This window comes from Chroicocephalus ridibundus, chromosome 2, assembly GCF_963924245.1.
Source record: "Chroicocephalus ridibundus chromosome 2, bChrRid1.1, whole genome shotgun sequence".
Taxonomy (NCBI): Eukaryota; Metazoa; Chordata; class Aves; order Charadriiformes; family Laridae; genus Chroicocephalus; species Chroicocephalus ridibundus.
Window position 1 is genome coordinate 106,252,713 of NC_086285.1, and position 72,089 is coordinate 106,324,801.

A 72,089-nucleotide genomic window follows, 5' to 3' on the forward strand; every position below is an offset into this window, starting at 1 on the left:
CCACCTCGAGTACTGTGTCCAGTTTTGGGCCCCTCACTACAAGAGAGACACTGAGGTGCTGGAGCGGGCCCAGAGAAGGGCAATGAAGCTGGTGAGGGGTCTGGAGAACAAGTCTTATGAAGAGCGGCTGAGGGAGCTGGAGTTGCTTAGCCTGGAGAAAGGAAGGCTGAGGGGAGACCTTATCACTCTTTACAGCTACCTGAAAGGAGGGTGTAGCAAGATGGGGGTCATTCTTTTCTCCCAAGTAACAGGTGATAGAACAAGAGGAAATGGCCTCAAGTTGCACCAGGGGCGGTTTAGATTGGATATTATGAAAAATTTCTTCACCAAAAGGCTTATCAAGCATTGGAAGAGGCTGCCCAGGGAAGTGGTTGAGTCACCATCCCTGAAGGTATTTAAAAGACAGATAGATGTGGTGCCGAGGGACATGGTTCAATGGTAACTTGGCAGTGTCGGGTTGATGGTTGGACTCAATGATCTGAAAGGTCCCTTCCAACCTAGATGATTCTATGATTCTAAGAGTGAAAGTTTTACCTTCATTACTAAGTTGGCATCTCGCAAGATTTCATACCACAGGCACACTGCAAGCTGCAACTCTTAGCGCTGCTGATTTATTTAAATACGAGTTGATGGTTTAATAGTATTTACCTAAACTCATGTACTGATAGAGACAGCATAGTTGAAACCCGCTAAGCTTTGGCAGTCTCTTCTCATCAATGTAAATGGCGTTTTGTGTCCTGGATGGTGACAAGGGAACCAGGATGACAAAATGAAAATTATCCCTCACACGTCACCCCCTGGTACCTGGCAACAGGGAATGACCAAACGCTCCTGCCCAATCTGAACTGCCTGTACTAGAACATTTCCCACATTACGCATACTTTGTATATTTTCTACACATCTGCAACAAAACACGTGTATATATGTGTGTATACACACACATGCTCTAACACATATACATATGTGTATATCTATTTTTTTATATATATTTATTTACACACATATTGGGCTGCTCTCACACTGGGACAAAGCTGTATCTGTTCCCGAAAGTGATTATTTGATCCCAGCTTCATCCTGCAAGAAGATCAGACATATTAACTCCCAATACTTTTGAACTTTTCTCACTGGAGCAAGCTGAAATCCCTTTTACATATTGGGTTTATTAAGAAATTTGTTTTCACTGCTTCGAACAATATAAAAATAATTGCAAGAAGCTATGTGTGTTCCTGGTGGAATTGTAAGCTCTTTGGGAACAATTTTCACATATTTTCCAGCGAAGTTAGACGGCTTTGTCCCAGATTCTAATGCTACCCTGGGGGGATTAAGCTGTTCAGAGGTTGCATCCAGTTCTGCACAGATCCCAGGAAAAACATACTTGCTCATCCTGGCTGCAAATTTTTAGGTGAGAGGTTGAGCTGGTGCTCTGTGTTGCCCATGGGCCAGCAGAACCACACGGTTTTGCCAAGAGACAGAACACTACATTGTTTTCAGGGCTGGGATGAATCATTTTCCTGAGGTGCCACAGAATTCTTCAATTAACAGTTTTCCATGGAGCTAGGATGAGCATGTTCATGCAAATCAGCATGCAGACCAAAGTCCTTAAATCACTGTCTTTACTAAATTACTTTGTGATACACTGACATAGTACTTTCAGAGGTCTTAATCTGCCTGTTTTCAAACGAACCATTAACCACAACCTAGTATGGCACTGGCACCAAAAGAACTAAACAGCAAGCTTCCCTGTGATTATAAGCATCTATAAAATAATTTGTAAACTTCTAAATTCAGATTTGACAGAGTGCTTGAGCATATGCCAATTTACAGTATGTAAGTAGTCCCTCCGGCTTACATCTGTGAAGACAAGGGAGGAGAAGAACACTGTCAATTTATGAAAATATTTGAGAAAAGATCACTCTCCAGAAGTGCATATGTACTAAATAATGTGAACTTATTATGAGTACTTCAACTTAATGAACGCTTTCTGAATCCTCTAATAGAGTGGCCAAAGTAAATCTGGCCAAAGTAAATCTGAATCGATTTAGACATAGAATCAGATGATTTGAAAACTGGTGAAAAAGCTATAAAACGCTATAAAACCCAGCAGGTTCAAAGGGCAGGTGGTATCTTCTGCCAGCTGACCTCTTACCAGCTTCTCACACCTGGGGATTGTTTTAACTTTTTACATTTCCACTTGTTCCTGATGTCCATGTATATCTTCCAGGGCAGCTGGCTGGGTCTGTTCCTTTAATCTTGAGAAATCAAGCCTGCAGACATCACATGTGGAGGCTCCAGGTAATCCTAGAGGTCGCGGGCTTCTGTGCTTTGACAGCTTTGTGTACCTGCCAGAAGTGAGGGTATTCTGCCCAATTAGTAAGAACTGATTAAAAGGAGAAACTGAGGCAGCCTCTTACAACCCCTCCATATAAACAGCAAAGGGTAAGGCAGCAGTGAAGGTCCCTTCAGCGTCGCCAAATCCTCCAAAGGCAGCCACAGCACTAATCCTTCTTCCCCGTTAGGGGCATTTCCAGCACTGCTCCTGCACCCAGCATGTTTCCACTCGGTATCAACACCTTCCTACAGATTTACAAGGAGCAGGTAGGTGGGGTAGAATAACAGGATCCTCCCCCACAGCATAGACTAGGAAGTATTCAGCAATTTAGCATGAATGAATAACTCAATAGTTTATTTTAAATGGAAGAAATTGGATCTGCAATAATTGCATTTTCAGTATTTTGAGTACTATAATAGACAACACCAAATGATGCAAACATTTTAAAATGCAAGAATAATGCAAAATGACTTCTGCTATAATACAAAGCAAATGTTGGCAACAACAGGAAGTAGATCAGATGAAGTACTAATTTATGTAGCACAGGAGAAATGCAACTGCTGTACAGAGTTTTGCATATTGTAAGAAAAGAAAAAGATCAGTTACATGTAGCCAAGCCTACGGAAGAATAACTAATCCACAGCATTTGAAAAGTAGCTTTGTATATAAATTTCCAGGCAAAATGTAAATATGATTTGATTTCTTGCTGAGCATATTGCTCTAATTTTTGTAATACTTGGTTTGTATTTTCTGTATTATGTATGAGAAAATTACATGTTGTTGAAGTGCCCGCTTCCATTTAAACACTGGCACCATTAAATTAGAGCTATGTTAACAGTCACCATTTGAGAAAAAAGCAAATACAAAAGTTATCATTGTAGTAGGGCAAAATCCCACTTTGAAAAATTAGATAAATAAAAATAAAACTATGGGAATATAAACCTAAAAGGGTTTTCATAAAGTGCATAAAGTTCCATTGTATCAATTCCTTTAGGAAAAAGATTTTGCAAACGTATATCCAAAGCAAGTGTTAAACTACAGTCCTATATTGTTTAAGTTTAGGAGCTAGTGTTGTGACATCTGATTCTTATTTTCCAGGTAACACAAAAATATTCACTTAAAAGCAGTAACTATGGGGCGGCAAACATATATATGTATCTTTTTGTAACTATACCTTCAAGTAGGGCATTTAAGATATAATTATTTTGATAAAATTACTCAAAGGGCTACTATACATATTTTGCATGAATTGCTGAAGAACGGCGTTATCAATTAATTACTTAAAAAAATCTTTTACACAGCAGTTCCATTTCTGAAAATGGAAATTCATTAAAAATTGTAATAAGAATTAAAGAAGCTGGAATTAAATCCATCCTTCAGATTATTCCCCTAAGAAAAATCGTACTGCTTATTTTTTAACCATTTGACTCAAAAAGAACTTATTTCGGAATGTTTTGCTGATGAAACAGAGACCCAGACATTGTAGCAAATAATTAAATATATCATAAAAAGACAGACTTGAAACTTCAAAATAACTTGGAAGAGTGGTTAAGTGTGTAAGCAAGTACTAGGACAGACAAAATGTGACTCAAAAACTCTAAGCAACCAGATAAATTTTTAAATTCATTTGAGGCTTATTAACCTAAACTGTCTGGAGAAGTTGTTGACTCATGAATTCAGTTGACTGTACGTATTCAAACCTCAGTTTTTCATCCAAAACCAGGTACCAATGATGTGAAATAAACGGAGCAAAATTCACAGAGCTCAGAGATCCTCAAGTATGTTAATGCCCTCCTGGGAACCTGAATGGAGGAAAACATAGAAAAAGTTTAGATCATAAAAGAAACCAAAAGACAACTCAGAACTGTATGGTTAATATGCAAACCAAAGTTGCTGTATTTCCACATTTGTATTTGCATTCTGCTTACAAAGTTCGGATTTAGGGATTTCAAGTTAAATGTCTGCATTTTTATACAGAACAAGAAAGAATTCTCTCCTTGATAAATCTATGGTACTATGCAGTGCTTTATCCTTCCTCTTAGGCCTGGCTTTTAAAACTTAAAGCCCTCAAAATATTGCAATCAGTTGTGGTGCTGGAAGAAGGAACTTCGATTGCAGAAGTCTATTCACTTGCTCTTAACGAGCTGAGATCAGGTAGCCAAACCACGTTCTTAACTCTACAAGCAAGTAAGAGACAGAATCTTAAGAAACTATTCTTTAGCGTTTCTAAATGGTCAACCATGCGGTAAATTAGATTATCCCTAACCTGGAACATTCTTGTACCAATCAAAAATGGATAGGATAATAGAAATGTTACGATAGCATCTATTTTTTGTAGTATGTCTCAAGTATTTAGGTACCAACAACCTACTAATGTACACAGTCCAAAGGTTATTTCTGCTACTAGATTTTATTAGGAAAATAATTTTCCCCCATCATAAAATAAATTGCTTTTTCATTGAAAGACTAAACATCTTCAGAATCCTTTTTCAATGAAATCCAAAATATTTTCACCACATAAAACTTCCATGCAAATATTTTCAAATTTAAGTTAAAACTGGTTCTTCATAAAACTAGCTCAAGCTATTATATTTATATGATACCTTAAAGGGTACTATTGTAGCCTGATATTTCACATCAAGAAAGCATTTGAAAGATGGCTTTATTGAAATTTCTGTACTTTCTGCCTTCTAATTAGAAGACGAATTCCTAAATGCTGGCTTGGGGCAATCCACCTTTTAGAATAAACACTCCAATAGATTGCTAGCCCTAATATACAAAACTGCTGAGAATTTTTACTTAATTCCAGTTGTGGGGATCCCCTGCCTTCATCTTGTGTTCATACTATATCCCTACAGTAATGGCAGCAATTACTTTCATGTAAAATAATACTATTATTACTATATGCAATGAATTTGTAGCTTGTCATTTGCTAAATAAAATTTGGCAACTAAAACCAAATGTCAGTATCATATGACAACACAGGAGCAGAGCAACAGGAAGAGTTCTGCAGAACAGTGGAAAAGGCTTGAGAACTTCAGCGCTGCTATTTTAAATATGTCTGTTCTAGCACCAATCTTTGTTCTTTTAACATTTTTCTGTACTAGTATATACTCTTCTTTGGAAGCTCTGCTCTTCTGATTGCTCTTAGAAGGCAAACTTCCCTTTCACGGTAGTTTTTGACCTTTAAAAATGATAGAATGACTTTCATTAATAAAAGATAAAGTGAAATAGTAAACTTCAGACTTATTTTTTACTTCATAGTAAATATAAAATAGCTTAAAAAGAATCTACAGACCTCATCTGAAAACTCTGATCATGCAGGTCTTTATTTAAACTATAAGAAGGCTACCTGAATAACTATTCAAGTCTGACTCTTGAGATGGCTTTGAGCTCTAGCTTTAGACCACCTACATTTAGCTGTCTATATATGTGTTACATCTATACATGTGTTATGTCAAAACTCCTATTAAATTCAATGGAAATCTAGTAGACATGCCTAACAGACTCTACAGAGCTCATTCAGCAGCAGATATCGTACCTCCACCCCATGGGCTGGGTACCCCAGCATCCTTGGGAGTTCCACTGGCCCAATCTGTATGGCCTTGAAAAAGAACTATGTACCCAGCATAGTCCTGACTTCTAAATACGGGGACAGGAGAGGGTATCTCAAACTCATGCTACTCCTTTTATGCCAAAGAAAGACCTGAGTCCTTCCCAAAAGAGTGGGGGATTGTGTACATATGGGTAAAAACAGAATTAATGAGAATGATTTAAGAATCAAATGTACAACTTCTGCAAATGTTAAATACTTCTCTCACCCTGCTTCATGTCATTGATTTTATTAACATACCCACTGTTTTCATGAGCAAAACAAAGAAGAAAATTAGGATGATGCTGTTATTTCTTGGACAAGTTAAGAGGCTGTGCAACTTGGCACACGTTAGTCATAAAACATGACCTTTTTTGCAAGATAGTTGTAAAAAAAATGTTTTATTGTCATGAATTATAGATCCAAGTCCTTCCTGTTGACTACATCATTGAATTCCATTCTACGACCTTCTCACCCATAAATCTTGCCACACAGTAAATTTGAAAACTTACAAGTAATTCTCAAGTGTTCCAATGAAAACATGCACTCTGAAAGCATGTGTAATAATACATAATGAAGAAATTCAGAGCAAAACATTTCAGAATCAAAATTGTGGGCACTGATCCAATAGCAGAAGTTATTTTAGCTCTAGTTTTCTTTTTAAGTCATCAACATCAATGAAGAACCCAAACCAATGGGATTCTTAGAAATCGTATTATAAGCACTTTATGGAAGACACTATTTCCTGTCCAGGGTTTAAGCATTGCCTACCACGATCAACTTGATCCTGTGGCATCTAACTCATAAATAAGAAAAAAGTTAGATTTTTTTACTTAAGTAAAAAAAGTAAAGTTCTGACCATTCTCAGAGACACCATTTCTATTTATAAGTCCTCAGTGAAAGTTACAGACTTTGGACCTACAGATATCCATGCTGAATCACCAAAACAGACCGCCTCTGAAGAAGGACGATGCCTGACTTGCCTGGCTTGAAGCAGAAGAGATAATGGGAAATTATGGGAAAGCATTCACTTGCTTTTTGAGAGATTTGGGAACAGGATATGCTGAATACTGAAGTATCAAGGTCCTATATGGAAAGGACATCCATTCATACAACAGACTTTCTTCAGGGAAAGTAGACAACCAATATATATATGTTCACCGCAGGAAACTGATCCATGCAAAGAAAGGAAGGACATAAAGTGCACCTCTGAGATAAAATTCACATTTGGCTACTTGTTAGCACTTATGTTGAAGCCAAAAGTCAGATTAAAAGACACACAGTTTATATTTTGCTTCTTTATTGCTATGGTTTTCTATCTATTTTTTATAATATAAGTTTTTGTGCTGTTGTGTCTGTGTGACCACCTTGCTTACATCAATACTTTCTTTTGAATAAATATACTTCTATTTCTCTCAGAAACAGTGAACTGTATAGGTTACTCCTTCCTGCCTGTTTTACTTCTGATAACTTGTGATGGGCCAATGGGTCAATAAAACTGGTGGATTTCATATGCTATATGTATCCTTAATATTCAAAGGAATACTCAAAGGAAAAGCTTGTTCTATCCTGCAAGACTATTATCGACAACCATCCACGATGTAGGTTGAAATATCAGGTCACAAAACTAAATTTACTCATTTTGTGTGACCATTTTGTCCTTGAATTAGATCTTAGCACCACAAATGCATTTAGCCATCCCATTTCATGTATTATTATTAAATAATATACATAGCTTCACTTTAGTGGTTTATGGTTTTAACTTCAGCTCAGATTCAAATGAAATCTGGCAGCACAAAAACCAGGTTTAAATGAGCCAATGAAAATACAAATTTAAGCCAAATTCTAAGTTCAACTAAGTACAAGATGTCGTTGCATTTAACATTGCTTGTTTCACACACACAAAAAAACCCCACAGCTTTATTTGCTAGTGTCCAATAAAACCAAGAATCTTAGCTTCTGTTACCTCATTATTTTGCTCTAGAACCTGTTTAGTAAAGTGATTCCTTTGGAGACAGCTGATATCATTATCACGATCCAAAAGAGTAGGAACTATTACAGATATTTGATATTATTTTAATAAAGAAAAAGATTTAAAATTTGTAATGACCATACCCAGAGTTTTCTTCAGTACTCCAGAACATCCTAAATAGAAGGGTTACTTCTTTTGGCTCTCTTTAACTTCGAACAACCTTCTTCTTTCTGTTAACAAAAAACAAAAAAAAAGGCAAAAAACAGTAAAGCAAACGAAGCAGTAATACTAAGATAACAGCTCAACTGAAAAATTGTTTCTGGGTGAAATGCTTAGTTGAATGGTATGAGAAGTAATTAATGAAAGTTTTTATTTTCCAAGGTAAATATAAAGTACGTTTCTATGTATAGTAGGTATATAATTAAAACCAGAGCTATTTTGAAAATACCCTTTTGCATGCTGGCAGCCAAGACTTTCAAACCGAAATGATTATTTTTGGTGTCCAAACTTGAGATAATGACAAAGGCTTACTCTTCAGAGAAGTGTTTAGCTGTGTCCCCAGTCAGCCCCATTGTATTTTAATCTGGAGAGAGGAGTCAGACTAACGAGCACTGGAGTCCATCCCTACCCCAGTTAATAGACAAGTCCACCTCCTATTCCTGAGACTCCAGCTGAAGCTTCCCTAGAGCTGTACATCTGCCTCACTTGGCTCCAGCAGTGGCAGTGCTGCACTGTCAGCGTGTCAGGCAGACTGGGAGACTTTGCTGTGTCCTGCCGCTTCCCAAAAGTAGCTTGCAGGGCTCAGGCTGGTACCCGTGCTACTCACAGCCTGCCTGGAGAGAGAGGAATGGCATGGGGCACTTGTGACTCATGACTAGGACAGGACAGTGCCCCTTCCCCACCCCAGCAGTGCTACCAGACCAGCTACAAGCTCTCTACTTGCCCAGTCTGCCCAAGCTGCAGAGCTAGCTCCATGCTTACAAGCCCTAGTGTGGCCGAGTCATTCCCAGTGGCAGGCAAAGGACTTCAGCACTTAATTCATATTATGGTGGAAGTCTCCCTCCAGTACTCAGACCCCTGGGGTTGTTATTCTTATAACCACAGTTATTTTTAGTTGCTGTTTTTTTTCTTCTTCTTGAGACAGACTCCTGACTCTACTGCTGTAGCATCACAGTGCTGGGCCTGTAACTAGTGACTCAGTTGTGGCCTTGCAGAAGGGCCTTTCCCAGCTGCAGCTGGATGAGGCCAGCTCAGAGCAGCTGGGCTGGCGTTTCCCACACCAACTCCTCTCTTCCCTGCTGCAGCCTGAGCTCCAGGGTATGAGTGCATTCCTGCAGCAGGCCCCTGAGGCTCCTCTACTGGCCCTTTCTGAACTGCACAGATAGCACAGACTGTGCTTTTTTAATTACCATTAAAAACTGCAGAATTGTCTTGCATTTGGCTTTAAAGGCATAACAAAACAAAAAGATTGACACATAAAATTTAATGTTAACAAATGCAAATTAAGTGGAAGAACGTGAATTATGGATGCATACTCTTAAGTTCTTAATCAACAGTAAATGAGTATGTTGACAAGGTAAGTTCATATAGCGCAACATGTGAGTAGGCGAAGGCACTTCAGATCAAGTATGGGTAATGAGACCTCAAATGGTCACACTTGAAATGAAATAGAAAACACAAGGGAACCTGGATGAAAAGGGAGTTAAGTGCGCACAACTTTTCCTCCTGGCTTATTTTGTAGAGTTATTGCACAGAGTTTTCAGTTGGCTATTAGCAGAAATAATACACACATTATGAAGTAAGAAAATAAAATTGTACTGAGCAATGGAGACTTGGGACCGGCTCCTTCTAATGGGCCTAATTTGTAGGTAGCAAAAACACAGAGAATGTGGTTGTAAGAAGGAGGATATGGAAGATACAACCAAGTTTTAAAGAACTGATATTTAGAAGCAGAAGTGTATCCCAGTGGTAGGTAAAAGCAATATTTAAGAATCACGAAAAAATATTTTGAAGAGGAATTTAAAAGTAAACATTATTATCATTACAGCAGCATCCAAAGGAAAAAGTATTAAAAAATAAATAAATTCATATTGGGAACCTATCTAATTGCTGCTGCTGACCCCATCTAGTAATAGAATAACAACTTAAATATATTTAAGTAATTCAGAGAATACAACTTTTAAAAAACCCAGAATGAATTACAAATGGCCTTTCGGAACTCATCTCTATAGAACATGCTGAATTTAAGCACTTAAGATGGGATGCTTACAGAGGCAGTGAGAATGCTCATATATTGGGCAAACCATATATTGGTTTTCTGTAGAAACAGAAAATCTGCTTCAGAAACATATTTACTTTAAGTAACATCATTAAAGGTTTTTATTTCAGTAGGATCTTTTGCAGGAGACAAAATACATGCTTGAAGTAACAATAATATAACCAACAGTTAAAGTTAATTTTATCCGAAGCAGGCTCGATAAGATTTCTTGGTTTCCGTGTTTTAACTTTAATATGCTAAAATTAAAAAAATAATATTTTCCTTTTTATCTATTAATTCAGGTCCCTGTAGACTGGATCAAGGTGTGTATGTGTGGGGTTTTTTTACCTGTCTTCTTCTGGCACAACCTTTCTTTACAGATGCTTCTGTGTTGCTCTCCTTGACCAAGGAAGTTGGTTTTGAAGTCAGTGTTTCACATGTCAGATACTCATTCCCTGTAATCATCTTAAAATACAGACATTTATACCTTCATTAGCAAAAAAACTCCAGTATTTTTCTACTTGTTAATATGACCTACTTTTTCAAAAGGAGTCCTCATAACACAAAGTTGAAATAACCTACCAAATTACTTTTTATAGGTGAAAAAAATGATAAGCACAACACAGTTCATCTGTATGCCCGATATGTGAGATATCATCCTCATAAAAATTGCACTGAAATCAGCTCAGCTATTTATCTTATTGAAATGCAGACAGAATCATAGAAAATTTAGCTTGTAAAATACCTGTAGTGTTCATCTAACCATAACTTTTACTCAAAACAGAGATAACTTCAAAGTTCGATCACATTGCTTTGGGCCCCATCCAATCAAGTTTTGAGAATCTGAAAGGATAACAACTCTACAACCTCTCTGCGCAATTTGTTCCAGTACTTAACCACTCTGAAGATTTATTTTTTTTCCCTTATGCCCAGGGAATGCCTGGGCATTTTTTTCCCTTATGCCCTTTTTCCTGTTGCAAATTGTGCTTTTAGTGAAATTGTAATTAAAACTTGTTGCCCTGGGTTGAGGCCAGCCCAGCCCAAACCACGACGCTTTTATTTGCAAACCTTCCATGTTTGTCTAACAGCACAATGCCTTACACACACTGCAGTCACCACTGCACAATTGATGAGGTTTGAGTTTCCTTCCAGGAGCTGTTCGTTAATGTGGTTTCATATGAAGACAGACTGCACACTGAAAATTTCACCACGTTAACCTCACACAATTCTTGATAAACTGATAAACCGTCTTAAAGAAAAGAAAACTAATTATCCCACCTTAAAAGTCCCAAATAAAAAGTGTATCTCTGACAACACAGTAAATCATCTTCCCTTTCAGAAAATTCCCTGTCAGCAGCAGTGGCTGAAAACATTAACTTATATTGTAGAGATTTTATAAAACTACATTGAGAATGATGATAGAAAACTACGAAAGCCATGCTCTTTATTGCTTCCTGTTGTTTTAGAATATACTGAATTTGTGAGAACCAGTGAGAATGAGCCCTGTTATCTACCATACCTGTCCAAAGTTAGATTTGGAAAGATGACTGGTTGTCTTAGCGATAGTGTCCTTAGAATGGCATGCTGCTTTATTGTCTTCATTTTTGGCGATGCACATCATATCATTTAAGACAGATTCATGAATATTTAACCCTGCTCCTTCATGTGATCTCTTTGTTTGCTGCTGTGATAAACCACAATTTGTCATTTCATTGTCTAATTTACAAATCTGTAAAGGTACTTTCTTTGACTGGTGATGTTTCTCAAGAACTTGCGTGGTATTTTGACTTGCAAACTTTTTTCCCCTTCTTGCACTAGAAGATGCATATGTATTTGAACTCAGATTGATGTTTGATTTCTGAAGGACTGATCCAACATTCTTAAGAAAGGAAGGAGAATCTGCCTTTTTGTGATTGACTTCACTTGAATTCTCACCTGAGTTACCAGAAAAATCAGAATTAGTCAGTTGTCCACAAGATACTGTCTTCCATCGAAACACAGGTGTACCAGGTTTTGCCTTTGTTTTTGTGTTCATTACCTCAAGTATGCTGCTATGACTAGGATTTTTGACTGACACATTTTGAACGGGTTTGTAAACATGACTTGTGCTGGATTTGCACGTGGTCAACATGGAAGACGAAACAGCCATAATTTTTACTGCTGAATGTCTTTCAGCATTTTCTCTTTTCTTCCCATCCATTTGATTTGTGGTTTTTCCGTTCATTTGCATCAACTTGCCTTTGAAAATTGGTATAATTTTGTTGACTTTTGAGGGAGGGAGTTCAAAGGCTGAATTAACAGGCATTCCCAAAGACTTCACAACTGGTAACTCCAGTACTCCTGGTATTTCTCTATTATTCATTGATTTCTCTCTTGCTTCAATGCTAACCTTTTCTGTACCCTTACAGCTACTCGAAAAAGTGTGTGTTTCTGGCTCTTTGATCAAACGCTCCATCCAGTGGCTGTTTTCCATACTGCACGGTGAAGAAATTCTAGGCAAAGTCTGTTTTCTTGGAGGAGCCTGCGTTAGAGATACTACACAAACCATCTCACCATCCAATTTCATATGCTTAGATTTTATTTCCTGCAATACAATAAGAGTTGCTAAATTGAATGAGCCGGGTTTAAAAATCTGACAGTGACACCTAATGCATCACTATATGATATCTACCTAATATATTCTACTTTATATATATCACAATATACAACCATACATTTTCCTGTTTTGAATTAGAATGAACTTTTTTTTTTAAACAATATTTTGTTGTCACTATAAATGAAGATTTTTTTTCTCATCCACCCACTTCTTTGTTTATAAACTATGCTGGAATATGGTATTCCTCGGAAGGAAAGACTTAAATTACAGTCATTATCTTGGTTTAGTGCTTTCCAACTGGGTAATGCCTACCCCTTCTGTGGGGGTCTGCAGAGACTGACTGACAGGGCTCCTCATCTCTTAAGACTTCTAAGGGCATCTGTATTCTGAGCAAAAGACAGTTTGGATGTCTATAAAAACTGCAGATGACAAAGAGGAGCCATTCTAGCTTTGATCACTGAAGAGACATAAACAAGAACTGCTTTCTGAAAGAGGATTATAGTATTTTAGGATCTCTGCAATTTCTGTCACCATTCTTTGTTCAGAATTAATTACTTCATTTCTTCTTTCACACACTACTACCAAAGAAATTTGAGTCTCAGCCTTTGTCACAAGCTCAAATTGAAGTTTTGCTTGCTTGCCTCCTTTCCATCACCAGCCGTGGAGTGAAACTTACAGCTTGAGTGTTTTAAAATGTGTAAGTCCACAGAACTTTATATATTTCTCAGCTTGTTTTTTAAAAAATAAATTGTAATAATAATAATAATGTTATTATTGTTGTTATTGTTATTATGGAAGAGGTGTGAGAAAGTTCTGGATACCCAACTGTAAAATAAGGTCTATAGAACTGCAAATATTGATAGCAACTAATTAACACTAAGTCCAATTTTTTAATGTATTTGTGATGTGAACAACAACATAACAATGGCAAATAGCAATACATTTAATTACACATTTAATTAAAATTTACAATTGATAGTTGTTTGTTGTGAAAAGCATAGTTTTATGCTCTTACTGTGTTCTGAATATAAAAAAGACCACTTTGTACCATGAACAAAGTACATGCCATTACCGTGTTTATAAAAAAACCTTATACGCACCGGAGCTCTGGAGAGTTCCTGTGTAGCATAAAGTGCTTTACTTGTCATCTTTACTGGAAATCCACATAGATGTGAAAAATTATGCTTCATGTCAGAAAGAAAAGATTTCAACACAGTTTCCGAATCTGTTCTAGGGAAATATTGCACTGGCTGACTTCGAATGCAACTTAAAGGGTACCTGAATAAGTGTTCAGGGATACGTAACAAGTTTCTCTACGTTTTCATAATTATGGATCATCTTCATTGAGAAGAGAGCATGAACATCTCTAAAGATTTTTCAAAAGGATGAACAAAAGCACTTACTTTCTTAAGGGACTAAAGCTTATAAAGTTGACTTCAACACGATTATACCACACTAATCTACCATAGTAACGATTACTCAATATAAGTAATCCTTAGTCTAGTCTTTCCTAGCAGGAAAATTCTCTTTAAAAAAAATCGTTGTTGGCCATATTTTTACAGTAACTTCACCGTTCCTTTTACATCACCATTTAGAATGGCATTATGTTTACAGAAGCTGTGAAGCAAACTGATCTATTTGACTTGCTATTATTCAATATTAGGACAAAGAGATTTGACTAAATATTTTGTTTGAATTTGTCTAGTGAAAAAATGCTCCACCGACTTCTATGAAATTATGGAAGAAGAAAATGTGGCACATTCAAAAATAAAAATTAGAACTTCACCAGAAGTGTAGTACAGAAAATGTAACAAAAATATTGTGAAAGGATATGTAAAGAACCTTTCCCCTATTGGTTTGAAGTAAACACTGAAGTATATTTTCTTCTCTTCAAGATCCTCTGGAAGAATATATCCATACTTTAAAAAAAACCACAAATGTGTATTACAAATACAAATTCAATACTTACAAAAAAGGTAGGGAAAAATGAAAACAGTGTATATTGTTTCTTACCAGATTCTTCCAGTGCAGCTGAAATTCTTCATACGAATGGAAGGGAGATCCTGGAGGAATTATGTGGCTGATGTTTATGATTTGACCCATTTTCATGCTATGCACAGGTAAAGAAGGGATGCTTAGAAATGATGTCATAAAACTCGGATGAAAATATACTGGGCTTTTTGGAAAAAAAAGGTAAATCTTATTTTTGGCATTGAAAGTATTTATGGATTATTTTTACGTTTTAAGGACTAATACCTTTAGCTCATAAGTTTATGACAGAACAATAGCAATATTTCCTGGAGTATGGAAAACAAGTTGTCACGTACAAGTCAAATTTCTCTTGTCTGTAATACTCACTACCAGTGAATGTAGAACATAAGCATATATATCATTACTTCTCGTATTTTTAGGATGAAAATCATAGGTGAAAATAAAGATGGTTTGTGGCAAAGGTAGAAATATGTTTTTTATTTAAATTGACACTTTCTGCTAAAATTGTATTTGAGAAAAATTAATGCCCTTGCATATCATAGAAGCAGCAGAGAGACTGGTGAAATTGAAATAATACTTAAATGTGTATTTTTTGATTCACTGATTAATTTTTCTCATTTTCTATTACTTTGAGACTATAAAAGTAAAAAAGAAAGATTCCTGAATGGAAAACAGACTGTAAAACAGAAGTGTTCTTACCACTATTGTCAAATTCACAATTTATATGGCAAACATTCCAGGAAATGTTTGTTGCTGCTGAAACGTAAACAGAGTCCTACCTTGGCAAAACATAGCACCAGTTACTTAATATGGAATGTTGGTGAATAACTGCATCTTCATTGCTGTCAAACAGCTTTACGGTGTTTGCTGAAATATCAAAATCTCCCACCTTAAAAGTGGAAAAAAAAAAGTTATTTACAAATCTTTCTACAGCAATACAAAATTAAAATTTCCAAAAATAGTTGTGTAGCAAAATACACTGAAGCTTATGCATTGTTATTCTTTTATCAGCTCTCACAAACTGATCATTTCAGAAGATATTCCTATTATCAAACTGCACACTATCTTACGTTAGAGCCTACACTTCCAAAAGTTATGCAAGTGCAAGGTTTAAAGGTTATTTAAATCAGTGAGATTCAAACTTTATTTGAAGTGTTTTAATAAATAAGAGTACAGAAGGAATTTCTCAAACTAAGAACTAAAGTCCAAACCAGAGACACATGTTTGACCATCTAGTAATTGTGTATGCCACGTTGCCTAATCAAGTGTAAAGATCCAAGCAACAGAACAAATGGGACATACAGTTTCACCCTGTGAGAAGTCAAAAAACACCACACATTTTCACAATGTAAAAATATTTGACTGTAGGGGCTAATCGAACACTTAGAACTGAGAAACATTTTCTTTCTTTATGGTCTACCAGGGTTTGCATTTATTCACTGACAAGAAAATCTGCCCATTTCTGTTTTAGAAACATATTAAAATGATGAAACTGATAATGAAGCCATGTCATGATTGCTTACATTATTGCTTTGTGTCATTTTGGAATTGGATTCCTATAGATAGTTTTAATGTTTAGGCTGTCCAACTAGGTCACGGAAGAAATCCTATTCTTCTATTCTAAGAAAGAAGAGTTTGGATCAGAAATACTTGTTTTGGAAGAAAACAGCAAGCCTGACAAATATGCCCTTGTATGTATGGACATATTCAACAAAAGTGATATGGCTATCAGAAAGGATGGTAACTTTTCAACTTCAATCATGGTTTCTTAATCAGTGTATTAATTACGCTTACAAGCAGCATCATCCAGGCTGCTCCAGTATTTTGGAAGCTGCATAGAAAATGAAGCAAATTCCAGAAGAATTATATACAGGAACCTTAAACATAGTGCTGACAACTTACCTGTAGCTTCACTTTTAAGATGTTACTCAAAACTGTCTGTGTATTACAGTGAATGCCTTCTATAAAACACTGCTAGTAGTAAATCTAGAATCATAAGGACACTTCACTACTATATTCTGTTAGCAGTTTTTGAAAAGTCTCTTAATTAGTCTAGAATCTCAATTTTACAATGCTTTCTAGAATGCATCAATATAAATGCAATACGGATGCTATGCACTTATAACAGATGCAGATAGTCAATGAATATGATTACTGTCTTAATGCTACTAGAAATAAGCACTTCTATCCCCATCATTCTAATTGCAAGTCACCTAATGGAAAATAACATAAAGATTAATAAGACAAACACAGGCATAGAAAGTATAACTATTTTATACCTCAGGGGGTGGCAACCGAATTGAGAAAGCCTCCACACTGATGCAAAGCTGTCTCTCTGATACATTGAGGTCTAGAACTAGAATAAAAACAAAGCGCGAATCTCTGTTTTTAACTACAGTTCATCTGTTAGAAAGCTAAACCAAATGTTTATTTAAAGTAATTGTTAGTCAAAATGCTGCATTTGAAAATCAAAAGGCTAGACTTCCTCAGCATGAAAATTAAAGTTAACTGCATTTTAACTGAGAAAAATAATAATAATGAATTACTATCCATACAGTACACCTCCTTAGGAGCTCATGGCTGTCCATGCAACCGGATGCTTGAGACTCATGTCCTTGAAACGCGAACACCCATTTTCAAAGCAAATGTAGTTCTTGTAACCATTGGCTGTTCTGAGTCATCTAGCCCAGTTCCGCATCCAGAAAGACTATATGAGCAAGGCAAGCATTTATTGACACAACTCCAGAACATCCACACTGTTCTAAGCAAGCTCTAGCACACAGACTAAATGTATTATGTCCCTCAACATATGTCCCTGTTACAAATTTAGGCTTCAATATGCACAAATGAAAACTAACTTTTATACTGGGATAAAAACATTACTTTGTAATTTCTGCAATAGCTAAGCAGCATGTTTGCGACTTAACTTTTGTGAACAGCAAACACAGTACGTACAGGACAGTTACTTTATTATGGACAGTCACATGCTATTATGGAACTTTCACATCACTTGCAAGACTCATAATTTGAGGCAAATGCATTTAATTGTAATAATCATAACTTTAAAACGGTAAACTTCAGTCTATGGCTGTAAAAAAATTACCTTTTTTGTGGGTAATTTTTCAAAGGTGCAGTTGAGCTGACAACTATTACATAAAGAGCATCATCTGCCATCAAATGTATTTTGACAGAGGTTATTTCAGAATGAAAAACAAAAAGACATTGTGTTGGCAATACCAAGATCATGGCAATATGAAAGCACATAACTATACCTTGCTCTTACAAGTTCACCATTAACAGAATATTGTACTTACCAACAGCATTTTGCCTTCCTGAACAAGACAAAAAATCTTTTCCTTAATAAATAAAATAGATAGACATTATTTTCTAAATCATATGCCTAATGTCTATGCAAAAAAAACCAGAAGAAATCACACAGTTTCATTTGTGTGTGTCATGAATGCTGAAAGGTTCATTCCTTTTAAGGACAGAAAAAACCCTCTCTCAATTAACTTTCTATGGATTCATTAACACCTTATATAAAAGATACATGAAAGTATATTAGCGGACAGCCATTTATACATTGTTTTTTCCTCCCAGTAAGGAAATTATACATGGAATTATTTTTAATTGACTAACAGTTAATAAATTTCTCAGGTTCAAAAGCAAATCTGGATACTATTACTATATATTTTACCATATATCATCAGTTTTGCCCAGCTTTAGTAACACATATAGTTAGACAAGCTGCATGTACCAGGTCACATCGCTAGTAGTCAATGTCTTTCGTTGAAGTCAGTTTTATATCACCTACCATCTAGCCCTCTACTTCTCTCTGCTATTCCTAAATAAGTTGATTTCATTCAGAGAGCTATAAATTTTGAAAATATTGAAAACAAGATACTGTTAATATTGTGGCTGGAAATAAAACAATAACATATACACTTTTTGCATCGTATATTTGGAACGATCTATACAATTGCTCTACTTAATAACAGCACACCACAGTATCTGAAACACATCTGTTTTTCTATACTTTGGTAATTCACATTTATCCTACACGGGAGTTAGTAGGGAGATGTCAGGCAAAGGAACTACCATCTAAAAAGACAGAGCTTGGTAGAAGATGACCTGACAGAAAAACACTCTGTATTAGAAAAGCATGTGCAGAAGTGCCACTGATGAAAGCATGAATCTGAAAAACAAGCCAAATTTTTAGAAGACATTTGCTGACCAAGAATATTTGGGTCGGAAGTTATTAATCTGGTATGTTGCATTCACTTGAAATATTTTTCTATTGATTATTTGAGCTGAGGAGGGATCTCTGCTAAGGCACATGGAAAATAAGGAGGTGACTGGTGACAGCCAACACGGTTTCAGCAAGGGCAAGTCATGCCTGACAAATCTAGTGGCCTTCTACGATCGTGTTACAGCGTTGGTAGATAAAGGGAAAGCAACAGACATCATTTGACCATTTGACGCTGCCTCGCATGACATCCTGGTCTCTAAATTGGAAAGGCATGGATTTGATGGGTGGACCACTCAGTGGATAAGAAACTGGCTAGATGGCCACGCTCAAAGGGTTGCAGTCAACAGCTCAATGTCCAAGTGGCAACCAGTGATGAGTGGCATTCCTCACGGATCAGTACTAGGACCAGTGCTATTTAACATCTTTGTCGGTGACACGGACAGTGGGATTGAGTGCATCCTCAGCAAGTTTGCCAATGACACCAAGCTGTGTGGCACAGCTGACACATTGGAAGGAAGGGATGCCATCCAGAGGGAGCTGGACAGGCTTGAGACATGGGCCCGTGCAAATCTCATGAAGTTAAACCAGGCCAAGTGCAAGGTCCTGCACCTGGGTCATGGCAATCCCAAGCACAAATACAGGTTGGGCAGAGAATGGCTTGAGAGAAGCCCTGAGGTGAAGGACTTGGAGGTGTTGGTGAGTGAGAAGCTCAACATGAGCTAGCAATGTGTGCTTGCAGCCCAGAAAGCCAACCGCATCCTGGGCTGCATCAAAAGAAGCGTGGCCAGCAGGTCGAGGGAGGTGATTCTCCCCCTCTACTCTGCTCTGGTGAGACACCACCTGGAGTACTGTGTCCAGCTCTGGAATCCCCAACATGAGGACATGGACCTGTTGGAATGGGTCCAGTGGAGGGCCACAAAGACGATCAGATGGCTGGAGCACTTCTATGAAGACAGGCAGCTGAGAGAGTTTGGCGTTGTTCAGCCTGGAGAAGAGAAGGCTCTGGGAGACCTTATAGCTAAAGGGGGCCTACTGGAGAGATGAGGGAGTGTAGTGATAGGAAGAGGGGTAACGGTTTTAAACTGAAAGAGGGGAGATTTAGATTAGATATTAGGAAGAAATTTTTTACTGTGAGGGTGGTGAGACACTGGAACAGGTTGCCCAGAGAAGTTGTGGATGCCCCATCCCTGGAAGTGTTCAAGACCAGGCTGGATGAGCAACCTGGTCCAGTGGGAGGTGTCCCTGCCCATAGCAGGGGGGTTGGAACTAGACGATCTTTAAGGTCCCTTACAATCCAAACCATTCTATGATAAGATGAAAAAGTGAATGATATGTCCATTCAGATTGTTAACTTGAATCACTGAGCTTGGATAAAGGAACAACAAAAATGCAATCTAAGAAAAAAAAAATCATAGGATAAATGAATGAAATAATTGAACGTAATGAATGAAATAATGATGGAAATGAAATAATTGTGGAAATTAAATTATGGAAAGCAAATACAACAATAAAGAACTGAAAATTAAATGCTTGATCCCTGACCCAGGCAAATCAAATACCTTGCACCAAGAGATGACCAGCCTTGTTCCATCTGGGTGCAAGTCTTGCTGTAAGTGTGTAGGAGAGACAGGTCTGGAGAATGTCTGGACTAACTGTTTGTGGTGCTTCCAGCTAATAACATCAGTGAGAAAAGACAAAAACATTATTAATAATTTAACTGATTTTTTTTTAAAGGCTTCAGTCAAAATTTTATCAAAGATACTGCTATTACATCTTGAAACCAAATCTTAGTATATATTACACATCTTTACTTTTCATCTACTTAGCTACAGGAGGGAGTTAACACAATATTTGATGTAGGCATTTAGATTATATGTGTCATCAAAGTAAGTTGCACTACAATTCACTTAATATTTTCACGAAGCTGATAACAGACTTGGGGAAAAGATTAGTTGAACTATATGGAGTACTTTACCAGATCCACATCTCTTTCCAGACAATGAGCACAACATCCAAAATTTACATATATTAACCCTGCTGTTAAACTCAAGACCAGAGATATTTTCTTGCAATCTCAAGAACAATAGAGAAATGTAGCTTTGTTCACCCAGCAGTACTACTTGCCTGACTGCTTGCCTGTCCTGCATAGCTTTCTATTGACAGCATTAGTCAAGAAAAATAAAAAAATTACAATGGGTTAAAAAGAGTTAACTAATACACCTCCAAGAGGATTTTTCTAATGAGATCCTGCAAGGATCTACTTGCAGATCATTGCTATTAAATATGCTTCACACTACTAACCTGCTGGTGTTGGAAAATCTACTGATGACAGGTCAGTAACACATATCAACATAAAGCAGTTTTGTAAGGTAAGCTTATTTGAACAGTATATGTCATACTAATCCAAGAAGTGTAACAAAGACAAATACACCCAACTGCCTGTGCAAATGAATTACGAGCACTACTGGCTTTGATTACAATCAGTCTTTTGACTCAGCAATTTTAGTGCATCCACACATATATTCATAAAACCCACAAACATTGCATACTAGAAGATAGTAAAGCCTACACATAATGGTCTAAAAATATATCAGCTGTTAAGCTCACAGGTTCCATTTCTTCTCTATGTTTTTCTTTTGTTTCTCTAAGACTATCCTATACAGTCTGGATAAACCCAAAACATGAATGTGGAGACAGTTCAGCTGTCTGAACACCCCCGCCTGTGGAACCTACAGGGCACACGCAGGGGGGTTACACCAACACGGGAGCTGCAGGTCTTTGGCCTGAAGGGCAGGTCTGTTGGTGCCTCGAGGTCACCCCTGAACAGGATCAGGATCCCATTACAGCAGAGAAATCTAGTGAAATTGCTCAGGAGCTTCTTAAAACTTCTGACCCTGACAAAGTATGCTTACTATCCCCAGATGCATAAGAGACATTTTGTCTATGGGACAGACTTTTTTTAGCCTGAAACTTGGCTTCTGTAGTGCCAGCTGCATGCCCTACAAAAAATAATAATCTCTGGCAACAGCAATTGCAGACAAGCATAACAATCTTAAGAAGTGTGACATCTTTCAGCACTCACAGTAGCTCCTTGTTTCTCTATGTAGGCTTGACATATTCCTGATTTGTAAAATGAAATCTAAAAATAAAAAAAAATAATAATCAAGTGTCTGAAGTTAACGGGTATTTTAGCAAATCATAAATTCTGGTCCATCAGTGACTTTGCCTAGGAAAAACATGCTAAGAAGCAGTTACAGCAAACATCATATCCTATATTTTCAAGGAGAATGATAACCGAAATTAGTTCAGGCATTTGTCATAGTGTAATCTCATTTCCAGGTAAAGATATATTAACAAGCAAGCAAAAGACTGCCCCAAAAAAAAAATCGCAGAACTCTGCTCCTCCTACTCTCATTGTGAATTGGGTGGCATCTTACCAATTGAGTCCATTCTGTTACACAAAATGTTCACCATTTGAAAAGCCACTTCATCAAAAGTGTAGAAGACATAAGCTGTCACCTACATTACTAATGCACAAAAATAAAAGTTTGCTTTAAATGTCATAATTTTACTTATCCTTGATCCTCAAACAAAACACTTCTTAGAGAAACATGCATGTATGTGTGACAAATACACTTTACTCCTAGCTGTACTTTAGTTCAGGCTGACAAAGAAGCAACAGGCCTCACGTTCTTGGGGTGAACTTGCGAGCTGGAAAGCCCCTGGCTCATGTACAAGGGTGTGAAGGTGTCTTGAAAAATATTTTGAAAGGTGGTTTTGAAACCCAAAAGTACAAGATAACCAAAGCACAGAACAAGGTATCAGAGCTAAACCAAACAAGAGATCAGAGCTAAACCGAAGACATCTGTCTTGTCTATACTGTTGAATAGCAGCCAACTACTTCACCCTATAAATATTAAAATCAGGATGGGCCCAGTGTGAGCTCTCCCTGAAGAGCAGCTGGCCTGCACACCAGGCGACTCTACCCTTGAGTAGGGATGCCTCTGAAGGTTAGAGATTCTTTACCTGAGGCTAAGAAATCCTTCCTTGCCCAAGGTGGAGAGATCCCTTACTGCAACAGATCCTATATAAGTGACTGACAACATGCTGAATTAATACTATGAAATGTTACTAATCCATGCAGCTACTCAGATATTATAAACTTTGTATGGATAATTCCATTAAAGAGGAACCATTGACCAAGTCTGAAACTAAGATTGGATCCAGCCACACCTAGGCTCCAAAATGGAGTTTAGAAAGCAAGGGGGTCCACTCTGAACCTCATGACACAATGGGAGCATCCTCTTTACTCTTTGTGCCTCCTTTGTATGTTTCTTCCAGGCAGTAATTAATAAGGTGAACCTTGCCATCAAACTTCTTGAACCTTGTCAAACCATTAAAAATTTATTAAATTCCATCAAACTTATTAAACTCAATCAAATTATTTTACCTCAGTAAAACATATTGCTGCTTCTCTCTTTTGAGTGAGGTGCATTCTGCTCATCTGCAACAGTATGTAACTACAAATAGTTATTTACACAGTGATACTGACCGCCATTACAACTGAAATTTGATTTAGTGTTCCAATAACAGGTGCAGAAAGGATGTCTTGATACAGGAATAATAACTGTCTGTAAGAAAAAGTTAAAGAAAAAATCAAAAATAATTTTCAGTACTTGATTTTCTGAGCTTAAATTTATCTTCCTGACCTTCTGCAAACATAATACATTTCACTTTTAATCGATTTCCAGTGGTTCAGTATAATATATTAGACTAGTCCAAGTTACTTGCTCTTAACCCACCCACAGTGGTCTAAGACCGCTACGGGCCTTTGGCACATAAACAGAACTCTCCAAAAGTGTTCCTTTTGGAAAAATTTCCCATTTCTTCCCTTTCCTATTAAAGCGAATGATATAATTCTTGGTGAACACTGAGGAGCGTACATATGCTTTCTGAGTACTTTTTTTCATTCAGTCTCAACATAAATAACGCAATACAATAATTCAAAAGATGTACCTAAAACATCCCAACATTGCATGTGAATACAGACTGATTTTAACTGTTTATTAATTCAAAGCAGGTGGCCTTGTTAGTTTTAGCAATGACATTTAAAACATAATAGAAATGTGGGTTTTTTCCCCCAATAGCCAGCAAGTCCCCTACCAAAAAAACCCCCCTATTTTAAACAATTTTATACTGTTTGCTGCTGATATGAATTTTGATGACTTTATTGCAGGTAATTCTAGTACTGCTAATAAAATCCTTGAATAACAACACCAACAGCTTCTGAAAATAATAACCCTCAGAATTCTTTACCTGCAAATCTTTATCTGTGTATTCCTCGTCTCAGTTTCTGGTATCTGAGAACTCAGTGTTACTGTAGTGGCACAGAGTTTTTGTAGCTCCGGCAGACTGACAAAGAATAGAGACTGGTGCCTGCTGCCATTCATGTTGTATTGTTGATTGCCGCAAAGCAGCACCTGGGTCTTAAAAGAAAAAATTAAATTCATTTTTATAAGGCAGATATTTGTTCACAGAACTTTGTAAGCATGCGGTATCAGGTAAATGAATAATCAATTATCTTCTGATTAAGATTAGGTAGGCAATATAACATAATTTGGTCAACTAACACAGCTCAATATACTTTTGCTATAAATAATGCATTATACTTGAAAAACCAATTATTTACAAAAGTCAAAATATTCAGAGTAAAGACATCCTTTCAACTTTCTCAGTCTGCACTGGGGCTGGAATCTATCTGGGATTCAAGAGCTGAGGAATCCCTCTGTGATGTTGGTGCCCTCCTGTCTGGCAAGAAAGTTTAATTCCCAGGAGCTCAAGAGAGATCTCCTAAGTCATACAAGAACCGTGGCCAGCCTGTCAGAGAGAATGTAAACCACAGAAACACGGAGGCACACTGGAAATTCTTTTATTTTTTCCCCACACCAGGCGCCCTTTCTAGTGCTCCCTGCTTAAACCCACCTCTCTTCTCAAGTGGCAGGTGAAGACTGTATCCTAACCTATGCAGAACTGAGTACAGTCTTACACTGGACTGATAGCTGTACTAATCCATAATTGCATTCAGCTATGCGAATAATAACGAACACAATTTGTTCTCCCATTCTTGCTCTCAAAGGAGAAATGTATGAAGAACTGCATTTTGTCTTGGAGGGATTTTTTAATAGGTACACTCCTAGGTATTTATCAAAAGATGAAGAAAACAGTTGGTATTTGGAGTGGAATGTGATTAGATATATAGTGGTTCTACCAAAGCTGTCTTTCACATCCTAAGCTTTGCCTTATAACAGAAATTAGTGACTATATTTTGTGTTCAAGAGTATGAGGCAGTTTTGGGCTCAGGCCACAATCATTATCTTGATATTTCACTTAAAATTCGAATACAGAGTACATGTATGTTCACTACCATACTACTGAGCAGATGTGCTGCAACTCCATCACTTTTGGAACTTCGTATAAAGCACCAAAATGAAGAACCAAAAGAACCAGAATTTCAGACTGAGAATGTGATCCTTTGATGCAGTACTAACAAATTTCATGTGAGTGGGAGTAATACGAAGTTACAGCTATTACCTTGCCTGTTGGATGCCTTTCATACCCTATCACGTATTGCAGCACAGATCAGGCTAAGTGTAAAGGAACTAGAATATTTATGGCAAAAAAAAGAACACCTAACATTTCATTAGAAGTGAAAATACACCTTTTAACTATAGCACCTTTCTCAAAGCGTTTCAAAGAAAAAGAGGCAGGGAGAAAGTCTGCTTGTTATGAGAAGCCGGGAACACTGCACTCCAGAAAAAGCTGTTTTAATAGTTCTCGCCCCTTCAAACCCTAAAAACTTTTTGGTAAATGGTCTTACCAGCACAGTGAATATAGCAATAATATTGTGTTTCCAGATTTTATGAAGTCACCGGGTATTCACCTGAAAACCAATTTGCAAATCATGATCAAAAAATTATGAACTGGAAACATTTTTTGAGGAACGATGTCAAAGATAACTTTGCTGTTCTGATTTTGCCTTGCCTTGCTTACAGTGTAACACATTAAAAAGATTAACCTCAGTCATATCCTAGAAAAATCAGAAGATCAATGTTTTACAACTGTAATTTTAAAGAAAACATTTCCTTGGTTTCCTTAAAGGAAAACACATATCAAGTTTTTTCTAGCAATCATGAAAAGCAGATTCTTTTAAAATGCCAGTCAAGACTATCAGTTTATCAGAGAATTCCAAAAGCTTAAGGAAAAGGACATTTTAAACAAATGAGAAAAAAAACCTTGTCTGTTTGCAAACACAGAAAAGAAAGGCTGGGTCCTCGGTTTTCATAATGTTTAAAAGAATCCTAAAAGGTCAACTGGGGATTTTTGTGGCAAAGATGTTGTAAAATCCATGCTGCAACATTCAAGCGATCTGCTTGCTGTTTGAGGCCAACTGCCTGTGGGAACCACTCGCTGTATTCAGCGTAAGTTAAATCCTCCCAGTCATCTTAAAAGCTAATGGGACAAAGTGCTTGCAAATGGTTTCTCCCTTCAGGGGAGAAGCTAAAGAGAGAAGTACCAGTTAATAGAACTACCAGCTATAAATCATAGGAAATAAACCCAACTGCCTTCTGTAGAATGTGTGTGGGAGAAATTGCATCTTTAGAGGCTGATAATCACAACACATGAACTTGAAACAACCACAGAGCTCCTGTAGGCTGAACAGGACATCTGTTGGAGAACTGCTACTGCAGGTTTTCTGTCAGAACAGACAGATAAACCACAGATCTTGGTGTGGATATTTGTTATTTTCAGTAACGACTTGGAAGATGGAATGACGAGCCTCCTTATTAAAGCTGAGAATGACACCAAGCTGTGAGGGACAGTAGCTACTCTTCCCATTAGCCTGACTGCAGTGAACTAGAGACAGGATCTGAAGATTGTGGTGGCATTCAGCGAGGAAGTACGAAGCCGTCCTGCACACTAACAACCAACAGCCCATGCGGGGGGTACAAAACACCTACCTAAGTGCCAGCTTAGAGGAGCAATGCCTCAACAGGTCACACAGGGTAAATTTTTTGTCACTGAAGTTATGCTGTAAACAAAAAAAAAAATAACAACACGGCTTGTTATCAAGCTGGAGCACGTACATGGGACTATTGCTGCTGAAGCACCCAAGCAGCATTCAGGTGTGACCCGGAGCAGGGAGCTTCCCTAAGGGGTAAGGCGGGAACCCATTCTGGCCCCATAAGCAAAGCCACCAAACACATCAGAGGCCAGAGCAAAGGAAACGGGTTTCCTCTTAAACAAAACTGAGGGAAACCAGGGTGATGGCTGAGCGAAAGGGCAAGCGCCGCTCCCCGTGCCCTCAACCCACCCGGCGGCAGGGTAGGGGGGGGTGTCACAGGGAAGCCTGTGCTCAGAGCCGCCGGCAGAGCGCTCCCAAGGCAGGGCGAGGGGCTCCTGAGGCAAGTTCCGTCTGGGAAGCACCTCTGCCAGCGGCGCTCCTCAGCCCGCCTCCGCCGGCCTTCCTCACGGGCCCCGCGCGCCTCCCGCCTTCGCCGCGAGCAACGGCCGCGCGCACGCGGCGGGAAGGGCAAAGGAGGGGCGAGCGGCACGTGACCGCCGTGACGGGCTGCGGGGGGGGGGGCGGCCTCGTGCCCGGCCCTCCCCGCCCACCCAAGCTCCACCCCGCCCACCCAAGCCCCACCCCCGCGGCCACCTCGATGGCCAGCCTAACGCCTTCTTTTGAAAGGCATTTGGCTTCACCAATGAGAAGCCGGCAGGGAGGGGGCGGGCGGGCGCTGATAGGCTGGTGGCTGGGCTCTGATAGGCTGGTGGCTGGGCTCTGATCGGCGTGCGCGTGGGGGAGCGGGGCTATAGCCGGGGGCGGCGGTGGTTGTCGGCAGTGCCGTGAGGGGAGATGGTGGGTTCAAGCGAGGCCGGTAACGAGTCGTGGCGGGGCCGGTACTACCGGTTGGAGGAGGTGCAGAAGCACAACAACAGCCAGAGCACCTGGATCATCCTGCACCACCGTATCTACGATGTCACCAAATTCCTGGACGAGGTGGGTATCCTGGGGAGGGCGAAGTAGAAGCCGGGGACGGAGTGTGGGGGGGAAACCGGGCTCTTTTCGGCCTCCCGCGGAGCGGGGACGGGTGCGGCGCAGGAGAGTGTCGCTTTCGGCCTGTCCCGGTAGCGCCCTGGAGAAACCGCCGTGTGGCGGCCCCAGGGCCGTTGGGGTGAGGGCGGCTCTAACGGCGGAGGGGGAGCGGCCGCCCCTCGGGCTGGGAAAAGGACGACTGTACCGAGCCCGGCGGGCCCCGCTGGCCTATGATCCGCTGCTAGGGAGCTGCTTTCCCCCCACACCCCCTTCTCCTGCCTCTAAACTCTCCCGGGCTTTGTAGGAAGGCCGGTTCCCCACGGGCTCTGTGCTCCCGCTGCTGTCCTGAGGCGCTCGGCGCGGGCATGCAGCGAAGCTCCAGAAGTTCAAACTCTAGTAAGAGTCCAGCGGTCAAATTCAACGCCTTTGACTTGTTTTTTTGCCCCCCCTCCCCCCATCCCCAGTTAACGATTGATGTTCTTGATCACTTGCTGATAGTGAACAATTGCTGTAATCATTGATGGGCATAGTTAATAAAGAAGCAGTTTAGTTACTGGACTAAACCAATGGAAATGTTTTCTGTGAAAGTGTAGAAACACAAACACTGAGCAATCTTTTTCAGTATTAACTGTAGCTAGGATTTATCAATGATATTTTGAACTTTCTCACTCCTATTATTCCCAATCTGCAAAAACCTGGCATCCAACTAAAAAGTATTATTGCAGATTTAAAGTAATTTCTTTGAGAATACAGTTCAGATTGGTAGTGACATGATGGAATTCAAGCCTCAGTAGTTCTGTAGCCCATCTTGATTTTTGTGCTTGTAAACACTGGAAATTCAGGGTATAAACAGCATTTTGCAAATAACATGTTGACAAGCGATTTTTTTTTTTTTTTTTTTCCAAAGGCAGCATTCCCACAAGTAGTATTTGGTTCTTAAGCTGTGTGCCAGCACAAATTGTTTAGCTTTTCAGCAAGGCAGATTGTGAAACTGATCTACTGACTCTTTCTTGATTACTTTTCATCTAGCTCTGTCTCTGGTCTGGTCCATCCTTTAGTTATGGAAATGTTTTTTAGGTTATGCAGGCATGGACGATTTAATTATAGAAGCCCTGGAGGAGAATGCAGTTTTTCATGCAGCCTAAGAAATTGATGTAGCTGTTCTTGGAAACTTGATCAGTTTTTGTTGACGCATAATTGTGTAAGTGCTTCCAGACTGGAGAAGGGAAACCCATGCCAACCACACCAAATTCCCCTTCCCCCTCTCCTAAGCCCTCCCCCCCCAAAAAAAACCCAAAAACCCCAAACAAACCATCCCCCAAAAAAACCCCAACCAAAACCTAACACAACACAAGGAAAAAAAACACACTTGACAGAAAATCCCAGATCTAATGAGCTTTTGGATTTAAGTAGTTGCACAAATAAGCCAACAATCTCTTGCTTCATGACATCATTACCAATGTGATGAAATTGGTAAATATTAAGAGGCACTACCTTGTGCAAATTTCTCCAAAAAAGTCTTCATTTCAGCCTTCAAGACAGCATTGCTAATTCAGCAGCATATCAAAAGAATTCAGTTTGTCTGTAGGCAGTTAAATAGTTGTGTTTCAGACAATTGTGGGATGTCTGATGCTCGTTCTGAAGCTGAAATTGCTGGCTCATATTCTGAGATAATAAATGAATGAGATTGGATAGCTGTTTTCAACAAAGTATCTAAATGAGGAAAGCTCTTGCGTATTGTCATCTTCATTGTGTTGGTGATTTTTGAGGTGGAACCCTTGTATTAAGGTATTTCATAGGACACATTATTTACTGCTTTTGGATACTTTTGATTCCTGGTTAATTTATCAAGTGGTATGTTAATTCTTTTGACACTGTTAGACACCCTGAGGCATTTAGATGTGACAGATGAGGAGAAGTTGGAGCTAGCTTATTGCTGGTGCATTCTGGAGTATGGTAAATGCTTCTCAGTGAAGTGGGGATTATGTTAGCTGTTTCCATAGCATTATTGGTCAAACTCTGGTTTATTTCTTGAAGTTCTTTGCAGGTGTAGAAAAGCTTAAAATATTTCAAGAATTAAATATAGACTACTTAATGAAGTCTGGTAATACTTAAGAGGGAGCACTGCTAAGGCATCGCCTCACTCCTGGTCTTCCCAAATAGTAAATAAGTAAGAGTATCAATTTACTAAGGAGTGAAGAACTAGGAACAGAAGCTGACTTCACCAGTCCTATTTCTTTATTCAACAAACAGTCCTTCCAGCCACTGCATTAGCCTGTGGAAGTATTTTCTTATTGATTATGAAGTTCAAAACTCTACAGTCCTTCAGTGTTAAAGATACCCTGGATGCTCTCATGCCTAGTAAGTGAAAGTATGCTGCTGCCCTTCATTACAATACTTAAATGGTGTTTTTCCTCTTTCCAGCTGTTTGTCTCTTCATAAAGCTTGTAGATCTTCAGTGAAACTTGTTTGGTTTTGGGAACCATCAGCCTCTGTGAACACTCGATTGAGGTTAAATAGTAAGTGTACTGGAGGCAGTGATGTGTATGTTTTGGGAGTGGTGAGGCTGAATAGGAGCGGAGACCTCACATAGCATGACCATATTAGCTTGGTTTCCTAAGGACAAGGCTTAAAAAAAAAAAATCCTTTGAAATACGGATGAAGTGCTGAAGGAGAGAAGGATTGTGCACTTTGACACTTTATCCTAGGGTTTACTGGAGATGAAAATTCCAGCTTTTTAAATTTTTTTTCCTAAATGACAGATCTCAGTAAAACTTTAACTTGAATATATATCTCTGAATTTTCTTTAATTATCAAAGTATATCCTCTAGTAGGTGAAATCCAGAGACCTCAGCTCTTGGAGTGCAGTATCTAAAAGCTTTTGGAATGAAAAACTATTCTGGCAACCAGAAACTTCTGTATGTTTGGGAAAGTTTTTTTCATAGTTTCAGGTCCTACATCATTTAAGGTAAAATAGCTACTAGAAATGCGTGTGTAGTCACAGCAGGATCTTGTAGCAATATCTTTACAGATGATTACATATCTGAATAATATTAAATGTCAATTAATGGATTAAGTATGTTGGTAATGCTTATAGTATTTCTCCATAGTTTAATAAAGCAATCCCACTAGTCAGGCTTTGACATCAATCTGATGAGCTAAACAAGAGTAGCTGGGCCTATAAAAATAAGGATTAAACGGTCGGTGTCCTGATCTGCTTCCATTGTGGTGAGAATCCTCCCGATGGCTTTTGTGGGAACTGGGTTAGATTCCTTAAGCTAAGCAGGGAAGCTAACAAGAATAAAAACATCTCTACCTGAGAGAATTTCCTTGTTCTGGAAGCTAACTAGGATATGTATTTAATATTAATCTTGTACGGACTCTATTTAGGTTATTTGAATTGGTGGTGGTCTCAAAATTCAGCGAAAATATTAATGGCCAATGAAAAAGGGGTTTTTTTTTTTTGTAAGGTGTGAAACTGTGCTTTCAGAGCACTGTTTATAAACAGAATGGACAGCTCCCACAAAATGTGTTTTGGAATGCTGATCGAATAAAGTGCAGAAAAACAAATATTGTTTTATTCTGTCAGAATGAAAAAAGTTTTCTCCACTATGTGGTGACAAGTTATATTCATACAGTATGATGATATTGTGGAGGAGTAGCATAATACCTTCCATGTTTAAGGTAATGAATAGCTTACATCGAAAGGTGCCAGTGCTAGTAGATTTTGAATATGAATTTTTATTGCAGAACCTTGCAGTCTAAGGATTAAAACCAATGCTATCATTTCCTTAAGCTCTGAAGATTTGAAAATGCTGTGAGAAATAGTACTTCTTAACACTCTTATGCAAAACACTGCAAACTGTAATTGTTTTCTAAGTGGGGAAATGGGGATCCAGCTACTAGGCATTTCTTTTGCAGTTCATCTAAAACCCTAATGATGGTTTTCAAAAATACACTCTCATAAAGAGATCTACTCTCCTGGGCTCCTAAAATTTTACATATGTACAGAATTTCTGTCCTGCAACTTAAATAGGTGATAGAAATTATTTGGAGGACTCTTCAGACTATGTGAAAGTGCCCTTAAAACAAACAAGTATTAGTCTGTCTGTCTTGCACAATAAAGCTGAAGTTCTCCAAGTCTTTCTGTCTCTGTCGCTGCCCCTTTCTGCTTCTCATTCTCTGCAGTGCAGAAAGGAAAACTTGAATATAAGACTGCTGCTGTTGGAGACCTTTGTGAATCTCCCCAAAAGTTAAATTGGAGCCTAGATTTGATTCTCCCAGTATGCAAAGGGGCGGGAGGCAGGAACTGTGAATTAAGATAGCTATGCTTTAATAGAGTCTTGGACTATGATACCGAGAAAGTTGCATGACTGTAGTGAGGGGGGGGGGAAAAGGTGATAGGAGTTCAGGATGAAGTAATCACAGGCTTCTGACCCAGATGAGAGCAGCGAGTTTAACTGCTCATTTGCTTTATCTGAAACTTTCTGATGTGCTGCTGTTAGGAATTAGTCTATGCTATGTACTAGTGCTGGCTCTGTACAGATTTCTGTTACACTTGTAACTTTAACATTTATGTTAGTGTATTGGGGATGTCCTAGGAATGGGCTGGACCAGCATAACTTATCAGCAAAAGCTTTTTCATTTCCCTTGAACCATTGCCTGTGAAAACACTTTAGTTATTTGTATCAGCAAGATTTCAGTTTAGGAGTCATTATCTATACAGTCTTGCTGGCTTCCAGTTACAGGGTCTATCCAGAGGCTCTTCATTAAAGTAGAAATTCTGGTAGCAGGCTTTGTTTACCATGCATAAATGTGAACAAAGGCCCTATATAAAAAAACTTGGAGAAACACATTGAAACATGCTAAATGCTCAGCTTTTGATAGAAAAGTCACTTGCCCTTAGTGGGACACTGCCCTTTCATTAGAGGAGGCAAAGTCTTTTCATTAGTTGCTTGTATTGTGTGCTAGTTGTTTTCCGAGGGCTTGCAAGTTTGCATCTTTAAGCAGAGGTGCCATCTAAAAAAACAAAAAGTGTTCAGCTTTAAGTACTTTTATGTATGTATAGTAGGTTACTAGTAACATCTGTTAGATGGCTTAAGTTAGGAATTCTGCGTGTGATTCTCTCTGCTTTAATCTTGTTGATGTGAGGAAAAAGTACTATCAGTTGTCCAGCTATGGTAAGAGAGGTCAGGGTGAGTTTGTCCCCTTCAGCTGATGTGTGATAGCCACTGAGGGGTTGGTCATGGTCACTGTGGTGAGGCTAATATTGTGGTTTTGTAGACAGAGGGATCAGTTACTAATTAGACCAAAACCTTCTCCTATAGAGAAAAGCTGGAGTGCCTTAGTGAAACTGCCCAGATAGCTCCATTAAAAAAACAAAACAAACCCCACATTGCTGAAGGAATTATTTGAAGACTTAGTTATGGCAATATCTGTGAGAACCTGTTAGACCCAAGTTCAGCTTCTTAAATGTACTATACATTTCAAGGCACTGAACTTGAGTGATCTCTCAACTTTTGTCCAGTCCTTTCCCTGAATACTTACCAGAATGGATTCAAGGGCAGGATTTTGGTGAGCATGTCATATTTGCATGTCTGCTTGCGTAATCTTTACTCTGCATGCACTCTTTTAACCTTTTTTGGCTCAGCTGCTGTGCCTAATCTCTCTATCAATTGCTTAATCTTGCTTTTGCTTAGTCATGGTAGGGATCCCTTACCCTTCTAGCTGTGGTATATTGGCCCATGTAAAAAAAGGTGTTGGGTTGGTTTGTTTTTTTCTAAAGAAAGCAACTTCCTTAATCTAGCAAAATAAGTGCCTGCCTTTAATGCAAAGATTCAAGCTTTGGAGTTCTAGTACTGCTGGAAACTGGTAGTAATAGTGTCTTCTGGATCTGTATTACCAAGTCTTATTTTTGTTGTAAGTGAAGGATTGATAGGAGGTTAATATGGTAGATTTGAAGTAAATGCCAATCTGAATTCCCTAGACTAGCAGAAATGTTAATGCCATTTCTTTTATCTACTGTCTAAGCATAGCCTTTCTGTTCAGCTATACTCCAGGCAAGGTGACCCTAAATAGTAGCAATTTTGCCTGGTTTTGTCATTTTTAGATCCTGTAGTCAGAAGCATAAAAATGGAATTGAGGCTCCAAAGCCTTATTTCCTCTGTCACTGATAAAGTTATAGAACTTACTTCATGGTTGCCTTAATTCAAGGCAGCAGTAATAAAGTGTTTTCAACTTGCTTACCTAATCACTCCTGGTGTTTACGTGGTAGTTTCCTACTTCAAAGTGGTGAATTTTTATGGCATGTTACTTATCTGTTACATGAATGAGTAACTTGAAGCTGAGAACTTTCACTGAACTAGATATCGTATCTTGCAATATGTACAGAATTATTTGATGGATGGAGATCTAGAACTGCATGCAATCCTAAAAGTGGATCCTGAGAAAGAATAACAGTCAGTGGAGAACAGGGATTTAGAATAAGGAAATGGTGATGGGTTGAGGTATTAGAAGATACTGGCAGATGACTTAAACATCTCAAGGGTTTTATCAGCAATGTGGGTTTGGGATTCCATAGTCTGCTAAAACTGAATTGCTATTCTAGCGTGTTGTATGAGTTTTCCATTGTGGTTGAACAGTTCCAAAGTAGCTGGCTTACTAGATAATCATACCTTATTTTGGAAAGGACCCTTGAGGGTTATTGCATCTGTTCCATCCCCCAGCTCAAACTAGGATTAACTTGAAGGCCAGGTTTCTTCTTGCCTAGACAAGACAAGCCGCTCCCGAAGGATAGAGATTCTGTGCGCTCCCTTGCCAACTTGTTTCTGTGCTTGATTGCTCTTTGAATTAATACCTTTTTGTTATATCTACCTGGAATATTCTTGCTGCAACTTAACACCTTTTGGCTTTTATCCTTTTGCTGTATAAAGTGTTGTTTGGATAAAAATATACATTTCCTGCAGAAGTGAGAACATGGAATGTAGCTTTAGATAATAGTTGGGCTATTAAAAGGCTAACTGATTCCTACAACATTCTAAATGCTTTAGTTGCTAGGAGTAATGCCTCTTACTGCTCCATTGTGGATGGAGTAGAAACTTGGCTTCCTTGGTTTTGGCTTCAGAGAGTACATAGAGCAAACCTCTCTGAATAACTACAGAGCTTTAAGTCTAGCAGCTGATTCTGCAAGGACAATATTTTTTATTTTTAGAAATGAAGAATTTCCGTTTTTAGAATGTGGAATGGTTTTCAGTAACAAATTCAAACTCATTAAAAATTGCAGCACCCGGGTGGTGAAGAGGTCCTCAGGGAGCAAGCTGGAGGAGATGCTACTGAGAACTTTGAAGATGTTGGCCATTCCACAGATGCAAGGACGCTGTCAGAAAGCTTTATTATTGGGGAACTTCATCCGGTGAGTATGTGAGAGTACCACTACTTGCTGTTTACTGTAGTGTGTTTGTGTCTAGTTATTTCTCTGGTAATTTACTTCAAAATAAAGGAGAGCTGCTAGTTCGCTTGGATGCCAGTGTTGCAGCTGGTTTTAGGTGGACCTGGACTGGAGATAGGTTCCCCCAGCGTGAAGGGATTTGATTAGTGTAGCATAAGGATGGTCACATCTAAAATTTTGCTGCTTTGAAACACTTTACAGCCTAGTTCTTGAATAAACTGAATATGGAGTCATGCCATTTCTGGTGTACCCTGTGAGCTTTTTAATGACACTCTATAACCCCTGAAGGTGGTATGTCAGAATCTCTAGACCTTTTCTTATGTCAATATGCAGTTTTCATTCACAACTGCTTTCATTATTCATCATTGTAAATATATATGCCAGGCTTCTGTCTGGATCTAAAAGTACAATCCTGGCTCTTCGTATGTATGTTTAGAAAGCAGCTGCTGTAAGCATCTTCTAGTTTGGTGCTCTATCTTCTCACTCTCTGGCTTCTCTGTTTTGTGCTGTATCCATGTTCCCTACTTGTAGTTGTCTGGGTTGTTTATGACCAGTTCCCATTGGATCATCTGTCGTGTCTTTTTTATGCTGTTATTACTATTTCCTGTGCTTTTAACAAGCACCGTTCTGCTGCGTCAAGCTTTGAAGGCTTTATTTTTAGCTACAGAGATGCTGCCTTGGCTTCCTTCAGATAGACTTTTTTTTTAAGCTCTCCTGCATCTTAACAGTTGAAAACCACTTGTTAGAGACTTAGGCTGCTAGTGTGCCCATCTGCTCTGCTTTTCTGCCCATCCCTGCCTCTTTTCCTGTATCTGTTTTGTCTTGAATTTGGGGTAAATATCACTGTCTTGAGTAGCATACTTCACAGTAAAATTCTTGATCTTATATCTGTCTTAGGTGCTGTGTTGATAAATATTAATAGTGTAGCTTCTCCTAATACAAAACAACTCGGTCTGATGCACACTTGAACCTCGCAGGCTTGCCATCTATTTCAGATGGCAGTTGATGCCAGTGAAGTTGTTCTTAACCTGGCTGCCAGTCCAGTTCTTCCTTGTTTGACAAGTGCCTGTTTTCATTTGATATGAAAGAAACAGCTTGACATTTTAATGTACAAATACAGCACTGTCAAGATTATATGCTGTTGGGCTTTTTTGTAATGAACGTGACTATTTCAAGGAAAACTTCATGAGTTTATGGAAGCTTCATGGAGCTTTGGACCTTTGTACAGGATGTTGGACCAAAACTAGTTAGATGATTTAGCCTGGTAATATGAGCAGACTAGCTGAAAGTAAACTAATAAGATTGTAAGCAGTGTATAACCAAAGGTTATGTGTACTGTTTAGGGACAAAAGAAATGCAAAAACATGGGCACAAGAAATAATGAAATATGTTGGAGACCATGTTTTGTTTCTTTATTACATACTAGGAAGTATTATTTAAGGAAGCAATCTTGTTTATGGTAGCTCAAAAGCATACACTGACATCTGCTCTCTTGCAAGTCTGTTTCCTAGGTGAAAACAGATATGTGTCAACAGAATAGAATTGCAAACTGAATTTAGTGATAAATGTTATTTGAATGCTTTGGGTTTTTGTCTAAATGTTTTTTTTGTTTTCTTGCAGGATGATAGAGGGAAGCTTCAGAAACCAACAGTAAGTGTGTTTCTTGAAATGCCACATTGTTTCTTTTAGGCTTTAGGAGCAGTGTCTCTCTCTAAGTGGCATACCCCCAGAGGCAAAAATAATTCAGCTTGATTTAAGCATAGCGTTTCAGGTCATAAGTATCTTAAACATGTTGATCTGACTTCAATTTAGCCTTCCTGTTAGCTATTATTTTCTTTAACTTGTGTGGTTTTGAACCAAGAGGTTACTAAGTGAGGTAGCATTACAACATAGCAAAAAGGTGAGTCTAGGGTCAGTCAAGGGTTTTCTAGTATTCAGTTTAAGAAATGGATCAGAAATTATGGACAGAATGGATCAAACTAGTATGCGTTTGTGGGGAAAAAATGTGGTGCTTAACAATATACTGGTAACACTAGTAGATCTAAAATATAGAGGCATTTGATTGCTGTATCATGGATCAGTTAATTTGCAATTGTGAAACCTTTCCAAGGTGAAAATACTGTTTGCTTCCTGTCTGTTTCAGTAGATTTTGGTAAGTGTCCTGTCAATGCAGTATTGCACTTATTTTTCTAGGGGTGTTTTCTATCTTTAGTAAAATAAAGTTGTGTTGCACTAAACTATCAAACTCATAAAGTTCAGATGTCCCTTTAAGGAGCAAGCGCATCAGGGATTAATCTGTACAGTTGCTGCTGCTATGTGTATAGAGGATGTTTGCTCAGGGCTGGCTTAATAGTACAGCAGTGCACTTGGGAAATAGTCAAAGATTATTTTTAAATGAAGTGTAGTAGGAATAGGATATTACTCTTGCTGTTCGAGAGATTACTTTTAAGAAACAAATCACTTTTGTAAGGTCTTCCAATAATATGAATAACTTGAAAGAAAGAAAATATAAACGGAAATATTTGCTATAGTGATTATTAAGGACTGGAACTAGTATACTAATAAAAATATGAAATGGAGCGGTGACTGGAATTCGGAGCTTCTTCCCACCAAGAATAACATCTGCTATTCAGATTTCTTTTGAAATTCAGGGCAATTCACACTTCAGCTGTAGGAGCACCAATCATAAACGCAACTGAGAAAAATACTGCCCAGTGCAAGCTGTAGTAATACAATCCTTTGATTAAGCTCACAAACTTACTAAACTGAAGTACTTAAATTATTACTTCAGTCAAAGTGTGGTCAGTTGGGAGTTAAGATGGATCCAAATTACTTTTCACTACACTCCTGTTTGGTTTATTCAGTTGTTTTAGTGATGGTCATAGTTACCTACGCTACATGTCTATTTTCTGTCATTCCAGAAGGAAGCTGGAGCGCTTTCCTCCAGCAGGACGCATGGGCTTAGCTGATAAGGCAGTTTCACTTTGCACTGTGCTCTCAGTGTGTAATGTGACAGGTTAGGCCTTGTGTGCCCTGGCTCTCTAGGAGCTGTCGGAAGGCCTTGTGCTTTCAAATGTCCTTTTTGTCCTTGCACTGTATTTAAAGTACCCTCAGTGTATACATCCAGTGTCATACTGTTTAAAAACAGGCTTTTGATGAGCTGGGCCATGTTCCTCTTACTGTCTTGATGTGGGGAGGGCTATGCCCCAGCCCTGGAAGAGGCAAAGCAGTTGTAGAAGGTGTTAGTCTTGATAGTGCAGGCACAGGCTGTTCCATACTGTTTGGCTTTGGGATTAGTTTTTCATGGAGGTGTTCACAAAACCAGTATAGATGTAATCACTGAGTATTATTCTTTAAAACATGGTATTTATCACGTATTAACCTGTGATTGTTTGGGTGCTTGAAAAAATAGCCTGTTTGCACCTGTGAGAGGATGTTAAGAATCTTTCACTCTTTAAATGAATTGCAAATATCATGATACTAAAACGATTCATTTTTCAGTGATGGATCTTGTACCACTGAATTTAAGTACAGTTTTAATCCATGGATCTTTTAAACGCACTTAAGGCCATGTACAATTAGTAGTATTCAAATTAGTAAGTCTTCATATAAATTGTGCCCATGTACCCAACTGGGATTTGATCTTGTAGTGCTTCTTTCTTTGGAAACTGAACAAGAAGTCCAAATCAGTATCAGAAACAACTATAACAATTCGATTGATTCGTAGGCAATCTGAAACACCACACTAAAAAATTATGTTTAAGCCCTGTGGATGTAAATTAGTAACTTGCTTCATGTAGGTTCCATATAAGAAATGCTTGTGTGTTTATTCAGTGTCTTTTCAGTTAGATTTTAGGCAAGTAAGGGATCTTAGTCTTTGAGGTGACTAAAACTCTTCAAATGTAACCTGAGTTAGCTTCATGGAAAACTGGCAGTAAAATTCTTTGTGATAACATTTTTTTAATAACTTTTGATGCAATATTGACTACAGCAACTGCTGCTAGCTAGCTTCTAACACAACGGTCTGTTATAGGAATTCAGAGAAAATGCTTTCCAAATGCAATGCACTGAGTTGTTTTTAAATTAGTTCCACTTAAAGAATTTTGAGAAATTGAGGGGCTAGTTAAGATGGAGTAGGGTGTCTGCCTGAGGTAAATATCTCTCTATGTTTTGCTTTGCAGGAAACTCTTATTACCACCACTCAGTCTAATTCCAGGTATAGTATGACACCTGATGGCAACTTGAAATTCCTTATGATTATGTCTCTGAAGCTTAGAAAGTTGAATAGTTTCTGTCTGCTAGAAGCTTAGATGTCAGGATGAAAACAACTGTTCTACATAAAGTCCAGGTTGACATTCCATGTGCCACTGTACAAGCATGTTAGCTTACTGTCTATAATTTTTTTCTTACATTGATATGTATCAGCGTCTACCAAATGGCTTATGTTGCACAAGCCTTCATTTCTGGAGGCTATCAGGTGAATAGAAGACACTTGTTGATATAAGTGACTTTTGTACTGACGTGGATGCCTCACCTTTAAAATTTGCTCCAACTGTTGCATCTAAGGGAAATAAGAGGATTGTTTCTATAAGAAGGAAAATCTGTCAGGATTGGGAGCGGGCAATTTGGTTGGCAATTCCAACTTTGGAACACCACTGAAACAAACTTTATAAAGTTATATCCTGCTGACAGTTGCCTACTGCTGAAACCCCAGGGGACTGTTCCATGCCCCTCTGAGTGGTGAGGAGCTTGGGCGCTTGAAACTGTCAAGCGATGCTGCTGCTTCCATGGCTTTTGAATGAATGATATTCTGGGCAGTGTGCCATGACTTTAAATGTGTCTAGAGTCTTACTCTTCTCTAGTAAGCAAACTTCTTGTAAGCTGTAGTACAAAGCCTTAAAAGGACAAGTTTTTTTACTTAGCTAGAGTATTACTGGCCAGCCCAGGTGTTCTGTTGCCCTGACTTTGAAGTATTTGTTGGAGTGGGGAGGAAGGATTTTCTAATTTACTTGTTTTTTTAAAAAACTTGCTGGTTGTCACTTCCTAAACTGCTGTTTCAAAAACTTCCTTCCAGTTCATGGTCCAACTGGGTGATCCCTGCAATAGCAGCAATTATTGTGGCCCTGATGTATCGTTCCTACATGTCAGAGTAAGCGCCTTACTGAGAACTAATGCAAGAAGACACTGATCTGGGAAAGAATATAAGCAATCCTAACCCAATATGTTTCTGGACAAAAGCCTGATGTCTGAAGAAAAATTCAACTTTTTCAGAAAACTGAACAATTCTTTTCTGCTGTGCACTTTTCTTAATGTTGCCTTCTTATTTGCTGCTCTGAAGTGATAAAAAGGCAGGGTTTCTCTTTTTGTATAACAATTTTATTCTCTAATGAATTATTTGATAACTGTATTGGTTTCTATGTTAGAATATTGTTTTGTATGTAACAAAGATTCTGGTTATTTCACTTTAACCTGTAATGGGGTCCATAGGGCTCTCTTTACATATAAATTTTACAGCTTTAAATGACTACCAAAACTGTGTACATGTATTGGTCCATGTACACAACTTCACTTAACTTAAAAAATCATGTTGTCTTCTTAAATGTAGTATGTTTGAATGAAATGCTAATTAAATATAATGGAAAAAGCTGGCTGGAGTAGTGGGCATAGGTGCCTCCAAGCAGTTGGGCCGTACCAATCGGGCCACAATGATCTGATTATTTTTTTTTCTCCTTTCCTCTTGGTATTTGCTCTTATAATTATTTTAGATACTCCTACTAGCAAACTGTTCTGTTTGGCTCCCATTGAAAAATTCAGGTGAAATATGAAACTCCGTGTTTGGCCCAATTAGGTCTGTCTCAGTTTTGTGAAAAGTAGCTCTTTTTTTGCGAAAAAAAGCAGGAAAAAGTGCTGTGTAAATACCACTACAGGTAATGTAACTGCTACTAAATAATACTGTTCCTGCCAAGCACTCAGGTGACTCTAGAATTTATTCTGGAATTTTTAGACTTTTTATAAAATCTTTGTCATGTACATTGTGAGGGGAAAAAGCTGGTGCATGGAATCTGTTTCTGACTCTTCTGTGATGTGCTCCTTGGTGCTTTACTATGAAGAGATGACTCTTTTCACAAGATAACTGAAAGTTTGCATTTTGTGGTGAACACTTTTAGTCATATATAAGTGATCATGAATAAAAGTTCAATTGCTTACCCTTGATGGCTCAAATGCATTAATTTCAAACTTTGCTCTTGCATATTGGGACACTTATCAGAAGTACCTGTTTGATGGTGCATCTTGAAAGTCAAGATACTTCCTTATGCAGGGAGGTTGCATATGAAAAGTGTGTAATGGAGCAGTTATGCTGATGAAAACATTTATCTATCACTTAACAGTGGTTTGGCCCTGCAAGCTCTGCCTCCCTTGACATTCATCAGGACTTGAAATGCTATTCCAAGGGCTGCCTCTTGGCAGCACCAGGGAAGATGCATGCAGTTTACAAAAAAAAAAAATAAAAGATAGGGGAAGGGAAAGGCTGTGACTTAAGATTGTCTTGTGCATATGTAGGAATATGTCAATACAGGAATCTTTTAAGAATTCCTTATTGTGGGATTCCTGTTGTGGGAATTCCTTTACTTCTTTAGTTATAGTAAATAAGGAAATCTTGTACAGCTTCAACTGTGAAAGTGTTTAGGATCTCTTAATGCTTGTACTCGTGTGTTCTGGCAGACTTGGTTTACAGATAAAGCTATGTGTACGCTCACAATAGAGCCCATCAGCTTCTTTACCTTGGAGATTTTAACCTGCAGTACAAATGGCAGTGTTTAGGATTGTGTCTAGCAAACTTATTTTGTCCAGTTCTTGCCCTAGCTTTTCCTTTGAATGTGGTGGAGCTGAGTTTAAAAATTCAGGCTTTATTGACTCTTTACAGTTAACTTTTAAAAAGTGTATATTAACTGAGTTGGTATTTAGACTCAAGTCAAGTTTGAAGTACTGAATTTTCTGTTTGTTTTTAAACTAACATTGAAGTTTGTATGCCTAGGTGAGGCAAAAAAAAAAAACCAACACAACTTTAGAAAGCGTAACCTTTCGTATCTTTTTTTTTTTTTTTGCAAGAATTTCAGACTGGGATTATTATGTCCACATCACCAGACAGGGTAGTGCAATCAAAGTGGGTCCACAGAGCAAACCACTTCTTGCAAAAAGCCTTTTTTCCATGCTGTGTATGTTTTGGGAGTTCTAGTACAATACAGCTCTGCTTGGGTCCCGTAAGCTGGCTGGCTATTTATGCAGTCCCCTGGAGAATTTATGCAGGCTGAGTTCCATCTGAGCCACCAAAAGCTGGGTGAGTGGAGACAAGTAGGCAACGCTTCAAAAACTGATACAAGTTCAAATGCTAACGTAGATGCACACAGCTCCTTCCCTGTAGTTGGTATGTTCATATTCCCTTCTGCCATGGCTGGTGTAAGTTTTTCTTCAGAGGTGGATGTGACTAGTTGAGGTTCTTGAATGTAAACTGATAAATTTGTAAACTCAAAAAATAATCTGGTTTATAATTTTCCTTTTTAATACCCTAAGGTTAGAGCTGCTTTCCACAGGGGGTCATACAGGATTTCTTATGTGACTTTAGCTTTTGGTTATGAATATGAGAGGAAGAGAAAAGGTGTATGGGTGTGGTGAGGGCTGAGTGACTATGCTATTGAAAAACTAGTCAAGTGAATTGGGGATAGTCAATGTTTTTATGGTCTGACAGCAAAAAGAAAAGAACGGACAGTCTGCTTTCTTCTCAGAACAAAATCCTTTGTCCCTAGATCTGAACTGAAGGTACTTGGTCTAATTGTTTGGCAATTAGCTTTAATACTAATTTTTGTTTGGAGAGGCCATTTTTGGTGGTCGATGCTCTAAATCAGATGCCGTCTCATATTGTTTACTTGTACAGCTTCACAATATTGATACTGCCCTTGTATCCTGAAATAAATTATTTGGGCATTGCATTTTTGGCCTTCGTTTGCCTCTCCTCTTTTGTTCACAAGAATGCGCAGTGGCAGAGAGCTCCTTTAAATGGAGACGGCCTTGGCTTCCTCTCGGTGTCTGTGGAGTAAAGCCAGCACAACTTGTTCGCTTGCTCCCTCTGCTATGATGAGAAAAAAACAGTACACTGGCCCTTTCTCCGACTGACTTGCTTCTGCGACAGTGGTCCAATGCCTTTCTCTAGCGCTGAATGTGGTGCTGCAGTTAGGATTTTGCAAAATGCTAGAGAGGAACTGGCAAGGGGGTAAAAGCTAGGCAAAATGGAAGCTGATCACAAATTTTAAGTCATAATATATCTTTTTTCAGAGGCAAAAAAATTGGAAGGTGCTATTGGTTTTATTTTCTGAATGTTTGACTACTGAGGGTAAATGAATGCTTCTCAGTTCTTGGCCATTTTGAGCAAAACTAGCTGTATTTTCCGCGAGGCTGGCAATGAAGATTATTAACTAAAACTCAGTGAGAATGAATGAGCTGTATTGAAGTATCATACAAAACATATAGATCATTAATAGTATTACAGCGTTTTCTCCTAGATATAGAAAAGGATTTCAGAAACAGTATAGAAAGAACAAGGAAGGGAAGGAAGCTCCTACTCCTGTATGCTTAGCTCTAATACCTGGCAAGATCTTACGTGAAACTAGTAACTGATCATAAATTTGAATTTTACTTTCCTCATTTTACTTTTGTACTACGTTAAATTCCTTCTCGTGATTAATTCATTATGTGTTGAAATATTTAGAGTTTTGAATGACCTGGCTTATAAGTAGGTGGGCAGACAAGTGCATAAATTCATGAGAAATGTTGGAACATTGGATCTCAGTAGATTATTAATGCTGGATTTCTCTTCTTTCTGAAAATTAGTTAGACTTGTTCTTAATCTTCTTACATGTACAAGTGTGCATAAAACAATCCCTGACACTTTCTTTGCCAGCTTTCTAAAACCAGGAACATACAATGCAACCACTGCTCTGTCTTTGATAGCTGCTAAAACAGAGCTCAGAAGGGACTCAGTTAAACTGCAGAGTCTCATGTATAAGGAGTAAATTTTGACTTTTATCCTGCGTGGTATAACATCCGTGTCTGCGTCTTACAGTTTACTGCACTTAGCCAGGCAGCGTACTGCCAAGAGCTGTCAGTTGTGTTCACCGAGAGAAAAGTAGCACCGCCAGGCAAGAAGAGTTATGCACAGGAAAACCTTAGGGAAGGATTTTTTGGTATCTTTGGGCAGAACGCCACAGAACTCACATGGACACCCAGCGGCCGGGAACTGTACCCAGTAGCACAATTAACACCTAAATCTTGTCTTTTTCCATAGACCCTCATTTATGGATAAAGCTGATTGATCCTATTGCAGGGTGAGAGCACTCCATGGTATCTCTCGAGTTCCACCTACTTAGGTCCTGGATAAATAGAATCATAGAATCATAGAATTGTTGAGGTTGGAAGGGACCCCCAAGATCATCGAGTCCAACCTTTAGCCTACCCTGACAAGAGCCACTTCTAAACCATGTTCTTAAGTGCCCCATCTACCCTTTTTTTAAACACCTCCAGGGATGGTGAATCCACCACCTCCCTGGGCAGCCTATTCCAATGTTTAATAACCCTTTCAGTAATGCGGCTTTTAATTTGAAATTGTTTGAAATTACAATGTTTTCACCTGTCAGCTGTGGGAAAATGTCTCTTTAAATAGAATGTGTTCTGGAAACTGCTTCAAGGTCTACGAGGGGCTGGTTAGAGAGAAAAAGGTAAGCCAAGCAAGGGGAGTGCTTTCCTAAATGACTTCTTGAAAATAAGGAAAGGTCACTCGCCTGTCGCATTCAGTTCTCACAGATTTCTGAAGCCAGTTGGTGCTTTTAGTGTCACTCATCTGGTCTTAATATGGCTTGCAGGGATGTCTATAACGATGGGTGTGTTGTCTACATAGGTGTTGAGGATGGACATGAAAGAAGAGCTTAGCCTGCTGCTTAGAAGCCTGCAGAGTGGTGGGCTGGTGACTGGAAACAAGCGAATCTGTCCTTTCATTTGTAAACTGAATGGATTCCCAGCTTGTATTTATTTGGATCCATTTTCAGAGTAGTGTTGCAGTGGATAACATTCTTTGTGTTGGTCTGAGGAGGACAAGCAATTTATGAATAATAAAGGAAAGTTGGTATTTGAACAGTCGCAGCTTCTGGGATTAGAATGAGAAAACCTTGTTTTATTTTTAGGTGATTCTGTAGAACTACTTCTTGGCCCTATTGAAGTAACAAAGACATTTGAGTAATACAGGTTATTATATACTTTGTTGTCACAGCTTCAGAGCTGAGGATATGGGTGAACAAGCTAGGGTGTGTGGATTTAAAGCTAACCAGCTACTCCCAGGCAGCTCCTGGTCGTGGGCTGCTCTTAGTCTCAGTTGCATACGCAAGGTAATTTATTGCTCACTTGCTGAAGGATATATGGTCATGTGCTTGAGAAGCTCAACATCTAGTAGATGTGCAAGTCTGACCAAACAAGACCTTCCTGCTTGAGGTCCCACAAGAGTCTTGATCCAGGGTGGTATCTCAGATCGTGTATAACACGCATCAACAGGATCAGACTCTTCACAACACATTATGCTTTTTCCTCCAGTAAGCTGGTGTCTGCAAATAAGTGTCAGCAGGTGAGAAAGAGCAGGAACAGTTGCTAGAGAAAAGAGAAATAGCCTGTGAAGCAAGGACTATCATCTGGGATTTTCTTTTGGAGCTCTGTGCCCTAACTGCTAAGCTACAGAGAGTCTGACTCTCTTCTCTCCACTATGAATCCAGTGTTGTTTTTTCTGCTGCAACAGATGAACTGCTTGAATATTTACCCTGGTTCTTGGACAAAGTTTTACAGCCCGGGCGAACTCTGGCCTAGTTTACAGCAAGCTGGGATGTGTCCGTGTCATTCCTGTAGGCGTGACCTTACTGGTTTCTGCTGGGCCTTGCTTCTGGTTTGCATGAAACATGAAAATACAGCTCCAGACTTGTTGCACACTTCCGCGTGGGAACGGTTTGTTCTTGAAGTTGGCAGGAGCTCGTTATGAATCCCTTAAAAATAGATGGCCTTCTTACTTCCAACTGCTAATTCAAATTTTTTTTTTTTTTTAAACTATAGGGTTAGTATTAATAACAAATCACTAAACTACGTTCTTTTTGTGCTTTAAAAATCCACATATTTTAAATCCATCGGTGCAGGGACTTCACTCTTGCGTGTAAAATACCTAGTACGAATAGACTTTTGGAGTTTGGACTGTTTGGAGTGCTCAGTAGTTCTAATAACGCTGCTGAAAAGGCTATCAGTAACAGGGCTTGCAGCCAAGCCGATGAGTCTAAATTCCCTTGTAAATACAAATTTATACATGTCAGTGTTAGGGGTTTTTTTTTTTTGTTTACTGTGTAAACTACCAGAACAATTAAAAATCTGAAGTATGCAATGAATTAAGACTGCGAACTTTGTCTTGAAACTGAGCACAAAATGAGACACCGTGCGTTGAATGTTGTGCTGAACTGCGGTTGTGTGACATGTTGTGGAGTGTTATTTAAAAATAAGCAAGGGGAGTACGTATGTCACTCGGCATGCCATTCTTCTGGCATACTGCGCTCTAGTCATTCTGTCTTTAGCGTAAACCTTCCCTTAATAATCTCATTTTGAATCCACTCATGCAATCCTATCAGAAGAAGGCTAAATTTACTTTAATGCTTGTTTTAGTAACACAATAAAAAAAAGGACTTAAAGGTTTTTAAAGCCTCATATAAGCGTTACGAGTTCTAGGATTCATTGATCATATCCTGGCCGTGAAATCTTTGGAATTTCCAAAGGTTTCCAAAACCTTTGGAAATCAGTGACCAGGAACGTCATGAAGAAAACAGGATTTCCACAGAAATTAGATTGCTATATCTTAAAAATCCTTTGTTTTTTTAACTTAAAACTTTAAGTAAACTTTAAACTGAGGCAACAGTGTCCCTTTTAGAGGGATCAACCCAGTCTATGCAACAAAGTGCTGTCAAAATGCTCAGGAATAAGGATAGCCTTCTGCCAGAAACATGTTTGCTTAGGTATACGTATTGATGTATTGTTTAGCATCTTGTTGCATAAATTGGCTCTGTGTAGACCACAAATCCATTCAAGCAACTGCTCAGCATAAGAAAATTTTTGTCTCCTACGAGTATAACAAGATAGGCATTATCTTTATCAATGTGTTGCACTATAAAGACTATAAATAGAAAGTAGTATCAAAACAAGCTTTAGTGGTCTCTTGTTTAAGTGGCTAAGACATTAGCAAAAGAGGTACCGTATACCCTGGTTATCATCCTCCTCCTGATTTCTCCATTTCATGAAATAGTCTGACTCTTCTTATTACAATTTAACGTGTCCAGGCCAGAGTGCAGGCATTTCATCTCTCTCCCCTAGTAATAAGCATTTCATAGGGTATATTCAATGACTTCACAAGATCAGAACTTGATTTGATTTCCACTCCAACAGACAAATGAGAGGTTCACCAACGTATTACATTACTCTTTCTTTCTAAACTGTAGTATTCCCAATATTGAAGCCTGCATCCAGAAGTTCCTCCAGTATCTAATGATATTGTGAGTTACTACATCACCAAGCAGTTCAGAGATTAGAAGTATGATAGTAAAATAGAAATAGCGTATGGAACTCATCAGGGCTTTTTAAATTAAAAGAATAAGGAAGGTAACTGCAAGTTTAAGAAGTTTTAATTGGTAAAATAAAAGTATGGTTTGCTCCAGGCAGTGAGCATCAAAGACAGAGCACATGGATTTGAAAACTCCAAGAAGCTCTTCTCAATAAGTAAGAGTTGCTTTCTTATGTCACCTTCTGAGTGTCCTGCAACACTTTGCTGGTGCCAATCTTCAAACCCAAAGGATTTCTAGAATTATCTTTGGGTAGTGACAGCCTTCCAGCCCTGCTCCTTGCACGTTGCAGCTCCGGTACTCCACTATGCCACCGCACCCCGTCTGCCGAAGCTTCCTCAGGTGTCAGAGGGTATCCATGCTCCAGGGCACTTCAGCGGTGCCTTGTTGCACGGACCAGGCTGATCCAGCTGAAACAGGGACCATTGCCTCAGTTTAAAGATGCTTTGTAGCGGTGAAGCTGCCTTCACGAAAGACCTTGTGCTGATAAAACAAGGCCACCTTCACCCACTTGTTCCATCCACACTCCAAGCCTCTTGCAACCTAGTGCCAAGGTAGCTTCCCTTCTCAGAGGCGCAACCATGATGGAGACACAGTATTTATTAGAAACACTTGAGCAAAGCAAACAGATCTACTGAGCTACAGTAAATCTTAAGGTTGCTTGATGCCAAAAAACTAGTTGGATTATTGTTCTGTGCTGCTGAAAGGACCTAGATATCTTCCTAATTGTTTATCTAGCTGCATACATGTAGATATATGTTAACAACTGAAAAAGGGAAAGCTCTCATAAAAAAGAAAAAAATCAATTCTCAGGCTTACCTACTCATCAGTGAGAACCGTAATCCTTTTCTTTTTGAAAACTTCTGTTTGAATTTTTACCTAGGAATGAGTAGCTCCCTTCCACCTTCTCCCTGGAGTCCTTAATGCCTTCTTCTGTAAGACAAAACCTGTGTGTTGCTTTTGTAATGGTGCCAAAATGTAGCTGAAACACGGGTCTCGGCCCAAACAGAGCTGCGATGTTGCCAGACAACATGACCAGTGAGGAACAAAAGGTCTACTAAAAGGTTGAAGTGATCTATTAATTTTTTTCCTTGTCAAGATAAAATTACAGAAATATGTACCACATGGGGTTGGTTACCTGGGTTTTGTAAGAGCTGCTGCTGTGTTTTCTTCTTTCAAAGCTTTTCCCTTCCCAGCCCGGGTGATGCAGAGCGTGCCACAGGCAGGGGCAGTTGGGGGATCGGTATAAATACCCCTCTCAGTCCCGCTCCCACAGATTTACTATGCCTTTAATTGAAAGTTAGGCAGAGGCAGAAGAAAACTCAGTGCCTTTAAAAAAATGTTGGGCCAAATGCTGCTTGACCGTAAATTCAGGCTAACTCCCACTGGCCTTGTTGAAATAACAGGGCTCTGAGTTGTGGAGGGGCTTTCTCTGTGCCCAGGGGAGGTTTTGGATGATTGCCTCATTCTTAGTGGATTTTATTTATTTTATTTAAGTACTGAGGGTTCGGAGGAGGAAGAAATGCTGCACATCCACCATGGAAGAGCAGATTTTTTATTCGTGTGTGTTTTCCCAATACTTGCCAGTGCTGGCTTGTTGGCTGAAGGCGCTTGCTGACTCCCTCTGTGGCCAAGGGTTTAATTAGCTACAGCTGAGGGGTTTTAAACAAATGTAGCGGATTGGGTCATAACGGTGATGTTTTAGGCCTGCTTATTGTGTTTCCATAATTCTTTCTTTTCTGATAGTATGGCTTTATTTGCAAGACCCCTTTCACAGGCACCTCTGAAGGCTGCCGAGCTCTTGGAGCAAACACTTCTCAGGGGGGTTGTGAAGGGCACTTGAGGAGTTTCTTCTGAAGGTGTGCCAGGATCAGCTGTGCCACGCAAGGGCATGTTAATGAAAACGAATTCAGTGACCTTAGAAGCGAGGTGTCATAAAGTTGCACTGAGGGAAGAGCATATGCTGGGATCTTGTTAAGTTGATGAACTGTCAAAAAGCTTTTCTACGGTGATGAGGAATATAGTTATGTGAGGCTTAACTGGAGACACGTAATGAAGCTGACATCTTGAATGGCGGTAGTGTTGTGTTTTCTTCTGTAAAAATTGCCATTTACTAAGACATCCAAAAATGAAAGAAGATGGAAAAAAACCCCTGAAATCTTTTTTTTCTTTTCAGTGTAATGATAGGTCAAAATATTTTTTAGCCTTAGTAAATTATTTGTAAATATGAAGTGTATAAACAGAAAAGAATATAAGGTGATTAATTTATTTTTAAAGTAAGCAAGATGTTTATATCTGGTTTTGATTCCTTTTAAAAAAGAGAAGAAATAATAAAAAGCTTTTCCTTCCTACTTATTCAGTAAATTTTTTAATTCAGTGTCTTTGTGTAGAATAATTTTCATATAAATATGAGTGGGAAAGTCTTTGTTCTGATGTTTTTTCTCTTTCGTCCCTGCAAAACTGGATAAACCTCTTATCCTCTCTCTGTTGTCGCCCTACACTAGTAACAACAATCAATCTTTTTATGATCATCCAGGCAGTTTAATTTATCTTTCTTCTTCTTCCCAGTTGCCCAAGCAGACTAATAATCTTTTGTTTACTTGAACTTTAACTGTGTCCTTCTGGACCGTGTGGAGGCAACAGTCCCGGGCCAGAGTCCAAGGCAAAAGAGTTAAATCGACCCTGTTGCATGACAACTCCATTCAGAGGTTCTCTGCTTAATTAACTATTTCTGTCGCCTAAGAGCCATTGTCATGGTCCCGTATCCAAACTGTAAGGAAAAACATGCAGAGTCATGCATTCCCCGAGACCTAAGCCAAGTCCAGAGACACCAGACAGCAGGAAGCCCAAGGGAAAGGTGGGACTGTCTTGGGGACAATGAAGTGACTGGGGCACTCCCTGGGCAGCCCATCTCCTTCTCCCCTCCTGCTGGCACAGCACGACCCTCTGCCGAGCTTCATTTGTCCAGCAGCAGCAGCAGAGGAGGCAGAAAGCTGCTGGAGTGGTGGTGATACCAGCCAGGCTCACCTCCAGCCTACTGCTGCTCACAGGTGTATGCAAACCTGAGCCGTCACCCATCCATGCCCACAAACCTGGCCCCAGCTGGGACTTGGGATACACCAAGGCAACTGATAGGTTAAAAAAGGTGGTGGCAGGTTAAGCTGTCAGCTGATGCCTGCATGGGTCACTGACCTCTGCCTCTGCTCAGGGTCACTCAACAAGGGTTGATGTGTTTGTTAGAGTTAGGGACACCTGCGAAAATGTAGCTGCAGATGTGAAGGGATCACAGTGAATGGCATTGGTTTAGCTCAGCCACACCTGACAGACCTTTTGGAGCCCAAGCTCTATGCGTTCTGGAAGAGGCCTTCAAACCTGAGCTATGAACCCAACCTTAAACCAAACTCTTGACTCCAGCCTTAGCCACAGTCTAGCAAACCTTGCCACTCTTCGCCTAAATACATTAGTGCTTATACAAGCCTTGTGACATTCAAAATCTTCTTATTGGGGGGGGGCAGGGGAGACCAAGAATTTACTGTTAGTATAACTGAAGTCTTAGCAGTCTAATTAAAAAATTGTTATTATGCAGATCGATTTTTTTGTTGTTTGTAAATAGGAATATTATTATTTATGGAAAGCCCCAGTAATAATAATGATAATACAGTCAAAACTGTTATGCACGCACTGTCTAGGTGCCCTTTCCCCTGGTGTCCTGCTCACCCTTCCACTGCTCCTCTGGGTCAATGGCTTCAGCCTGGGGGAAGTGGGTATTGCAAGGCAACAGCATCCCAAGTCCTTCGCTGGGAGGAGTACGGTGGTGGTGGTTTCTTCCTCCTCCTCTTGGATCCACTTGAGTTCATATTAATGTTTCCCAGTGCCTTTTGTGCTTTTTTCTTTCTTCATCGGTCTGCAATTCTGCATTACAGGTGAATTTACTATATATGGTGCATTTCACCTGTGTTATAAACTTATTCTTTATTCTTTTTCTTACTTTTTCTTCCTCCTAAGATGGGTTTTGTTCAGCTCCCAGGTTTGTACTTCTCTAGCTGACCACTGGTGCGTGGGTTATAGCCCTGCAGCCCTCAGCATTATCCCACGCTCCGTCTCCCGTCATCCTGTGCCTGTGCTCCTCTACCACCACCTCTTGCAAGCCCATCTTCGGGGCCTCCTTTCTCATACCAGGCCTGCATTGCCTCATTCTGCTAAGGTCATAAATATTTCATGCTACACAGAACAGCTGCGTGTTACTACTACCTGTATAAAAGCTATGGTATTGCTGCATGAAGAAAAGCAAAGCAAGTTAGGTGTAACTGCCTGGTCATTAGAAAAATGGCTGTTACAGCAACAAATCAAACTAAATAAAAGGAGAGCTCTGGGCAGGTCTAGACAAATTCAGGCAAAGCTAACCTGATAAGCCCCTGTCCCGAGGCTCTGCAAAGTCAAAGCAAAGCCTGTGCCCTGCTACCTGTAACAGCTGTGCTGTCTTTACAAGGCTGTAGCCCGCCATGTGTCCTGGGGAACCCATTTTTTAAACCAGGGTACTCATGCTGTTCTGAAAATTTATCCCAAACCTAATCCTGGTCTAGGCATCCCGTGTAGCCTCAAGTGCTGAAATGTGGTGCTGAACATGGAGAGTAGCCTTCAGTTCGGCCCAGCAAGACCTTGCCAGTTCAGTGACCTTCCTGCATTGGGCTTCACAGGGTCTGAAACCCCACCTTGATCCCATGGCCCCACATGCATGTGGCCTTGAAATTTGTCCTGGGCCTCCACCTTGTTCTTTGAACGAGCCTGTGACCCAGCATGGCCATCCCCCATGGGACAGGGTGCTGGTGCAGGAGTCCTCACAAGAAAGCAACTTCAGGCTTGTCCAGAGACCCATGTAGGCATCAGCCTGATGGTTGACCCCTGGTTCGACCCCTTCTCAACCCCCTTGGGTTATGGCACTGTACCCTCATCCCTTGGCCTGTTCTTGCTCCTGGGACAGTGGCCTCCCATGGTGGTGGGGACCTTGCCTGAAGCCAGACCTTTGCCTTGGCTTTCCTGCACCAGGAGACACCAACTCATGGTGGCCTCAAAGAAAGGCATACAGGGCTGGAGGTGTTTGGAAAAAAAATGGTCTCTGCCAGAGGTAGCAAGGTGAATTTTGGTTTGGCAATATCACAGGCAGCTCTTTTTTCTCTGTTTTGGCCTAAGTTCAACAGGGGTCATGTGCTGGGATCCCTTTGCCATGTCAACTTTGCAAAGAAGCATCAGATCCTTTATGGGTTTGGTGGCTCAGTTTTTGCAGATGCTAATTTTTAATCCTGCTGGGCGGGAGGAGAGGATTGATTTATTTCATAATGAGCATATAACAATCTTGGCTACTGTTTCAGTAACTTGTATTCCTAACTTGATCCCCAGATTCATTCCTTGATCAGCCTGATTTCTAAAGAGGGGATATTTTGGAGGGCATTTATGTTTTGGAGCTGTTTAGAACAAATAAGACTAATTTGGGGGTTTGTTTTGGATTTTGACAGTTTTGCGGGGGTGGTGGTGGTGATGCAGGTAGAAATAGTTTTTATGTTAGGGCTCTGGGTTGAGGTCTGAGGAAATTTTGAATTTATTGCTGTATTTTTCGGACTCTGGGTTTTCTGAAATTAGGTTTGATAGGGTGCTTCTGACAAACGTTGGTTGCTTTTAAAAAAATGTCTCTTGGGCTACAGTGAGTTCAGGCTAACTCATGCGAGTGGTCCTCTGCGTGTATTCTAGAAGGATCACCCTTTTCTCCAGTGGAGCAGGTTGGCGTAAAGGGCGGCTACACCAAGCTATGGATGTGCACTGGCATGGTCTGAGGGCGTTTTTTTAAGCCTCCACCTTCAAAAGGCCCTTCATCCAGGACTCAGGTTAGCATTTGTGCATTTTGGGCTTGCAAAGCACCTTTTTTCCTAGTAATAGGTATAGACTGATTTGGCTTTGCAAGAGTAGGCTTTTTTCAATGGTTTAAGTGTAGAGGTAAGTCTCGCATTCATAAAAAATGCCCAGTTTTGTTGAAGGTGTCCTAGTTTGATTTTCCTCTTGAGCTGATAGGAGGTCCCTTGGATAATTCGTAGCTAGAGTTAATTACAGGTTTCAGTTAAAGAAGTGGGGAATTAGGGAAATAAAACAAATATTTAAGACATAATTTTCTAATTTCTGTTGAGCTATATTGGTCATTTATTTTTGACTTGTAAGTCTGGAGTCTCAGAATATCTTGAGTGAAATGTGTCAAGGAAGACAGCTAGACAGGTTTGCCTTTTTAAGCATGTGTAAAGGATTAGGGTTGTGGTTTAGATGCATTTGGTTTGTTGGAAGTTGATGTGAACAGGTAACATTTTGTTTTGGAGGGAACTGCATCTTTCTGCTTTTGGGCTGCAATGATGGGACATTTGATGGGAATAAGGGACAGACAAGGAGCTGATTTGGAAATCAGCATAGGTCATTGTGAAGGGGGGCCAGGGTGTAAGATGTGCGCTTGAGTTCACTGAGCGAGAATAAGGCTTCAGTTAGAAGAAGCCCTGAGGGATCAAATTTGGGCAAGAACATCTTGCCACGTTCTGTCCTACAGCCCACAGGGTATGATTATGGCCAATGCTGCAGCTGGGATTTTAGTTTTTGGAGGCTGGAGACCAAGCACAGGACAAGTGTCCTGGTGGTGGTGACAGCCTTCTGATGTCCAAACAGACAAATGGCATGCAAACAACTTGGGGACTTGTCACAGGCTGCGCAAAGGCTTGGGTTAGGCTCACAGTAAAGGCTGCCTTTGCTCAGGCAATGAGAAATGAGGCCTTGTTAAAAGATGGATTTAGGATTACACTTCTCAACCTACTGAAAGGTTGATGTGCTGGTTGCTCTGCCTGGAAGTGAGAACAAGAGGAGCCGATGGCAATACCAATTTACAAGAGTCCCAGAGAGAAGTCAGCTGAGGTTACAGCAAATGACTTTCCTGGTTTGTGGTCATCTCTGCGTGATGCTATCTATCTATCTCACTTGCCTACTGCTATGTGGAGCAGTGGCGCTACTTCAGCAAGCAGCGATCAGCCTCCTCGGACATGCTGATCCTCTGCGGTAGTCCACTTGCTGCTGTGCATGTTGTGTCACCCACAACCCCTTAGCTGTGGAGGGCTGCCTGGGCGAGGTCTATGCAGTGGGGACCTCTGCCTTGATCCTGTTTTATTTCCTGCTGCTGATGTACTGTAGCTGATGGTGTCAGAAGCCAGATGAATGTATCGCCCAATGTCCAAAACTAAAGGTCCTGAAAACCATGCCTGGGTGTCGCTCAACCCTGGAGTCGCTTAGTATCCAGAGAAAAATCTTTCTGTCTGGCTTAAGTTTCCCCAATGACTACAGTATCATCTGTATGTGTATCCAGAGATGTCCCAGTATTAACCAGTCTGACCAAACTGATGCCTTGATCATGTGAACCATAAAATGGATGTCCTTCTGCTTAAAGTCCCTGAGGGTTTGATCTAGGAGGAATGGCTTTGGTATCCTCTGAGAACATGGACAGGCTGAGGCTTAGCATGCCACACAGGTAGGGCTAAACTTTTCTTCTAAGAGATGAGGGTCAGTTAAAGGGAAAAGGAATCTGGAGTCTCTTCCTCATTTGAGGACAAATGCTCTAATGTTGTGTGCTGCTGAGCCTAATAGCTCTGACAGACATGTACCGGTGGATTTAGCAGAACAGATGTTCTGCTGGAGGTGTCAGCTCTGTGCCAGTGGCAGATGGTGTAAACCCAGTCTACAAATCAGCATATTAGTACAAGTTCGTCTTCATAAATGAGAGGTTTGCAATGGCCATGACTGTGACGGATGAAGAGTGGAGACAGGGATGGGCTCAGCAACCCTCAGCGGTGAAGAGAGACCTTCAGCAAGGTCAAGAACATCTGAAATTACTTTGGCTTAAGCTACAGCAGCCCTTGTTTTCTAGGCTGGTCCTGTATTTCACCTGGGTTCTACCTAACTGAAAAATTTCATCTATCTATTCAATGTTTTGTGTATTTAAAACATTGTCTGTGCGAGCTTTTTCCAAAACAATTCATATTTTTAACTAATTGTATTTTATAATGCAAAATATCAACACTTTGCATAGCCTTTCAAAATAATGTGGAACACATCAAATGCCACAACATTTTGAAACTTATCTTGAAACAAACCCATGTTTTTGCCAATTGACTTATTATTTTGCTTACTGACAACTCTGAAATGATGAAAAGGAATTATTTTCCCCCAAGTAATTTATTAAAAAGCCTAACTAATTACTTTTACAGCTCTTTGAAAAGGTTCATCGTTGATAAAGAGCAAAAGAGTTCAGTCCTGCCAGTAAAATTTTGGACTGTTTGATTGCCAGAAGTCTATTAATCAGTAAAGGAAGTTTTTCAGCATCTGTGTGTGAGAGAACCTAAAAGGAAACATCTTGATACAATTTTAATTTTAGCCCTTAAATTGCATGCCTGTATATAATGTAATTAATTTTTTCCCCTAAGGGAAAAAATACCCGTGATTTTTGTCATAGCAGGGTGAGAGTAAAACGCCGGGAACAGAAAAGTAAAATCACAGAGCAGTAGATTATAATCCAAGCCCAGATCTGAGCCTAGTGAATGGGATGAAGTGTCTTTGCTTTCACATGATCCCTTCCATTTTAGTGTTCTTAATTTATTTTGGAGATAAACTCCGAAAGGTTAAGTCCTTGAGCTGCCTGTGCTCTGGATCTAAGCCACTTGTTTATTATGGAAAGAGCATACGTCTCCATCCTTGGAGATGATCAGAACTTGACTAGACATGACCCTGAGCAATCCAATCTAATTTTAACATTGAATCTAACTTCAAGGTTGGTGCCTACTTTGAGCAGGGATCAGACTAGATGAGATCAGGAGGAAGGATCCTTCTGACCGAGATTTTTCTGCAAGTTTCTTTATATGTGCCATAAGGCATTCTGGCTAAAGTAGTGAGTAAAGAAATTGATTGACATTTTTCTTGCTATTCTACAGCATGTCAGTATGGAAAATCAGCTATAGGAAAACCAACCCATGAGAGTAAGGGGTTGCTATTTAGGGATTCTGCAAGTTAAATTTCTTTTTCCCCAATATATTTGTTTCCTGCAGAAAAAAAATTACAGAAACAGGCTTCAATCCTGTGTGTTTTGGCATTTCTAGCTCCAAAACAGGCAAATCTAGAAGTCTTGTCTGTCTGCACAGCAAAAAGTGACCTACAGCAACTGGACGGAGGTGGTGGCCTGAGAGTTTGGTGGAGGCAGGTTGTTGGTGTCTCCAGCAGCCTGTCTTGGTCAGCCTTTGCTGATAACTTGTTTGCAATTTCCCTAGTTTTTTCCTGCCTCCACTCCCGCTCTCCTTCATCTCCTTCTTTTCTCTACCAGTTGCTATTAGCTAGGAATAGCACTTAAATCCCACATAAATCCTTTTTAAATGGCCATAATATGCGTGCTAAAATATATGTTCATAGGAGAAGAAAATACTCTTAGGAAAAAAAGCCTCCTAGAACACAAGATGTATTATCGTGTCTTTGTTCAATATGCAAACACAGAGTTACTCCAGTTTTTGGAACAGAATAAGAAACTTTGAAAGTTAAATGGCTTTTGACAGCTATTCAAATTGAGAATTACAGCAAGTATTTCTTCAGTCTGATCTCTGAGGGCTTGATGATCCCTAGGTTCAGGCATTCATCTGTGAAGCCTGAAAATCTTGTAATCTAATGCTCAGCTGCATTCAAAGAAAGTTGTGTAAGAAGATGAAAATCCCTTTGCAGGGGGTGAAAGGAATATAATTAGGAAATTATACAGAAGGCTGATCAGAGCTTAGGACATTGCCGGTATAAGTCAATGTAACCCTCTGTCAATCCAAAGATTTATTCCATCTTCCATCATCTGTATGTAGGACGCAAGAGCAGCAAAGTACTTACTAGTGTATACCACTGCAGTGGAGAGAAAAACAGAAAACCAGAAAGCATGGATGGCGAAGTGAGGATCTGTCTATCTAGAAATCACTCAGAATCTCTTTATTATTTCCTTCATTCATAGCGTGAAGTTCAGGGTTTAGAATGTGCTGAATGTGCTGATATTTAGATGCAATATTTGAATGGTAAGGAGCATAACACTATTTAAAAAGGAAAATAAAAGCAGTCAGAATTGAATTGTGGGAACTATGTTTCATTAAAAATGAGGTTTTGGTTAAAAGGAGCATAATTAATGACAACCACACACGTAATGCCAATTTCTGTAGTGCTTCGCCACAGAAGGTCACTGTACAAACAGCATGAAATGGTACTTCTGGAGACAAATACAATTTATTATCTTGAAATGAAACATTTAAACTAGAAATGGACAAACTGTCATGCAAAATGCCAGTGCTCATGCAATCCTCTTCTGTTCTCTCTTTGACTTGCTTTCACTCCTACTAAATGAGGTCAAAGATAAGATGTACTATAAAATCCCTAAGAGCCATCCTCGTTAGCATGTCTCTCTCATCTCTTTCTTTCTCTTAGCGACGCGCATCACCCTCAGCGATTTGAGGGCCGGAGCAGCGCCGGGGGCAGGTGCAGGCTGGGAATGTCCCCGTGGGGAGGGGGGTGAGGGTGGGTGCTGCGAGCTGCCCCAGGAAGCCGTGCTGGCAGCCAGCAGGCTCGGGGACAGCGAGGCCAGGACGCACGCATCCAGCCTGCCCATGTCCCAAAAGCTCCCAGTGCGTGGTGCAGGCAGGGAGCGAGTACAGGAATAGGTAAGGTGAGATCAAGGCTACGAGTGCATTAAATGCTCCTTGGCAGCACCCCAGCTCTCCGCTTGTCGTGCTTTTCATTTATGACCGTTACTTTCCAGATTGGCTTTTTGGTCCCAGGCCTTTAAAACGGGACAAAACAGGGCGTCTTCAGTATCTTGTTTGATGGTCAACAGCAACGTGAGCTCTGGTGTAAGATGGAGACTAACTAGGGTAAGAGCAGCTGGAAGTGGTTTTTACAAGTGTCTCAAAATGCTGCCATTTCTTCCAAATGTCTGTGCTTTGAGGGCTGGTGATGCAAACAGGCTTCACTGACTCCTTTCCTGTGCTATCATAGGAGTGATAGCTTTCTCTTCTATTTTTGGCTTGGAGACACTGCTGCAGGACAATTGGACTGCTAAGGTCGGCCCAGTCTGGGGTTTTCTCTTTCCTGGGAATACTTGTCCTCCAGCCTCTTCCTTCTTATTTTCTGGTGTGATGTGATGAGACTAGGGAAAATTCCCCTGGGCACCCTTCTGAGAAAGTCTTCCCTATGTCATACTCGGTTCCTACAACTTTTGCATCCAAATGCAAGCCTGTTACACAATTTACAGCTCTGGAGGATAGTGTGCCTACCAGCATTGCTGAGAAGAGCACTGTAATGGATTTCCCTCTAGTGATGAAATATATCAACTACAGAGTATTCTACATATCTAAAGTACTGGCACAGTAAGAGTAGGTCTTTTCCCCCCTTCCTTTCAAACAGCCACTTTGAGAGGGGAAGAAAAGAGAATCAGAAGCTTATTGGATCTGGAATACTATGAAATCAAAGTGTAAATAATAGGACTCTTTACGATAAAAAAACCAAACACCAAATCCACAAAAAAAACCCAACCCCAAACAAAAGCAATTTGTTCAAATTAGAAACAAAGTTTTGCACTAAATAAACCTTCACATCAGGATGTTATTCTGGAAAAAAAGGCACTAGCTTGCAAAGCAAGATGAGTATCATCATGTGTTTTCTGGTGAAACAGGTAACCCTTTCAATAGTTCTTTTTTCAGTGTTTAGAAAATATTTCATCTTCTCCAGGCCTGAGACTGTCACTGTTTTCAGAGATGTTGTCCTGCGCCAGGATTTAAAAATTATAGCAGAAATAGGTGCTCCAGGGCTGAAAATCATGTTAGATTCAGGTGTGGATTCATCTGATTTTGCTCAGCCGCTAATGCATGGGCATGCCCTGAAGGACAGCAGCGTAGGAGCAGAGTCCGTGTGGACGCGGTGTGCTGGTGGGGGGCTGGTGGGGAGAGCTGCCAGCCACACCTTCACTAGCAGCTCATGCCTGGTTAGGGAGCAGGTAATTTACACCTTGCTCAAGGTGTCTCTTGTGCAGATTTCCTTGGATACAAGAAGGTGTGAACACAGGGGAACATGATTAGAATTCAAAAGCGTTGAGAAACTGGAGATACAGATTACTTTTATCATGGAGATAAAAGAAAGGTGGGGCAGGAGTCGCTGTGTACTGTCACTGCACAGGGAACAGATGTTTCGCTTCTGCAGGAAAAGATCAAAGGACATTTGGGGATTGCAGGTCCAACAGTGCTGCAATAACATACTATTATGGTTTGAGGAACCCACAAGAATTTATTGATGTTTAGAGAACTATTCTATCACCCGATGACCCCTCCCCACCTGGGAAGGAGAATCAGGAAAAAACAAGAAAGCCTGAGGGTTGAAATATAAATAGATTTATTAGAATAATACTAAATAATTAAAACTAATAGTATTAAAGAAACAATATTGATCCCAATAGCAATATAAAATATACAGGATTATACTCAGCCAAAGCTATCAGCAGGAAGCTGTGCACTCCCAGCAGGGACGGCAAATGTCAGACACCGCAAGAGCTACGGCTTCGGGAGGAAGGGAAGGGATCAGGGGTCTGTCACTGGGGCACGGAGTTCTCAGGATGGCTGCCATCAAGTAAGAGGAGAGAACTCCTCAGTAAACTTTCTAATTTATATTGAGTGTGTCATTCATGTATGAAATAATCCTGTTGACCAGCCTGGGTCAAGTGCCCAGGTCTCGCTCCTTCTCATCTCTGCACCTGGCAAGGCTCAAAAAGACTGAGACCTTGAAACCCACATACCATAACTGGCTATAAAGTAAATATTCTCACAAATTCAGACACTCGAGTCTTCTAGAAATGCTATTTTCCCAAGCATTAGAACAGACCTCACTGAAAAGTAAAATTACTGAAAGAGAAATTCTGTGTTGCTCAAACCAGGACACATACCAAGGATAGGAAGCAATGGAAGAGGCTGCATGGGATGTTGTGGAGCTGCCACAGCCAGAGCTCTTTAGGTTAGACAGTTTATTTTTCGCTGTAATTTTCCCTTGCCTTGAAGCTGGGCTTAGACTAGCTGAGCTCTTGTTGTCTTTTACTGCCTTATGGCTACATGAATGATGTTTCCTGTGGTTAAATCATAATGTCTGATGCCTGAGGAAGAGGTGTTGGCACCACAGTCCTAGAATGATTCATGTAAAGAGACAATCAAAGATGAAATATAAGGCAATGCGGCAGTTCTAGTCCTGGTTAATTTGATGACTGCAGAGGACTGAGTGATTAAATGATTAGGTACCAAGATTTTTAATGAGTTAAGAATCAAATCACAAGTTACTAAATGTTGAAACACTAGATAGGCAGCCTGGTTTGCATAAATGGCTTGTATCCTGATTAAAAACACTTTTTTGTATACTATCCTTAGTTCTGTAGAAAAGACTTGATGCAAAGTGCTAAAGCTAAAGCTGTGAACAAATTTTTGGTTGACCCCGACTTGTACATTCTGGCTAAATCCTGCCCTCTGTCTGTGTCCATCTCCAATCACCTCCTCCTCGGAGGACTTTACTGAGGTGGATCCCCAGTCGTTGTTGGCCTTGCAGGGTACAAAATTCCCCTGCTCAACCTTCAGCCGTCACGTCTGGCCCTTTCTCACACACCTCCTCCTTAGACCCCTGTAAAATCCAGCCATCCCTCCTGGCTCTTCTAACTTCTGGCCCCCTAACTTCTGCCAGTTTCTCCCATTGTCATTTGTCACCTCCAGCAATTTCTTATGTCCCTGCCAGCAATACCTCCACGTCCTGCTGAGACAGCATCAGCGCAGGCCAGGGACCAGCTGTCTACCTGCAGACATATCTCATCTCGTTTCTTCCTTACAGCTCGCTCCTTCAGTGATCTGCCTCTCCTCCAGCCCCCATCTCTCTCCACACACACTATACATTATATTATTTAATATGGTTTCATCCACAAAATACTAAGCATGTGCAGAAAAACAGGCTTAACAAATAAAAATCTAAAGAGCTCCCACTGATTTCTTTATGCATTTTGAAAAGCAGTATTTTCTGCAAACCCACCAAGGGGAGGTGGGAGAAGGAGGGCCATTATAGCTGCCAGATGATACTATGCACGTCCTGTGCACTGTGGTCATTACGATCATAAAAAAAATCCACCAGCCTGATAATTTTAAATTTCAGGCTTAGTGGTCATGAGATATTTGTGCAAACACATAACACTCAGCAAAAACAGCTCTAAGGGTGCAGAATCGGAAAAATAATCAGCATCACTTTAGCAAGACCTGAAATCATTAAATATTTAAACTTCTCTCTCTGAGGATTTTAATTTTATTTAAAGAGCAATGCTTCTCTTGCACATGACAACAAGAATGGTGTTTTCTGTGTCAGTAAATTTACATCCAGGCTGTCTGTAAAGTCAATTATGCATATTTTAGAAATTAAAATAAATTATTTCTGTCTTTTAGAGTTGTTAGCATCACAATACTGATGTAAAAAGACCCATCTGTAATTAGAGCTTTTTCATTCCCTCTGATGAGATCACATCTTCAAATGTTAATTTTGGATATATTACCATGCAAAACTTCAGGGCAGCTCGCATTTTTTTTCAGCAGCACATTAAGCGTGTATCTTCTCAGCTTCGCTTGCAGTAACTGGGAATTTTTCTGTAAAAAATTCCTAATGTAGGCAAGACCCATAAGCTAAGAGCTCAGTACAAATTATTTTTCTCCTGCAAGTGCACTCGGGACCAGAATTGTTGTTACATTGCAATCAGGAAGCCAGTCAAAAACTCTCCAGCTGCTTCACAGCGTAGTTTAAATAGCTTAATGAAGAGTAGGATGCAATTGCTGCTGCTGGAACACAGAAACTTTCTCTCCCGTGAGACCTTAATTAACGAAGATGCAAAAAAAAAAAAAGAAAACGCCCTAATTTGACATCCCTCTGGCAGGCTTTGCAGGACTGACTGTGTAAGAACTCTTTGACCTTGTAAACTCAGCAGATTTAAAATGCATCTAAGAGGCAGCGTAAGTACCCAACCTTATTCCCATACTTGCTTAAAACCTGTTTGTTTAAAAAAAACTTGCATCTTCAGGTATATATAAACCTTCATTAAAAACTCTATCAGAGGTTATATTTGATTTTCATCAAATTAATTGCTTTTCTGAATTGTATCCAAAATAACTGGTTTATGTCTAGACCTTTTTTTTTTTAAGTACTTCTATGCAGTGCTGTATGATTTTGGTTTCTTTAAGGCAAGAACTGTTCTCTTGTAACCGTTTTGACTTAAGACACACAGTAGCATTGCTTAAATCAGGAAACTCAAACTTCTAAGTGTTTTACAGCTTTATACTTTAGCAGCAAGATGCCAAGGCAGCTTGTCTTGCTTTGTCGAGAACTCCCATGTTAGGGAACAGCGTAAAGGACAGACCACAAAAGACATAGATAGATACGAGGAGAGGAAAGCTGTTAAACGCATTTCAGTGGATATTCGCGTGTGCCAGAGGGCTATAAGGCAAGGTGCACAAAACTGGCTGTAAAAATAAGCAGCTCCCAGAGGTGAGTGCTGTGCCACTGCATGTGTTTTGGAGAAGGGTGTAAAACGCAACCGGGCTGAAATGTCCCAAAACAATTAATCGTGATTTAGTCAGCTGAAGAATAGGATACAAAATGCTCCTCATCTGAACTCATTCCTGATAAACAAACTGAGAAACGGCTTCAGAAATAAACTGTCTGAGAAACAGACTCTGCTAGGAAAGCAGCTATCGCTGGGGTTTTTTTGTAGCAAAGGAAAGGGGCTGTTAACTTTCCCTAGTAACATCCAAAGGAATAACATGTTTCTGTGTCCCCAACTACTGAATCAATCACATATAAAAACAGGCCAGAAACTCTTTTTCTTTGGGATTTATTTTCTTCTGTTATTTGCAGGTGGCAAACTGCCGTCCCAAGTCTTGGTGGGATCTAGGAGAGAACCAGGGCAACCCATCACCTCCAAGGGACGCGGCCGAGATAAATGCTATCAAACTTTCTTTGCAGTGTGCCAGTAGATAACGGCAGCAGCTCAGCCTCACGAGTGGCCCACCTATAAGCTGCTGATCAATATGAATTAATGGCGAATTTGAGAGAGTGTTTTCTCTCAAACCCAGGGAGAAAAAAAGTCCATACCTGCAGCTGAAAAATATTTCAGGTAACAGCAATGTAAATACATGGATTTTGCAGCCGGAATGAGTTACCCTAACTACAGGGACTTGATTTTCATAAATAAGAAGCATTTTTGTAAGCGGTTTTTACTAGATCAGGAGCTGATATCCTCCATGAAACTAAAGCAAGCAAAGTGAGCTTGTTCACGTTTGCACAAGGCGGATTCTGAGATGTCTGTTCCACACTGCGTATATCCTAGAGAAGGTACCAAACAGCACAGTTGTTGTACGGTTCCCTTCAGGTTTCTGGGCAGACCTCTTTTGTGGCCTTCAAAAGTACTTGTTTTACGACATTACTAGGGGCCTTTGCTATAGCAGTGATTAACTTTAAATTAGTAGCATTTTTAAGCTAGAATGCTCCCTTTTCCTATTCAACATGGCAGTTTAGATTCTTCTGGAAGACAAATTTAGTATAAAATCACGTAACGTTTCTGTAGTATGAACATTTATTCATTCCTAGAATTTTATCTTTTGGAAAAAAAAATAAATTGATGTTTTCTTTTCATGCAAACATCTCGCCCAGAAGGTCATACAAGAAGCTGTATTTTGCTAGACCTGTGTTTTTTTCTGTTAGGCAATGATTTGGCCGCTATTAATCCAGTCACGTTTGAATATATCCTTTCTGTCACATATGAAATCTAAAAGCTCAGGCACTGGGTACTGTTGGTCTATAGGCTTCAGCGTACATTTTCTCATTAAACAAAATAAGAAATGGAACAATCCAGGAAAGGAAAGAAGGAATTTCTGGTGTTGTAGCTCCTTAGCGGTATAAAATTGTGGTTGGCATGACTAGGTTAGAGAGAGACTGACCACCCTCCCTCCCAGTACAGCACTGGGGCTTTGGGTGAAGCTGCCTGGAACCATGTGGGAAGGACATGAACACGGGCAGCTCTTGATGCCCCAGCTGGTGGAGGACCACTGGAGATGAGATCCTGGCCTAGGCAGTTCCTCGGTTTGAATCAGTACAGCTCCTTCTCCTATTTTTCTCTTTTCTTTGCTTGGAAAGGGAAAAAAATCCATTGTGGTAAGAAGTGGATGAAGTGGACAAAGCCCCGAGCAACCTGGTCTGACCTGAGAGCTGGCCTGGCTGTGAGCAGGAGGTTGGACGGAGTTTCCCTGAGCTCCCGTCCAGCTGGAATTATCCTGTAATCCCAAAGGGCAATTTTTTTCATGTGAAAGTAGTGGCTGGGTCAGCCATTTATTCAAAGTTATGCTATGTGATGCAAAATGTTGTAAGGGTAACTTACAGTCACCTGTATTTGGTGTTTTTTTAAGAACTTTCCCACTGTTTATGAAAGTTAATTTTTCTTTGTATTTTAATTAAATAACTTTTGGTGACCTTCTAGTGTATCTTGGGTATAAGAATCCCCTAATCTTTATCTGTCCTTGTTTATCAGTTTCTTAATGGAAAAGATGATCCTGTTTTACATTTCTGGAAAGTCCCTAAGCTGTCGTTGATAAACATGCTGAGAATATTATAACTTAGTTTCTGTTTCATTTATTTCCATTTACCATTTTTTTGGATATTGACAGTGCTGGCTGTGGGTTTGGGATATGTTAGCTCCAGATTACTTTCATAAGAGTAGTCTGGCTCTTCCATGACTTCCCAGGTCTAAAACCAGCGTGCAATTTTCAGTTGAAGCTGAGACGGCGGGAGTGCGCGTGCACTGGCTTTCTGCAACAAACACTCCGTTGTGCGAGTACAGCGAAAAGTCTTTGGATTTTAAATTCTTGGCAACCTGTGAAGCTAAACACACACTGAGAACAGCTGCTCAGAAGAGCCTGAGTAATTGCCTTAATCAGACTTGAGAGGAGCGGTGGCTGGTGCCTGCAAAGCAGAGGGGAAGCATTAGCGAGAGGGCAGGGACAAGGCCGTCACTGCTACCTTCCCGAGGCACCGTGCAGTGTATGGCAACCAATGTCCACATGGGTAGGACCCGTGTGTTTCCAAGTCTTGTTGTGGGGCTACGCATCCTGGTGAGTGCGAAGATGCGCCAGGTGGTTTTGCATACATTGTTCTGACACCGCTTGGTTGCACTGGCCTCGTGGTGTCCCAGGGGTGCTTTACCCATAACGACGAGTTTAGTACATGGGGGTCTAAGCAGTAAGGTCAAAGGCAGCGTGAGCAGCAGAGCCCAGCAAAGGTCTTCGATGAAACAGAGCCAGGTTGTAGCCGTGGGGTATTTGAATGGCGGATGTGCAGGTCGTGTGGCCTGTGGATTCAGAAAACGTTGCCGAGTGTCCTCCCTGCCCCGTGCAAAAGTGACAGATGGCACACAGGGTCTGCACGGGCTTTTGGGCAAAGGTAGAGGAAAGCTGTTGAGCACAGTTTTTGTGGGTGCTGATGACTTCTTAAACTGAAGTCCATTTTGATTTTTTCTGAGCTTTTGTCTACACAGTACTGTTTGTGGTCTGAGAGAGCGTGATATCTGGCCTGAGCCACAGTACGATCAACAGCGGCATGGCGTGATGCTAACATGCTGTTTCAACCATCTCAACTATTGCAGGTATCTCACCGGTGCTGTGTTGTACAGTGAAGACACATCGTTACTTTCACACGCTGCCACAATACTCCTGGAGGTGCATGCCTTCAGCATATAGGTGCCTCGTGTTCTTTTTAACCCCTTTTGGGTGTACAGAAGTGGGGCTGGCTGGTTTCGGTACTTGCTTGTTGCAACTTTCTGCACAAATCTGTTTCAGTGAAACACCAGTTTAGATTTGTCAAACACTCCACTCCTGTGTTCTAGTAGTAAAGCTAAGCAATTCTTGCAAGCGTTTAATCATAAATGGGTAGGGCGCTGCTTTGGAAGCGTCCAAAGCTACTGCTTTGGAAAACAGGCATAACACATCAGCCACAGCTGTAAATAAAACATCCAACCATGGTATAAAAGTAATCAGATGCCTGTTCAGTAACTGATAGTGCAGAGTTTTTCATTTATTATGACTGCCAGGGTTAGTTCAGCTAAGGCAGTAGGAGTTTTTCTGTTGACTGACTTACTGACTCTAAGGTACTACCTGTGGACTTTGAAAGACATTTCTTCAGTTCTCAGAAACTGTTAGGCACATCCAACCCATAGCTCATTCCTTTGCCCACTACGGCCCCTTCATCGCTATGTTAATCTCAGTCATAACAGAAGATTTGTGCTGAATCTGTTTCCTGTTCACACACAAAAACTTTGAGTTATTTGGCTTTAGCCAGAGTTAATATTATCCTCTTAGGGGCTATGTAAAATTGGTATGAGTCGCAGTTTGTTGACATACAGCATGGAAAGAAAAATAGCCTAGCCAAGTCTGCTGGTCATCAGGAAAAGTTTGTAAACTCGTGAGCCTTGTTTGGAAGTTGTTTTCCCATTTTATAGTACGTCTCCGTAGCTATGTAAGAAGTGATGCATGATGTAGACAAAAGCACTATGAAATCCTATACTTGCCTTTTGTAAAGATCAACTGAAGAAGTTAGGTTAGGAATAGAGAAAAAAATATTGGTTTTATTCAGAAAAACAACAAAGAAACTGCATTTCCAGCTACCTTTCATCTATTTGTCATTCAGGATAAAATGCCTGTCATTGCAACACTGCAATGTAGTGTGAAACATTAGATAACCACAGAACAGTTTAGAAGCAAAGACATAATTCACAAGTCCGATTTTTATGTGGTGATGAATCCCAAAGAAAATGGAGCATCAGCAGATCTGAGGCAGCAGGCTTCACCGTGCAGTCAGTTGATGTGAACCCTCCGGATGTCAATAAACTTCAAGCCGCCTTCTGCACGTCATAAATTCTAAAGAAACCACCAAAGGGAAGATATTTTTCTAGAGAAGAAATGAACTTAGATATTTTCTGTACTTCTGTACTTCTGTAAGAGAGAAGCAGCCTTGCTCCACTCCAATTCTTAGGAATTGCCATATGATCTCCATTGTTTTGTGCAGCCGTAAAGACACCTGTTCCGTGGCCAACATGTGAGTACGCGCTCTCAGTAGAACCAAAACAATGAAGATTAAACAATTTAATTATACTTTAAGTTATAAATAATCCTCATCTTGTCTACCAAGTGTTCTTATATCAAAAAGAAAGACTTAAAGTGTCTAATCTACTTTTCCTATTTTATTTTCTTGTCTACTCCTTGAATTTGATTAAACTTGGGTAATAAAAATGAACTTCTCTTTCCCTTTTATTTATCAACTTTTACTTGCAGTGCTACTAGACTTGCAGTGCTACTCTTTTTTTGAAAAGATGTGTATGAATCTTCTGTTTCTGCAGTAGAGTGATTTATCCAAGATTCCCAGTTTACATGGTTATAGGCTCTGTGACTATGATGAAAATCAGAGCATATTAAAATTTAATTCAAAATCTAAGACTCTAAATAAGGAAAATAAAAGGATAAGAAATTTGTGAGGAGGTAGTGTTAGTGTCACAGTTTGTGACAAATTAAAACAATCACTTCATCAAAAAAAAATGTTTTAGGGTTGATAAAACTCCGTTTTCTTAAAAGGGTATTATTTTTTTCAAAGTCTTAAATTCTGGGCTTGCAAAATCTAGAAATGACCTTTGGAAATTCCTTATGGAAATTCTTCTTTTCCAAAGTTTTCAGTTGTTTGACTGAAACATGTGGATCATGAGGAACCCAAAGAGAGATCAAGACCACCAAGTAAGACAGTCCTACAGAGACACATGGATATTTGGAATAGATGAGGTTGGACCTAAGAATTCTACTGACACTTTCAAAGTCTGAAGACAGCAGATAACCTGAGATCCTGAGATCCTTCAGGATCCTTCAGAGAAGGAGATCCTGAGATCCTGAGAACCTTCAGAGATCCTGAAACCATTTACCTTTTCAAATAGGCTACTCAATCAATGATATTTCAGAGTAGATAGATAAGAGAAAGGTTTAGAAGTGTTGTGTTTTACAGCTCTTCACTGAGCCCTGGAGTGCTAGCGAGAACTGTAAACATATAATGTAATGATTAATAATGTTAGTAACTACTAAAACATTATTTACAGAAGTCTGAAAATCAGTTGCTGTAAGCCACAGTAGTTCAGGTAGTAGCAGGGAGACAGACAGCCGTATCACTGAAACAATCAATCAACACACGTGTGAGTACATCGGGTGCTGAATATTGCCATTGACTAGCCAGGCAGGGAAACCTGGCTCCTTCCAGTGCTGCATGGACGCGGTAACAGGGCAAGTCGAAGCAGAAGACAGAGAAGAGCAGGAAAAACAGTTCCTCAGGCTGTGTGATAGTGTATTTCAAATTTACAGTGAAAAATGTTCCCTGTTTTCAGCATTGGTAGGTGAAGAAATCAGTAATATGACTGCTGCTGCTCATGAGGGATAAATGCTGAATACGACTGGAGTTTTTTCCAGTAAAACAATTATTTGTATTTTTTGTTCATCGCTCAAATGCAGACTGGCATCAGGAGGACCAAAAAGACATAGAGGCTGACAGAATATAACATATGGGATAAAAAATCCCGTTCTGGTGCATCTCACCGCTACTGGCTCTTCTCTGATGGATGTCATTTTCTGATGCTTGCTTTATAGCTGTTCAGCACTTTCATTGCCCTGCCATCTGTTCTAAACTGTTAAAGACGCTTTTATTCTCAATCTTTCTTCAGGGATGTAGAAGAGGCATCTGCCTCCAACCATTTAAAATTTCCTAATATACATTTACAAATTATTTATGCAAAATAACTCAGATAGATAGATACATTTTCAGTAGGTTTTACAGATGTCTGACAAAAATGTAATTTGCTTACACCGTTAAATAAAACATTGTTGAAATCTGGCATGCATGCCAACATGGAAAGCTGCTCATTTTATATATGAAATTAATAAAGTTAGGCTTGAAATTTGTGGAGTTCTTAACCCAAATCATTAATTTTAAACATGCTCTTAAGTATTTTGCTGAATGAGAACCCTTAACTAACTTCATATTGCAATTTTTTGAATCTGTAGTCCTAACAGTTCTAAATATAGAGAACACATTTTACCAAGCCTTTCCATCACAAAGCTCTGTGTAAACACCGGTTAATCCAGTTACCACACTGGGAACTCTGAAGTGGAAAAAGAGACTTGTTAAAGGAATCAGAGTGGATTTAATGAGTCTGAGCTGGGCTTAAAACTCAGGAGTTTTCCAGGAAAGCTATTCCTTGCTGCTTGCCATAAATCCAGTGGGGAAAGGATGTTTGCAAGGCTCCGGGGCATTTCCTGCTGTCCGGTGGGATATCCACATGGATACGACACAGCAGCCAGGGCAGGGTGGAGTATGGTCACCCTGGGGTGCCTGGGCTTGGATGCCCTAAGGCATTTGATGGTGGCATGACCCAGGAAGGGCTGCCAGTCATTGTTACTGGGGGATAACCCCAGGCACAGGCCATTGGCATTGGTCTGTGTGAAGCAAGCGAGGGTAAGTATCACTTTTTGGTGTATTGGCAAAATTTGCCTGGATTTTTATGGGGCCATGTTTCTGCAGCAGAAGCTGGCTGCAGGCAAATCCGAAATCCCTGCTTCAAAAAGGAGGTTGCTGGAGCTGCCAGAAGGGGGTCTTGCTATTTTACTTCGGGCAGAGGAGAAATGGAGACACATATTTTGTTCAGCCTTTGCCCCAGAAATAGGCAAACTATCTTGGCTGAAGCTTTTGGTGACGGAGTGTAGGGGAAAATCAACGGATAACAGATGTTCATTGTGTAAAATTTAATTCCAAGTTGTTAAACAACTGTAAGCAGGACTTTTCTAGCTTTTATACTTGGCGCTATCACTTTGTATTCATCAAACAATAATTGTTAATACTGTGTGCCTTCTGTTCTCTCTGTACGCCCTTTGTTCTGTTCAAATGTCTAACAACACAGCAATGCTGTCAAATTTGAAGTGCAGCAGCTGGAAGACAAAGAGAGTATCCTTAATGGGACAATTTTCATGCAAATACCATGCTTAGGGAGCTAATTGCAAAATTCACCTACCTGAAAGACAGAAAACCGCTTGGCAAACAAATGTCTTCACCAGGCCAGTACATTCGAGGTAGAAATATCTTATTGCCCACAATACTTTACTTACTTATCAGTTGTTCATGAGGGAAGATGGATTACACTGAAGAAAAGCATTAAATCAAATTGACTCAGTCATAGAATCATAGAATCATGTAGGTTGGAAAAGACCTTTAAGACCATCAAGTCCAACCCTTAACCTAACCCTGCCAAGTCCACCACTAAACCATGTCCCTCAGCACTGTGTCTACACATCTTTAAATACCTCCAGGGATGGTGACTCAACCACTTCCCTGGGCAGCCTCTTCCAAAGCTTGATAACCCTTTTCAGTGAAGACATTTTTCCTAATATCCATCCTAAATCTTCCCTGGTGCAACTTGAGGCCATTTCCTCTTGTCCTATTCGCCTGTTACTTGGGAGAAGAGGCCAACACCCACCTCGCTACACCCTCCTTTCAGGTAGCTGTAGAGAGCAATAAGGTCTCCCCTCAGCCTCCTTTTCTCCAGGCTGAACAACCCCAGCTCCCTCAGCCGCTCTTCTTAAGACTTGTGCTTTAGACCCTTCACCAGCTTCATTGCCCTTCTCTGGACCCGCTCCAGCACCTCAATGTCTTTCTTGTAGTGAGG

At 39.9% G+C, this 72,089-nt stretch overlaps 2 protein-coding genes across 2 annotated transcripts; one reads left to right on the plus strand and one right to left on the minus strand.

Annotated features, from left to right (window-relative positions):
• Window positions 1-8,066: 8,066 nt before the first annotated feature.
• On the minus strand, window positions 8,067-24,437 carry C2H18orf63 (chromosome 2 C18orf63 homolog). Its single transcript, XM_063323980.1, has 13 exons — window positions 24,304-24,437; window positions 23,540-23,618; window positions 22,070-22,126; window positions 20,547-20,658; window positions 18,053-18,094; window positions 17,018-17,094; window positions 15,518-15,627; window positions 14,760-14,856; window positions 14,559-14,665; window positions 13,847-14,024; window positions 11,670-12,734; window positions 10,499-10,615; window positions 8,067-8,123 (listed from the first exon to the last, which is right to left on the minus strand). The coding sequence occupies exons 1-13, from the start codon at window positions 24,435-24,437 to the stop codon at window positions 8,067-8,069; spliced, it is 2,232 nt and encodes a 743-aa protein (XP_063180050.1).
• A 3,413-nt stretch (window positions 24,438-27,850) lies between these two features.
• Window positions 27,851-41,744, plus strand: LOC134511839 (cytochrome b5). Its single transcript, XM_063326430.1, has 5 exons — window positions 27,851-28,048; window positions 35,367-35,495; window positions 37,152-37,181; window positions 39,713-39,747; window positions 40,606-41,744. Exons 1-5 carry the CDS (start codon window positions 27,905-27,907, stop codon window positions 40,682-40,684), a joined length of 417 nt encoding a protein of 138 aa, XP_063182500.1. The 5' UTR covers window positions 27,851-27,904; the 3' UTR covers window positions 40,685-41,744.
• The last annotated feature ends 30,345 nt before the right edge of the window (window positions 41,745-72,089 follow it).

What these genes read in the sequence shown, in the direction of transcription:
- C2H18orf63 (XM_063323980.1), bottom strand. Translation starts at nt 24,437, where the DNA reads ATGAATGGCAGCAGGCACCAGTCTCTATTCTTTGTCAGTCTGCCGGAG. An exon ending in AAATTTCAGTTGTAATGGCG is followed by an intron (nt 22,127 to 23,539) that starts GTCAGTATCACT and finishes TTTTATTTTTAG; the next exon opens with ATTTCATTTTACAAATCAGG. An exon ending in TGGTCATCTCTTGGTGCAAG is followed by an intron (nt 18,095 to 20,546) that starts GTATTTGATTTG and finishes TTATTTATTAAG; the next exon opens with GAAAAGATTTTTTGTCTTGT.
- LOC134511839 (XM_063326430.1), top strand. Translation starts at nt 27,905, where the DNA reads ATGGTGGGTTCAAGCGAGGCCGGTAACGAGTCGTGGCGGGGCCGGTAC. An exon ending in TCACCAAATTCCTGGACGAG is followed by an intron (nt 28,049 to 35,366) that starts GTGGGTATCCTG and finishes TAAAAATTGCAG; the next exon opens with CACCCGGGTGGTGAAGAGGT. An exon ending in GGAAGCTTCAGAAACCAACA is followed by an intron (nt 37,182 to 39,712) that starts GTAAGTGTGTTT and finishes TTTGCTTTGCAG; the next exon opens with GAAACTCTTATTACCACCAC.